The following is a 71,921-nucleotide window of genomic DNA, read 5'->3' as shown; positions in this document are numbered from 1 at the left end:
TAATTTGTCGTATTAATATTGCTAAAAAAAAAAGGGTGTGAGGGACTCCTTGTGCAAGCCATATCTGTGGACCTGTCAGTTGATTAGTCCTCTTGATTACCATTTATAAGAGGCCCCTGCGCTCTATTATTTGCATTCCTATTTAGCCATGATTTTGCAGAGGGCACACAGTGATTAAACTTGTCAAGAGGTCTGATTGACAAGGTCAAATCTTCACATTCCAGTCTGCTGAAATGAGAAAAAAAGGAAAATAAAATAGACACTGGATGTGTCAGCTTCCCTTCCCTTTCCTTTTTCCTCTCCCACCAAGCTCAACAAACTCCCCCCCCCCCACCCCCCTCCCTCTCCCTCTCTCTCTCCCCCTCCCTCTCTTTACCCCTTACAATCTCAGTCAGGAATGTTTTAATTTTAGGGATATATTCTGCCTGTCAAGTGAGGCTGGATGGCCTGTAGTTCAGACGATGAGATGTGATGGGTGTAAAACAATAAAAAAAAAAGAGTAGGAGATGGGAGAGAACAAAGAGGAAAAGAGCTCACTTTATTGGACAGATTTAATTACACTGAATAGAGATTAAGGCAGGCAATCCACTGAGGTGTGAAATTAACCCTTGATTACTGATGAAGCTCTGAACGGAGGCTGAAAACAACTGTTAAAAAAAGATTGACCACTTGGAAGTGGTAATTATTTCAGATATCACCTCTTTTTTTCCCCGAATCTGGATAGGTAATGTTAGCATGCAGGAATGAACGAGGATAGGTAACTACATTATTAAGCAGGCTGAAAACGTTAGCAGAGAAAGACTTGACATGATCTGAAATCGAGCAGCTTGCTTCCATCAGAGATTGCTAACCTTTCTGTTACTGGGCTCTTCCCCTGGAGGGGAATGGGGCCAGGGAAGGAAAGAAAACTACAATTAAAAATGGAAAATTAGTTGATGCAATCTGCTCTCTCTAAATGATGCTGAGGATTTACTCTCATGAAATCTCACTGTATGAACTGTATTCAGGAAATGGACAGTTGTGGAATTGCAGAGAGAGTATTTTACATTTTTTTTTTAAATGATGGTTAGTTTGAAATCAACGGATCAATTCCTCACAACAAAGATCTTTACAAAAACAAGAAAAAACAGGCATGTAAAATACCAACTACTTTTATTAAAAAATAAAAGTATACACAAATAACAGCTGTGTTTCTAGCACAGTGATCACCCATTCAGTCATCTTTCCATCGCCATACATTACCATCCAGGAGGGAAATGGAACATCCTCACGTTCAGACCATGATGTTCACAACTCAGAGAAAACCAAATGCACTGCTCCGACAAGGCTAGCTGTTCGTATAATTAGCAGTAATTAATGAACAGAAAGCCAAGACTCGTTTGTATTTTAAATGGTCTTAAATGAACCCATTAGCACTTGTCATAGTCCTGTACACTAAACAGCGTGAGTTCAATTAGATTTTTGTCATATTAAAGTGGTTTCCCGATGCCACATTTGAAGTCTTCCAGTTGTACCTCTTTTCCTGTTTCCACTCTCATCGCAGTCTTATAAAGAAATTGTTCAGTGAAGAGTGTTATATTGGGAAGCTAGGCTAAAACACCACTGCCTTCCTCTTTTCCCGAACTGAGCGTGCATGACAGCATGCATACAATAAAATATGTACCCTGTCTTGTACATTTCACTCCCGGTGCTGAACGGACAAGGGAGGAGGACAGAGAGGAGAAATAAAGTGCCATAATGAATCTAAGGGGTATAATTCATTCTGATCAAACGCACTCAGGAATGAGTCATGCTCCGGTGAACCTTCTGACCACTGATGGGTCTACAGCAGAGAAGGGGATGAGGCGGGATTGACGAGCACACATAAATTCTAATTATTCCCAATGCATGCGATCTTGCAAATGGCCGTCCTCGCAGTGGTGGCCAACAACGGTTTTCTCTAACAAAAACCCCCTCCCTTCTCAAAATGTCCCCTCTGAGTTTTTATGAAGAGCTTTGGCTGTAAACCTGGGACAGGAGCTACAGAGCAGAAGGAATGAAAGCAGCGGGTTGTGTAGTTGGTACAGAAGGGAGAAAAATACACCAGCGTTGGTGCTGGGGAAAGAAAGGTACGATGATCAATTAATCCAGGCAGTAATTGGATGAGTGTGTATGTAAAGCGGTAATGCTGTAATGAAAGTCATCCATTGTGCACATTCTCTCCCTGGCCGGTGAACCATCCCCCTCATCATCCTCTGGATCTCAGGTGCTTAGCCATGCAAATCTGTCTGACAGCCCAGTACATCTCTGTCTGCCTAATTGGACAGTATAGAGTTGTTTATGGATATTGCAGACATTTAGGACTCAGTTGGGGGCTGCTCAAAAATCATTAGCAAACGGCCCCTGTTACTGGACTGTCAGCTTCACTTCAACGACGTCAAAGCACTGCCATAAAAAAAATGTTTATCTCTGTCAACAACATGGAAAGGCTCTTTTTAAATGGAACAGTATACTTGCTGAACATTCAAACATCTTATGAAATGAGAGTATCTGGATTCTAGCGGCTTGCACGCCGCTAGTTTTTGATGTGTAAGCGAGGTGTTTTTTTTTGTTAATTAGAAAATAACTCCATCTGTAGAATTTGCAGTGGTTGATATTTACAGATGAAAGGTATAAGAAGATACTGTTCTCTTCCAAATATTGAGTGTTAAGTCCCTCATACTCTCTTATGATTTATATTGGTAGACTGAAGAATTAAAGCTGCTATAACCAATATATGTATTTCACCAATGGATCAAATGGCCAAGTGTATGTGAAAGAAGGCACTCAGATTAAGAATACCTATATATTGGTTGTAGTGCCAAAACAGTTCATTTTCAAGGGCTAGTGTAGCAATTTGAGGGATCTATTAGCAGAAATTAAATATAATATTAAGAAGTAGTGTTCCACCAGAAACTAAGAATAATTGTGTTTTTGTTAGAAATAACCTGTCATGTCCACAGAGAAAGTGGTTTTTTTTCATTAGTAGATCTCTTTATTAGTCCACCATGATGCACCGCCATGTTTTCTAGACAGTGCAACCACACCGCTAGAAGCCACCAAATCCTACACTGTCCCTCTGAATCATAAATCAACCAACCAGAAACAGAAGAGGGCCGCTCCAGTAATGCAACGCAACTGCTTATTTCATGATAATGTCTGCCCGTTCAATACTCTCCATTTACTGACTTTTCTGTCAAATATTTGAGGTCTCAAACCCAATCCGAAATAATCTCTATAACGTGTAAACTAATCCTTTTAATAGTAATTTTCATAATTACTAAGCAGATTGAGTCATTTATCAAGCAAACATTGTTGCTGCTTTTTTATGACTGTAAAGGAAATCTATTTGAATTTTGGGCTGGTTGTCCAACAAAATACGTCAGGTTAATATATCACCCGGGGCTCTTGCGGGTTGTGATGGGTATTGTTACTATTTAGTGGCATTTTATAGGTTAAATCAATTCATCGTAAAAAGAGCCGACAGATAAACACAATACTCATTTATTCCAGGCCTAATTGGTTCTATTTAATGTCCCACTTTATCAAAGAACAAAAGAAAACAAATCCCCAATGTGGCTCTAAAATAACGAGGTACAAACACGAGTAAACATGAAACGTGTAACCACAATTGGTTTACCATCAGTACACCCCTTTCCCCACCTATGCCTCACTTTTCACCAAAATATGAAAGTCACCAATTCCACATCAGGATGTACTCGGAGCTCCCACTGGCTCCAAACACAAGCTGCAGGTTCGGCTTATGAATGTTCAAATTGAAGGCACTCTGATTTGCATGGCTGAACAAGGTGAGGCGGGGGAACAGGTCAGAGGGACTCCAGACACAAGCTTTTAGAGGGGTGAGGCTGTGCCAGGCTGCAAGGAGGTGATGTGCTCATTGCACTGATGTGACCTCACACACAGCTTGAACAAAAGAGGAGCCAGAGGGCTCCGCTGAGATCACACGCCGAACAGATAGCTGGATGTACAGTACTGTAAACATTACAGAACATGCAGCGATGACTAGGATTAATCATCAAAGTTATTTATTAACGTTCATTAACACAAAGCCATTTCAAAGACAAACCTTCAGCCGGCGGTAATGGCCGTGTCGTCAAGCGGTCTTCCATTTTTGCAGAGGGACTGTTTTATCATTGCACTTATCTGTCAGGATGCAAATGTACCGGACGATTGATCACAGTGACCACAGAATAAGACTTTACGCAATGGACACAAACTGGTGACAAGACAAGGGTAAATTCAGAAGGTGGTGCTCACTCTAACTCTTTTTTTCCCCCTTTCTCTCGTTCTGTCTCTCTCTGGCTCTTTAAACCATTCCATCTTTATAGCTGAGCCAATCAATGGCAAACCAGTGTCTATTGTCTGTTCTGTGCTCAGGCCACTGCCCTTCTCCAGCACCCCCCATTACAGAAATGTTTCTTCCCATCAGTGCCTTTACTTATCACTTCCCGGGTGACATTGAACTTCCTATGCCCCGGCCGCCGAGACACATCTCTGAACTCACACAATTACTCTTCATTCCCACTAACAATTTAGTAATGAAGTATTGATTTCCAGATTCCTCTCTTATGGATGATATTAGATTTTGTTTGATAAACTGTGCCTGGGCCTCTAATCTGCACGGTCCCTTTTCCCACTGTCTGTAAAACAAAGTGCCACTGGAGAGATAATGACCGGGGAACATCGATGAACTCATTTCATCAATTTGTAACACTTGACAATGAAAAAGGGCAGGCATTTTTCAAGCAGCAATGTCAAAGTTTATTGCTCTGGGTACGGTCTTATTGGAAGCCAGACATCTTGAGCAGCGTTCAGCTCTAATTTATGGGACCCAGTGTGCCAGTTACTTTTAAAGGAAATGTTTGGATACTGGGAGGATATTAGTGTTGCACCTGGATTGTCTGATTTTCAAGGCCACCAGGGATTCATGTGTCATGTTAGACAATACAAAAACAGGAGAGGTGGAGTTGAGGCTCTGGCTGTTTGCATTTCAAGAAAATAACGTTTAGGGCATGAATCATGCCGAGTTGTTACATGCAAGTCATAGCCACATTAATGTTGGAATTCCCATGTTTTTTGGATAAACGGTATTCGCAGAACATCAAATGCAACATTTCTGACAAGAAAACAAATAGATAAAGGTTCAAATCTCAATTCATTTGAGCGATGCAAGTTATGCTGCCTATTCCCTCAAAAAATACAGTTCTAATTTGGAAATTAATATGATCATCGTAAAGAAAGATTACCTGTTCATTCAGGGTTACTTCAATAATTCAGGTTTACTGTGAAGTAGATTACATAAGTCTGACTTCAGTTACTATGGATACTTATTGCTCCAGACTAGCCTGGTTACCTTTGTTTTCAGGCTTGACTTCACCAGTCTCAACTATACATGTTATGTTGCAGCCTTCTGCTAAATAAAATCAACCTACACTCAACACCCAATAATCACAAAAAGAAAACAGGATTTTGTATTTTATTTTTGCAAACTCACTAAAATGAAAAAAACTGAAATATCACATTGACATAAATATTGAGAACCTTTGCTTTGCCACTTGACATTTAACTCAGGTGGCTCCAATTTCTCTTGATCATCTTTAATGTGTTTCTACACCTTGATTGGAGTCCACCTGTGCTACATTCAAGTGATTGGACGTGTTTGGAAAGGCTCACACCTGTCTGGATGAGGTCTGAGCTGACAATGCACATCAGAGCAAAACCCAAAGAAGTGCCTGCAGAGAGACAGGAATGTGTTGGGGAAGGCTACACAAACATGTATGCTGCATTGAAGGTTCCCATGAGCACAGTGGTTTCCCTAATTCTTAAACAGAAGAAGTTTAGAACAACCAGGGCTCTTCCTTGAGCTGAGTCTAGCAACATGGGAACAAAGTAAGAAGAAAGTTAGAATAATGGTAATAAAGAACTCATAGATGTATCTTCATGAAGCATTTGTTACACTTAGTCTTTAAATGTCAGAAATTAAAGCGACAAACGGGAGGATACACCTATTAAACAGTAGTTTTGCCTTATGGATGCTGTTATGTTACTTGTAGAAAACCAAGAAGCAAACTCCAACTGAGAACTTTATTTTATAGAAAAAATAAACCCTGCAACAAATCAAATTTTCTGGCTGGGCTGCACACTGAAATATCATCATCTTTTGAGTTGATATGGCTGGAGGTGTGTTTCTTGCACGGCTTTATTGGACGGTTTGCCATGGAATTTGGTGCAGGCCTTCAAGCCCTCCGCTAGCGCCATCATCAGGTCGAGGTTTAGGCCGACCTGCAAAACTGATGACATTCAGCGCTAACTAGCAAATATTATAATGCTAACAAACTAAACTAAGACTGTGAACATTGTAAAGCATGAGACCTGCTAAACATCAGCATGTTAGCATTGTCATTGTGAGCGTGAGGAGTGCCAGGCTTTGAAGCACATTTTAAATAGTGGCCAAGCGGTGGAATTACAACATCCTGGTCGGTCGCATGATGTCATGGGGCCCAAAAATACCTTTTCCCATTGACTTAAATTAAGAAAGAGACATCTGTAACTCAGTGTCGAATTTTGTTGAAGTGAATCAACTTCCCAGAACAAACAAATGCATAGTCCTTCTTTAAATCATTAGATCCAAGGAACCGAATATTTTTAGGCAGCGCTTAAACTTTCTTTTCTTTCTGCACCACTGAGCAACTTTCATAGGACACTCATTCCTATGAAAGCGTAGTTATATAGTGTCCATGTGAAATGCGCCGCCTCCAACGCTGTATTCTCTTCACATCCACTGTTGCAATGTTTGCATTTAGCTGAAAGCCAAACCGTGCCTAAGTACAGCCTCTCGGAGGCACTAGTATGACTGCTGACTTTACACCGTCATAAACCACATTATTATTAGCCTGATCTCATCAGCTCTGGTTCCCGGGTGGGGTTCATGAAACAGATGAATCCTGGCTCAGTTTTGTTTGTTTATTTAAGACAGGCTTTTCACCATAAAGGTTGATCACATTGTCTCCAGTTGATGCTCTGCTGCTTTCCCTTTGCGAAACCAAACAGTTACAAGTTGAGAGGTCTCACCAATGTTTGCATGATGAGTGAAGATACTTTGCACAATTAGTTTATCTCCCTTAATATCACAAAGACAACTTTGAATCATCCAACCAATGTGTAGATTTTGAAAGTTGTATTTTAGCATTACATGTGGTGCATCGCCATATGCTCAATTACACTAGCAGTGTTTTCTTTATGTGTGCTCCTGCGCAGACAATTTATCTGGTGCAAAGTCAAATCATTTATTTCCCCTCATTCATCCTGATAGAATGAGAGACCCGAGGAACAACAGCCAATTTAGACAGAAAATCCCAGTTCAACTCGGTAATCTGATTTCTCTGCTCCACAGAAATCTACATGTATAGTGCTTATCAACTGGATTACTGGCAGGTAGGAAGAATAACTCAATTTGAGGATACTTGTTTCTCTGTGTGTAGTATTCAGTGTCACAATGCATTAGAAGAGGAGGGCTATTGCTTTGTGGAATGGATGTGTAACTTCCTCGCTCCTCCTTTCCAAAAGCTAGCTTCTCATTCATTCTTATGCTTTTTTTGCATTGCACCAGCACATAGAAAACGAAAGAGACAAAATGTAAATGTACTCCAATCAGATAATGGCTTTAAGGGGTGCATTTAAAATGAGACTGGGCCTGAGCACCTTTGTGTCTTTTTTTTCTTCATTATTCTGTTTTTTTAAAGGGACACCAGGCATGTGGTGGAAGGAGTGGGGACACCTAATGTATGTTGTCCCACTCTGATCCCAGCATGGATGATAAGAAGGTTCCTCTATATGCGGATATAATACAGGGTCAAGTATGGGCTGTGGTAACGGATGACCACCGTCCACATACCCTCATCACCACAGAGGTCAATCTCCCTGGAACAAGAGCAGCACTCCCTCCAAGGTGATTATTGATAAAGGATGACACGCCAATGTAGACACGGCAGAAATTATACTCTGGGGCCAATCACTGCTCTTCTCTTGTTTCTGGAGACGAGACCTTGCTTAATGTATAAATACTGTGCTGGGACACTATTCCCATACCGATTGAGTGACTATAAAAGAAACGGAGTGGAAACCATCAGGGATGCAGGGAGCCATGTCAGTTTCCTTTAGACCCAGTCCTCTTAATATCTTTAAAGGAAACAATCATCTTTCCTGATGAACCAAAATGTCCTGTAGCGGCCAAGGTCAAGTACACCGAGCCCACATAGACACACACAGAAACACAACTACAGTAAATGCATCATGTGTTCAACTGTGCATTATGTTTTCTCATTTCCCCCTTCGTCCACTGTAGGGTACAGGTTTCGATCTCAAGGTGCTGAAAGGCTGATGCTCCGAATCCGTTTCATATAAAAGTGGTGGCTAGATATATCACATTAACATCTTAATATAACCCACAGGCAGCTCTGTTTGAATCTGGAGATATACTGTTTGTATTTGTAATCACATCTGTACACTGGAGAGTAAATTAACTCCCCCTATCTAGAATTTATTGGCAGCATTTACACAATGAATAAATGGTTTCTAACATACAGTAATGTTGTTGGAGACCAATATAAGAACATTTTTAAGTGTTTAATGATGTGTTTGTTCTTTGCTACAAGGCATTCTTAACGTGCTAATAAAGAGTTAATGAATGTTTGATTAAAAACACACTGTAACTTTTAATCACATCTAAAAACAGTTTTAAACTTGCCTTCGAGAGATTGTGCACATGTAACAACTAATAAACCTGTTACAGGTGTATTTTATAGAAATACACCTGTAACATAAATAAATGGGTCAAATAAAATATAGATATTATTACAATTCATGAATTTATTTAAAAAATATGGTATATTTTAGGCTCCCTTTTCATGACAATAAATACTCAATATGTTTATCAAACATTGCTTAGTATTAACTGCCTGAATGTTCTCAAATTAATAACCATCATAAAATGTATGTGAATAAGATGTACATTCATGCTCAGAACATAAAAATTAACATTTTACTTAGGGAATCGATAATTGACAACTTAAGATAAAATTATCCTTTATTAGTCCCACAGCAGGGAAATTAACTTTGTTAATACAGCATTACCATGTATTTATTACTTTTAACACAAATCCATGTTTCAGTTTAGCAAAGGTTCCCAGTTTCTTCTTCGCAACATTATCCAGAAAAGTCAGTCAACCTGCTGCATGTAACATATTCTAATTATAATCAGTAGAAATTACAGACTGATTGTGTTGCATAGATATTTAATGTCCAACAACATAGTACTTTTTTTAAATAAGGAAGGGTGTGTGGGTGGATGCACCTGATCAGATTTAGGAGTTAATTGTTCATACATATGAATATTTAAATAAAAGATAACTACAATTTACAACCATTTAATAGTGTTTTTTTTAAGTGCTTATGGAGGTTTTTTTTAATACAATTGTATCAATAGCAATTACTAACTGAAATATTAGCTCATAAGCTATATATTAGCTCATAAGCTAACATTGTGTCATATAGCATTTATTAACTGTTTGTAAACATGTAAAGCAGGTTTAAAACAGTTTACAATTGTATTTAAAATAGAACATATATTATTGTATGCTTACAACTGCTGCATTATCAAACATTCATTAACTGATAATACACCAGTTATGGATGCTTTATATTAGGGAGTTTAATAGTGACAAATACATTCATAAACTTAAAATGTCTTCCTTTGTTTACAAATACACCATGCGGTGTTATAAGCTATTTATCACTTGTTTATATACTGCTTATAAATGCTAAATAGATTAATTAAAATAGAGCAATGCTAAACCATGGTGTGAGTGCAGCACATACCATAATAATAAATTAATATAGACAATCTAATCGATAATGAACATGACTTGAAAGCATCTTAACATTGGTAATAGATCTGTTCTCCATATTGCTGCAAAAAAATCAAATAGATTATCTATTTGCTTTTTTTGTCTTAGGTGGCATTGCATGTATACGCGTTGCACTGTATAGCTTGTTGATTAGACTGTAAGTCGAGGAAACTCAGGAAACAGTTGCTTAGGAGGTGCCATGTCCTACCAATCACTCTCCCCTTCTAAAGGGGCTCCAATGGCACCTGAGGGGGAATCTCATGGCTGTCATCCCAGAAAGCCTGCCGCACTGATGCCTGCTTACCATCTGCTCCCCATATGAGCAAAAACAGGCAATTGTCTCAGAGAAGGCACCTCAATAACACTGTCATTGAACTAATATACTTAAACATGTTTTTCAGGTAGGTTTTGACAACATCTTGGTAAAATCTGCAATGCTGGGAGTCCCCATTTGGCTTGTGGAGATAGTCGTAAATGATTGTGTGTGCATGCGGTGTAGGTTGAGTGTGTTTGAAATGTATATCATAGCCCTGCCCTGTCTCAGCATGGACTTGGCATCTGACAGTGAAAAAAACAAAACAGTGGGACCTTGTCAGTGTTACACATCCTGTAAATAACCCCTCCATGCCTTTGGTTTTATCATTCCCTGCAAATGATTCCAGGCCCCTCCACAGTCGACAAGAAATAGCATTATTTTATGGCACGGAAAAAAGAGGAGATAAAAAGAGGAGCCGGGGAGAGAAAAAGGGAGATGGGGCTAAAAAAGGTCCTTCAGGGAACATGGTGTAAATGAAGTTCCAGGAATGACACAGGCAAGCAATGAGGCGTGGATGGAAAATATACGCTGCACATCATCGGATAGAGATGCCAGTGGAAATGGCTTCATTGAAGTGTCAGCCCTCATCCATCAATCAATCATCCGCAAGAAACAATAACGCTGCGGCGATGGGGCAGCTTTTATGGGGCTTACTCATGGGTATCGGAAACAGCACTTAAGTATAGTTCTGACACTGGGAGAAAAACAGAGGTGAGGTGCTTGGCTTATTCCACATGCAGGTAGAGCAGATGGGGGGAGCTAAGTATACAGTGCCACCCTCACCCTCACCCTGGCAGAGGTGCTCTGGACAGAGGACTCTTTATCTCCACAAAAGCAGAGGATTCTACCTTTTGTAACATATTTGTTGTTAAAGCCTAATATTGACAATGAAGTTCCTTAGTAGGCTATGTTAGCATGCTAACATACTATGGTAGTGATAAATACTTCTGTGCATGTGCACTAATATGCACAGAAATGTGTATCACTACCGTAGTATGTTAGCATGCTAACATGCACATACATATATATCACTACCTTAGTATGTTAGCATGCTAACATGCACAGACATGTGTGTCACTACCGTAGTATGTTAGCATGCTAACATGCACAGAAATATGTATCACTACCTTAGTATGTTAGCATGCTAACATGCACAGACATGTGTGTCCCTACCTTAGTATGTTAGCATGCTAACATGCACAGAAATGTGTATCACAACCTTAGTATGTTAGCATGCTAATATGCACAGAAATGTGTATCACTACCGTAGTATGTTAGCATGCTAACATACAAGTGTATCACTACCTTAGTATGTTAGCATGCTAACATACATGTGTATCACTACCTTAGTATGTTAGCATGCTAACATACTAAGGTCTAACACAAAGTAAAGTTGAGAATGACTTATTCTTTTGGGGACCATGCACGTCTGTACAAAGTTTCATGGCAATCCATCCAACAGTTATTGAGATATTTATGTCTGGACCAAAGTGGTGCAGCCGTGCTGCAAGTGTGGCTGAAGAAGATGTGTACAATAAGACAGTCGTCTGTGTCTTGAACTAAAAATGTTATCTTTGCATCTTTTTACAAATCGTCTTCAGGTGCTTTTTTCCTTTCTTCCTAAAAATTCTTAATTTCCAAAACAGGTTAAGTTGCGTGCTAGGACATCACGTTACAAGACGATATCAATAACAGACAACCAGAATCATTATTGAAATTACTTACAAATAACCTCAACAGACTAAATGCACCAGAAGTAGAGGAACACATTCTTAAAGGTTTCAATATGTTCATCATTCTCCCAACATAAAAATAAACAAAAAATGCTAAATGGTCCAACAGTCGCTTTTGCTGTATGTAAGCCTTTTGATTTCCCCAAACCAAGTCTCTTGATGGCTTCTCTGCAACATGAAACATGACACATCATCCATTATTCTGTACATGTGCCTTGCTATCTCAGCCCGCTCCATATGGCCCCTGTTGTCTCCAGACACCCAAATCCCTTTACTTGGGCCAGGGGCTGTTTTTGTGGGAACCATTACATTGCTCCTCTTCCTCAGAGGAATGGGGTGACGATGATGAGCAATCACAGCTAGAGCAGACTTTCTGCCTCCAATTCTGACAGGATATTCAACAATTGACCGTATCCGCTTTGCTGGCCCAATTGCTAATTCATGCAAGTTGACAATCTGGAGGCAACAATTATGAGTGATGAAAGGACTGAAAATAAGAGGAGAGAGCACTTAAGGGGAAGGAGAAAAACATGAAGTTTACTTTACAGGGAGAGGGGGAGGTAGGATACTTGATAGTCATACTACTGAAGAGAAAGAGGGTGGAATTGCTAAACACAGTCACAGATGTATCAACAACCTCCTCTAAAACCAAACACACTGAACAGATGAATGGATGTCAATGCAAGCATAAAATGCCATTTGTGTATTGAGTTGTGCACTAAAATGGCTGCTGTCTGAATCACACAAAATCTAATGTGATGAAATAAACTTGATAAGGAGCTGTGAGGACCTCATGTGTTTTATGCCAAAGCATTTTAAGAAAAAAATATTCCCAAGTGAATGAGGATGAAATTTCTGGTTGATCTCTGTGCATAATTGTCAATGAGGCATGGTATTGGGGAGTAAAAATGTAAGACGTAGGAAAATAAATACAGTTCTAATTTGATCGATAAAATCTGTTTTCTGGAACTTGTAGAGAAAGAAATTGCTCGAGAGATGCACAGTGTTGATAATCTATTTTTTACATTACTGTATCAAATCAATAATGATTTTAGGTCTCTTTAAGCCCAGTAATGATGCACTTTAATGGAAGGAAGGCCTGCAGTGCCATTTATCTGCAAGGAGCAAAAACAGGTAAAGGTCAGGCCACACTTCTAGCCGAAATGCACACATTTTAATGTTTCTTGAGCTCCCCAAATTACAGATGAAAACACAGAGAACAAGAAGTAAACAGAGTGAAAAGTGCAGTCTATTATAGGGACTTTTGACATGAGAGCCCTTGCAGCATTTTGGACACAGGGGTCGAGAGTAGCGGGATGCATGTCATAAGCTGTTGTCGACTTGCGTTCTCTGCCATGCCTTTGCACTAAGTTTGCCATAGTGTGGGAGAACATGAGGGTGATGCTAAGTGAAATGCTCATTTTGCGTTTGTGATTACCAAGGCCCATGGGCGATATGCACTAATGTGAGCTAATGCAATAGATTACACAGTGCTGGCCCAGGGGAACAGACAGCAAACAGATGTGGTCTACTCAAAAGGGGAGGATGGGGGGGGGAATCAAAGTTTAAAGTGTTCAATGTGCTGAAGATTGTCCCTTGCAATTTGTTGTTTACAGAATGCACCACCATGATAGGTTCTGTCAGTCTTCTGTTTATAGATGTGAGGAAATTCAACAACAGTGTGCTCATGTCTTGACCAAACTTCTCTCAGAAAGCATTCTTTTTTTAAGGAGTAAATGCCCACTGAATCACAAAGCAGGTGTGTTGCCTTTGACTGTTTACACGCTAAACCTGTGTGGCATCAGCAATTAGGCTGTGGCCACAGGCAAAGCTTTAAGCATGTAACTTTTAAAAAAGAGCAGTACAAACCAGTTTATTTTTCCTGTATGGAGAAGTGTACTTTTTCCTAATCAAGACTGATGTGTAATTTACTCTGCTCAGTATCAAGGCTAATAAATACTCCTGTATTTTGAATTATAGCTTTTGTAATTGTATTTCCAACCTGGCCAGTGATCTGATTTCTAACTGTGCTACATACTGGATGTAGGTCTGCTATTCAGACTGAACATACAAGGATCTGAAACCAGAATCTGACAGAGCTCTAATCTAGACTTTGTAAATACTGCCCTCTATTGGTCAATATGGGTCATTGATTATACATTTTCAATTTCTTTGTGCAAAGGATTTGTGTTGGGACTGAAGATAACCAGAGTATTACTCTTTAAAAAAAGCATGTAATAGCAACAATAGCATCCATAATATGGATAATATATTATCGTCCGTTGACTGAAATCTTAAATCCACAGCTAGAAAATGCGGATGAGTGGCTGTGTAAAAACAACCTAATTCTGAATTATAAATCAGATCCAGACCATGTAAAGTTGCAAACATATACACAGTATAGATGCATATTAGGAGGTACAATACAACCATAAAATGACTTGATAATTCAATAAGTATTTCAGCTAGAGGTATGTGACCTCTATATCTTTGTCCAAAATAAAGACAGGTTTGTCCAATCTAACAGTAACAATTAGTTTCATTGAATTTACACAAGCCCCTCAAACATCTGTGTTCTGTACCGAGCACACTGTGGGTGGCCAGAGCCGACAGCGAGGTAACACAACACGCAGCTTTTCTTCTCACTTTATTATTGAAACGTGTCATACAAATCTCAAACAATATTTTCTTCTTTTTTTTTTTTACATAAAGTACAGAAGTAATGTGAATAACAAAAACCTCCCTCCCCCCCAAAAAAGAAATAACTTAACCCAAGCCTTTCAAGTGGCAAAAATACTAAATTACACAATAGACTAAATGGCTCATAAATGAGTTAACCTGAGACTTTGTTCAGTGTGTAATTAATCAAGCCATTAATCAACATAGCTGCGTCTGTATTTTTTCTCTCCAAATTACAGTGTTGCAACATCTAAAAAGACCACTTGATGACCAGCTGGGACTGACTGCTGCCACTTGAAACTAAATAACACTTTCAAGACTCTGCATCGTAAAGCAAACCTCCTGAAAAGTGACTAAATGTGCAGTCTAAATAATACAGCAGGACCATTTAAGACAAACAGAACTTGTGAAATCTGTTACACGTTACAGCCTATGGATTTAAGGCACCACTAACGCAGACGATAGCCATTTGCCATTTCAAAAAGGACAAATAACAACCAGGAAAGCTGTTGCGTTTAAAACTGGGCTTGTCAAAACCATGTCAAAAGAACTCCTCAACCCACACGGCGTGACAGTTAATCATGCGCCGTCGGTCGATATGGCCCCAGCAGTAGTTCTTCTGTACCTCACGAGTCGGTTTCATGTGGTGCCTGAGAAAAACCCCGACACCCGAAAAACACATGTCCATCTAGTTATACTACAAAACATCTGTCTCTAGTCGATAGACAGCTGGGTGCGGAGGCTCAGCTGACATGAGGGATACAGCAGCTTTACAATATTAACAGCATGTGGAGCACAACATGAGGTAGACCACTTCAACATACACAGGACGTGTTACTGTTGCCCGTTTGTAAACCACTGGGCCCGAAGCCTTTAAGTTATTTAACAAACAAAAAAAAAAAATCCCCAACTTTCAGTGCCTTGGAAAAGGGAGGGAAAAAAACCATTTAGAATAGTGCTTAATTACTGCCTGGACATAAACAGTAAGTGAACAAAGCAGCAATTTCTCAGACACATTACATTTCTTAAGTTTTTACTTTATATCATTTCTATGTACTGAAAGCTTACAGATATATTTAAGTTATCCCACATACAAAGTTTACCGTTATGTCACAGACACTTACAGATATCTGAGCATTGGTGTGGGTCAAATCTGGAGCAAGCAACAGTTCTGAACGGAAACAAATATCACAGTGCACACCAGTGGAATAACATTTCCAAAAGAGAGCCGATGCACTTTTTCATTCAAAAAAGAAAAATAGTTCATTAAAGGCCTCAGCCATGAAATGTTTATGAAACACACTTTCCCTACTATTGAAAAAATATGAAATTAGGGGAATCTTGACATTTTGAGCATGAAACGTCTCTCTTTAATCTGAATATTGAACAAATTCTTCAAGAAGTTCTCCAAAATAAGGGAGCAGTAAAATAGAAGAAAAATATACTTTACGTTTTCAAATATGACTCGATTCATTTTTTTATCAAGTACCAGGTAAAATATTCTGGTCAGGGTTTGAAAATCAGGAAAAAAAAAGCTCTAATTGTATGTACTTCACAAAATATGTTTCAACCTTTTACCTCGGTGCCACTTTAGATACTTTTGTCAGTGGTGCCATAGCGTTGATTAGGGAAAGGGCCCGACGGGTCTCTCCTCTGAAGGTTGGACAGGGTGGGTAAGTGTTGGTACAGCACAGTTCGGCTCCCTGAGAAAACAGATTTAATGTTAACTCTACAAACTGCCAGGATATGTAGATATAACGTAGCCTAGGTAGAATCAGGAGAAAAAAAACCTGAACCAGGTATCCTAATACATACCTGCTCTTGGGTTGACCAGTCCTCCGTGACTGGGGTTGACTGGTGAGCCATGATAGAGAGATGCCAGGTCACTGGGTGTGTAGGAGCGCAGAAGGTTCATCATGCTCCACTCGGAGTCCAAGCCTCCCCCAATAGCCGCTGAAGACGTCAAAGAACCTAAGGCGTCAGAAACTGTGGACGGACACGACATTTGTGAGGCGGTTTTCACACTTCTCCCTGAGAGGAGCAGCCTGTTGGACGCATTCCCTGCTGGTCCTCTGAAGCCAGGCTTCTCACCGGTGTCAGCTTCCCTGCCTTTAGGTACCGCGTACTTCAGTCTCTTGCTGGAAGGCTCACCAAAATCCATCTGGGGGAGGCTCCCAAATCGGCTCGACAGGCACAGCCTGGCAGCATCCGCGTGCCAAATGACGCCGCTCCTCGCTGGGTAACTCCTCTCACCAATTCCCACTCTGTCTGGGGGGCCTGGTCGGTCCATGGCATACTTGCTCCCCGTGTTGGACTTCCTCATGAGCTCCGTATACCTGGAGGATTCCTGACTGGGACGCGTGTCGGCGGTTTGTGCGCAGCGCTGGGTCTCTTCGACAACCTCGTGTACGGGTGTGTGGATAGGGGACCGCTTCGGGGCCTGCGGTGGTTTAATAGGCGTCTTTTCTTCTGGTTTTGCAGGCTGGGGGGGTGGGGACTTGGTTCGACGAGGGTGGCGCCGGTCAATCATCGGAAGCGGGCTGACGTCTTTCCCTTCGAGCGCAGGGGGGCAACCTGTGAAACGTTTTTCTTTCAAACTGCCAAATCCATTCTTTTTTGGACTGTCTGACTGGTCTTTATGAGTGAGCTTTTTGTGCATTATCAGAACCTCTGGGTACATGGTTTTATATGAACAAAACGAACAACCGATTGGAATTAATGTATTTCTGGGTTCTCTACTAGCAGGGATGGACAGGGACACTTTTAAGGACAGATTTAATGGGGCCTCAGAGTTCTCGTCTTTTATCTCCTCCCTTTCCATCTTCAGGTTAACAGGTTTGGGGCACTTTATGACTCCATCATCAGTCGGGGAGTGAGCAGACTTGGCAATTAATTTCTCATACTCAGCATTGATCTGTACGAGTGGTTGGCCAAGCTTGCTACTACCTATGCTATCAAATCTGTCCGCTGGTGTTCCATTGGTACACGATCTGGTTCCAGGGACCCAAAGTTTGGATCTATTTGGAGCAGGGTTTTCATTGTCATTTGCATGTTTTCGAGGGGAGAGCACTGAAGGCACAGGTTTGCTGGGAATATCAACGAAAGGTTTGTCCTTGTGACGGCGATCCAGGTGATATTTCAGTGAAGTCTTCTGGGCTGCAGCGTAGTCGCAGTAAGCACACTTGAACGGTTTTTCACCTGAAACCAGCAAGCAGTACAGTTAAGTATATGCATAGTTTAAAATATAAGCCACAGAATGTGTATACAGTAGAGTTAATGTAGGCAGCAGTCTCATATTCATAAATAATTCATTCATTCAAGCCAAATGTGTTGGAAATACCTGTGTGAGTCCTCAGATGAACTGTGAGGTAATAGCTTGATCGGAATGATTTGGCACAGTAACTGCATGCTTTTGATCTGACCTTTGAACGGTCAAAACCATCTTCACCTTTTGAAATACACAAAATAATTAATTAATACATAGAAAGGAAAAAGACAATTAAAAAAAAACACAGAAAGGCACATGTAATCATCTCTCCCATCAGCAGAGGGAGCACTTGGTAACAGAGTTTTTTTCTTTGCATGAAAAACACATCTTTCAACTTCTACATCACAAGTAAGACAGTGAGTGAAGCATGGGAGTGTACTGAGCACTACATTTACCTGGACCCAGGTTTTCCGTCAATGCTGCCTCCTCGAAGCCCTCCTCACAGCCTTCCTCTGCATGCTCAATGGAGCCTGCTCTTGACAACTTCCCATCAACAGAGGAAGTTGGACTCTCTTCGCCGCCTCTCTCACGCTTGTGGACCCTGGAGTGGAGAACTAACTGGTGGTAGGTCCTGAAGGTTCTCTGACATTCATGACAAGTGGTTGGCCTTTCTTTGACCTTACTTTTTTGCATTAGAGACCGCCGTTGCGGGGCTGCGTGGTCCACTACCGTCGGCTGCTGAGACTTGAGCTCTCTCCCAAGGATCCCTTTTGTAGCCTTGTCTCCTTGTCCCTCAGACCAAATGTGACTCAACTCCTCCTTATCAGAGCTGCATTCTTCATTGTCTGTGCTGGCTTCCTGGCCAATGTCTTTAATATTATTAGGACCAACTGCTATCTTGCCCTTTGTAGCAAGTTGCCAGGCTTGGTATGTGTTGAAGGGATCCAGCTGAGGAATCCATTTTGATGATCTTGCATGTTGTAAACTATTTCCTGTAGATCGAGGCATAAGGTTTAGACCGTGAAGAAATGATTCCTGCTTGGCAGAGGATTCAGTAGTGACATCCATTTTCTCCTCATCTTTATCTTTGCCTGGCTCCACCTCTCGATTATGAACTTTACTGTGTTCCGCCAAACTGTCGTGGTCAGGGAAGAAAAACCCACACACCATGCACATCTTGTAAACAGTGACTACTGGTTCTGGAGCAAGGTCTTGGACGATGTCATTGACTGTGACCGGTATCTCCAGATCTTGCTGGGCTTTGCTCTTTGCGCCCGATTTAACATGCATTTTCATGTGATTCTTGAGGAACCACGGCTCTCTAAACCGACGTCCACAGACACTGCAGCAGTAAGTGAAGTAGTCCTTGTGCTTCCTCATGTGGGTCTCCAGCTCAGTGGCATCATGTGACACCTGATCACACACGATACAGCTGTGAACCTCTTCTTTATCAACGGGGAAGTTGCTCGGTTTGGGCCAGGGTCGCTCTCCTGGGATCCTGAACTCTGCTTCAACTCTAAGCACGGCTGGTTCAAAGAAAGTAGTGGGGTGCTGCGTCAATACGTGGGGTCCCAGCTCATCCTGATGGGTAAAAGTCTGATCACAGAACATACACGATAGTGGTATGCTTCCTCCGGATTGCAACACAGCCTTTTCTGAGTAAATGGTGTGCGGTGTCATGCTACAGCCGGGTCCTGGTACACTTGCATTGTTACTAATAAGAATATCTTGGGCAAGTCCATCTGGGCTCTCCACAAACTGAGGCAGCGAGTGAGTCGGCATTGTCCTCTGAAGGTGGAACAACAACGCTGTAGACTCTGTCCAGATTAGGAACCTGAAAACAGTTGAGAAAGTGGCATTAGGTTTTGCTGAATGTCAGAACAGAAATCAGTTAGCTGCTACCCAACGGGAGATAAAAATCGGTTCAAAAATACACCACAGGAAATGTATATTTTTTAGCAATCAGCTGCATAGACAACTAATTTCCTCTCTACAGGCTATTAATAAAACAAGACACCAAACAATGTTTTCCTCAAGGTTTCTTAATATGTATATTAAACCTTAGTTTGTGAGCAACCGACCACAGAATTTGGCATACTTGATATCATACTAACTTAATAGGGTGAATCTGAATGGTTCATGCTGTCATTCCAGCTCACATTGAAATAGTTTTTTGGTTCAAAACAAAGATTAATTTGGATGCTACATTGGTTTAGAGTAAACAATAATAAAATGTTAAACAATTCACAGCAGTTGAATGACATTTTTTTCTTTCAAATGCCACAACATTAAACAATTACTGTAATATTCAGCAGTCTTCTGGACACAACGTTTGACTTCACCACCATTTTGTTTCAAAGATCACACCATATATTGAGTCTCAAGACAGTTACAAAACGGGTTTATATATATATATATTTTAAAAAACGTTTTGATGTTATACCAGACTACAATCCTTGTCTGCCTTGCCGACTCACATTTATAGGGTGTGCTCCAGCCATATAACTTCTTGTTTTACTTTTGTTTCCTGACCACTAGGACTACCTCCCCGTGGTCACAGGAGCTCTCTGTGTGTACAATAAACCAGCACACTCCTGGTTTGACTGGCACAAGGGTGGAGTGACTGGACCAGCAAGTTCAAAGGCTCGAGGCTTATACAAGTTAAAGAGCAGACTGTGACAACAGCAAAGCAACACTGTGCAGTCACAATGCCTATGGACTCTTTTTCTTTGTTTCCATTTGCCCAAATACATGAATCGGGTTACTGCTGGGCGAGATAGTCGATAATAAAGTTGCTCTTCATTCCCCCTCAATAATATAACCTCGACGAAAATGCCTAATTGTACTACTTATTGCTTAACTTTGCATTAATTAGTTCGTCTTGATGACATTTTGATTTAATCCAGGTGAGCACATGCAACCGCCGATAATGACCCAGTGGGATTGTTTTTCCTGAAGCACGCGCACGCTTTGTTGAGGCAGCGTGCACGTTAGCCACTTTGTTATTCAAGAGAGTGCAGCTCTCGTTACAATTAACGTTAGTTTGCTCGCGAGGAGGAGGGGGGAGGGGTGCTCAAAGTTATAGTTAGTTCAGTTGACTTTACTAAAGTTAATACGGCTGCTAAACGGAGTTGTTATTACGCGTCTATGTGCGTATAATAAAGCACAACACGAGGACTCGGTTGTTCTTGAACATCAATCATGTTGCTGGCGTTGAAGCGATGGCTTCGACTCATCAGAAGATTCATGAAGCTAACGTTGACCACATTAACTCCACCACACGATAACGTCCCCTTCGTGACAACAGATGAGCTCAAAATCAACAACAACAACCGCGAGCTCGTGTACTTACGTCGCTGCTTATTGCTTTTTGTTTTGTTTAACGCCCGTTAACGTAAGTTAACAATACGTTAACGTCACGGCTTGACGTTCCAACGACACTAACGTCGGAAAACTAAAACACTTTCTGTCTCCTCGACTTCAACCAAACTGTAGAAACTCACCAAACAAATACCTACCAAAAGGGAGAATTTCCGGATTAATAATGACACTGATACTACGAGCGACTGAGTTCGGGAGCGAGCGAAGCAGTTTGTGTGAGTTGCTTCTTCATTTCGCTCACGAAGCGCGTTCACTGCCGCTGGTGCACGGCTCACCTATTCAATTGTTTGAATGTGAATCATATTTGTTCTACTTGGCGAGTCCTCACTGTGCAGCTGTTGAATTCTCTCTCTCTCGCTCTCTCTCTCTCTCCTCAAGGGGGAAGATGGAGCGCGTGCACGGCAACCCCCAAAAACCAATAGGGCAGTCACGTGGTCGCGAATAAGAGATACAAGGATTTACACGACAATTAAAAAAAAAACAGCCCTTAAATGTATATGGACATATATATATAACCATGTTTGTATGACATATTTCCAAGAGCCATTTACTTACCGGTCACGTGGACAGGGTTGACAATCTTTGGCATTTAATCACTGTCGTGTTTTTGTTTTTTTTAAACACAGGTTACAATTCTATGACACCACACAACCTAATATTGTGTTTTTCTTCCCGTGTTTACGTCGCTAACTTTGGGCTCGCCTGTATAATAATAATAATAGCGTATAAATGCTACTCTAGTCGATGTAAAGTGTCACAGAGTGCGTCCCTTGTGCTGATTAGAGCCAGAGACACAACAACAACTGTTTCATATGTCCTAATGCTGCACTGAACCTACCTAAAGAAGCAGCCCTTCTTCCACCCTCTCGCGTCATGCATCAGCCACCATGTGGAGATGGGGGAGGGGTGCCTCAAACTTTTTCACAGTTACATGAGTTTTTTTTTGTGTTGGTTTTTTGTGTTGTTGTTGCAGAAGCAGGTTGGTTGACTCATGACACAATTCAGCTTCTTCCCATTTATCAAACATGCAAAAATAACTCAAAGCATTTTGCTGTCACCTAAACATACATACGATAAAGCCATACACTTAATACAAATGTATGATGTTTGAATCTTAAAAAAAAAAAAGGGGATGCTTTCTCCTATTAAGATAGGACATATCAAAATGTATGATGCTATGTTATATTAATCCTAATGCTAATACTCAATATAACAGGGATTATGGAGAGTCACTATTTGGTTCTTTAAGAACAACACACTGATTTCTATGAGATAAAGACCATCACCTACAGTAGCACCCACTGGCTAATGTGAAGTTGACTAACAGCCCCTCCTCCACCCTGAAACCCTTCCAAAGAGACACCAGGCATTGATGGTATCTTACATCCATACCTTTTACAATCAATGAGCATATTCAGTAGACTTCAGTGTGCACTCATTATTGAGACACACATACACCCTGACCCTCCCATCTGCGACGATGCAATGTCTGAAAGAAAAAAAACATTATTAGTAACCACTTTCAGCTGGGGAACAGTGAACAAAGGCCATCTCTCAGATTAGGCTGGGTGGTTGCCTTATAGACCAGTATAGTGTTTTGCCTATTAAAAATTCCTTTGAAATCCTCGTTACCAAACAGGTCAGACCAATCCCGTGTTCTCTATCTAAGGACATCACAAGTAGATCTGCAGGTTTGGCAAGCAGACTTCACTAAATGCAATAATGAATGTGGTTATTGTGTACATGCCAGATGCCAATAAAGAGACGTTATGCCTTATCACATGTTAGCTTGTGTTGTACATATAGTGAAAACAATTCCAATGTTTATATTATCTCGGCTTCAATAAGCCATGTGTTCTCTGAGTACCTGGCAGTACAAACTAAAACATCCTGTATGTGTTTAAGACTCAATAGCCTCGATGTGCTGCCCTAAATTAAAACATTTTTGTACCCTCTGCAATACCCTGATTCGTGTTTTGGTATCCTTGCCTCACCCTAAGATCCTGTTACACAAACAAGTCTAGTATGTTAATCAAAGGCACCACATGTGACACATAGAGGCCTCCCGCTCATTTCCTATTGTTCTCTGGCCACAAAGGCTCTGTGAAAGGCGATCAATCTGGAGAAGCAGTCTGATGCCTCCGGATGATGAAATTGCCAGGAGATGTTATAGCCTATCATAAAAACACAACCTGTGAGGTGGTGGAAGTTTGTGCTTAACCAGACAGATATCCTTTAATTGGATGGCAATTTGATCATAAATGATATATTCCAATTTATTAATTAGCCCCCCCCGAGCAGTAATGACCGCAACAAGTACGCAAACATTGTTTACTTTTGACTGATTTAATTAAGTTTGTCATATTGTTTGACTTTATGCTAATGTAATTTCTCTTCCACAATTTTCCTCAAACTCTTTGTTACATATTGTATCTTTCAACAACAACAACAACAAAAACGTACATGTATGCATTGGAACCGAAAGCAGTGCATTTTAATTGAAGATTAAGAGTTGAAAAAAGCCAAATGCTAAAATAGAATGAATAATGATGTGTTCAGAAGACAGCCTGATAGGAACTGGATCGGCGAATGGGGAAAGGCTGCGGTGGCTTCTTTTTGTCTTGGTGTGTCAGGAGCAGCTGACGACATTGTTCTCTTCCAGATTCACAGCCTGCCTTCTTGCATAATCCTGGTGTCGCTCCTGAGAGACACTGATAATATATAATCTCCTTCCTCACCCCTATGTTTATTCAGTGCAACCAGCTGTTGGGTTTTTGATCATCGGGGAAATTTCATCAGTCACCAAAAGCATTCCTTTTCTGAGCTCGGCACATGTTTGAAATATTTGTGCATCGTTCCTGAGGATACATTGAAAAGAGGTTAAGAGTTCACTTTTTGACTTTGTTTGACTGAAAGACATTTCTTTATTCTATGGTGACCCATATGGACATAGTGAATCATATAAAACTAAACAAAATAAAAGAATATATTGTAAGTGGATAGCCACACATGTTGTCCAGTAATGGGAAAATACAATACAATAAATAATAAACTGTTACATTGATGAACACATGAGCAAGTGAAGTTTATTCTGGTCAATATTCAATAGTTACTTGACCATTATCTTTTTAATAAACATGGCTAGAACTCTTTGATTTTCTCTCTCTGTTGCTGCTTGAATTAATCCTATTGATCTAAAAAAACAAAAAAAAAACATACATAGGTATAATGATTCTTCTGAACTTTATCTCCTCTCAAATAATAACTACAAAGACTTGGAACAGTCCCTTAAATATCTCCTGTTTGAAATTGACAGTTTAGACATATTTTCTCTGTAAATAGGGTTAAAATAGGATTATTAATTTTTTTAAACAAGGTCATACCAAACTGTCTGTAGCTACAATACTTCATCATGCCAATCACATATCAATAAGTCTAAGACCTAAAATATGTTGGGTTATCTCCACATTCATGATACAAAATCTTCCATCAGAATTCCATTTTGACCGATCTACTATCATGTTACTGTTTCTGTAGCAGCACAGTAGATGATGTTCTGGGCAACAGTCCTCTTACAATTCGATGTAGTTTTTTTATCTTCACAGGGCAACTGGCTGTTTTTCTATTTACCTGCCAAATCATTTTCATGGACCATACCAAGTAAAAAAAAGGAAATGGAAGCTTTTAATCTCAACATTTGATATTACATTTTTTTTTTTTTACGGGGACAGTGCACATTAATACAAACATTTCTGTAAATGTGCCAGAGTTAGCCAAGAAGCTATTTTTCATCTGTAGTCCCGAGAGGCAGATGTCACAAAACAAACCGAAAAACACAAGATTACATTTACAAGGTTTATACAATATTTACTTAAAAATATATCTGTTTTTAGTTCATCATCCCATCACTGATTGGAATATTAAGCAAATGTTCCAACAAAACAACATCGAATAATAGTGACATTACAGCCATTTATAGCATTTGTGGTATCATACAGACACCTTTTGTCTCTCCAGCAGGATGTAACATTCTCCTGAAAAGAACCCTCAAAAACCAACCCTAAAAGTCCCTTTGAGAGCATCTGCATTAGAATGCCTCCCCAGCACACAAACACACACACACCGTGCCTCCAGGACTTGTTGATTCCCCCCGGGTTAAAGTGACTGACACTGTCCTGTAGAAGATCGCTGCCATTCATTTTTTCCAGAATCTGCAATTACTGTCTTTCCCACTGGTCCCTGGAATTGTGTCACCCTAATGTTTCCTCACAGAACCGACCTGTTACTAGCGCGCCGGGCTGCGCCGCACATTATGCTGACAGCAGGCCTCCTGTCAGGCCTCCCTGCCCACTGTTCCCTTGTCCCCCGACCACCCCCCCCCCCACCCCCCCCCCCACCCCCCCACCCCCCACCCCCCCCCCCCACCCCCTCCCTCCGAGTTTGGTGCATTCACACAGTTACCTCCATTGTCCCGGGATGAACTGCAGCAACATGGTGGTCAAACAGATCTTGTGCGGTGTGTACAATCTTTATGCCCTGTTAAATCCATATCTGTACATATTCCCATTCCAATAAGACATCCAGCTCATCTCTTGTCTGTGATTGTACACAGAAGGGATTGACCAGACTGTACAGAAAAGCCTTCCCTTTAAACACTACACTGCATGGAGGGACATGTAGCTGTTACCTTCATCTGAACTGCGTTGCGTTTTTTTTGTGGAAAAAGGCTGAGTGAATTTCATAATAACCATAATGCAGAGAGCAGGAAGTGGTGGTGAGATGCAGTGTGGGTACTGTGATGTTTTTCATTTTAATAGAATGTTAATAAGTGGTGATTTTATGTATAGTGATGAGCTATTTGCACATACCAGCAATACTGTTGGTAAAAAGTCACACATTCATCTTAGTTTGAAACAATCCCCGGGGGAGAAGACTGACAATGTACCACATGTCTTGCACTACCTCACTTTTTTTCCTTAAGTGCCATGGCAATTACTTTGATGCACAATTTAAAATGATCACAACGATTATGAGGGTAATGCAAGAAGAGTAGGTCTCATTGATAATAAAGGAGCAGCATGAGTTATGCCTTCAGGGGCCACGACTCATCACTTAATGGCGGGTGAATGGTGGGTCTCAGACATTACTATCTAAAACACATCCTTCCAAAGACTGCACACTGTGTTATCCATCATAGGAATTGCATCATAAATGGTAATAGAATATTTGAGGGCTTCCTTTACCTGAAACATACAATTCCTTAGATCTTGTTTTACATCTTTTATCTCAAAGGTGTCTCATGGACTCTAAATGTAAATTAGTATTCAATAGTGACGGTCGGCAGCCATCTCTCTGTCCGTCAAAGTTACAAATGACGTCCTGCTCTGCGGTCAGTTTTCTTTTTTGCGCCCCTGTCTGTCGGATACCTGTCACTCGATTGTCAGCCAACTAAATAAACACATAGGTAAGGCTTCGAGTATTTCCCTCTACACCCAACAGAGTGAGGTGGCTCATGTGCCACGCCTTATTAGCTCACACTTTTGGTGTTTTCAGTGAGTGTGAATTAAAATAATTTGGACAGATGTCTTATATGATTTCTTTCCAACTTGCTGAGACACATATCTTTGCAGATGTTGCAACACCCAGTTATTATTGAATATGTTTCTCTATTGCAGTTTACACGGACGAATGGTGAACATATTTATTGTCTTCAAGATAGCTGAAGTTATACATACATGCATACATACAAATAGGGAAATAAAAGCATGATATTAATTTTACATGATGCAAACACATGTGACTTGCGCAAAAAGACTTTCATTAAATTACATGACAGATAGAGCTGCAATCAAATGAAAAGCTTGAATCAACTATGATTCATGATTACTGCCAAGCATACCACAAGGACATATTTGCACAATGACAACTGTTTTCCCACCTCACATGCATGTTTTAGACTTACAGTCAGTTCCCCTCACAACAATAAAGATACTGTTAGGATATATATACGCATGTGCTTTAGTCTACATAGCAAAGTTAAGTGCAGTTTGTTATACTAATATGCTCCTCTTATTAGCTCTTTTCAAAGCTGTTAATGTCATATAGATTTAAGTGCAATGTAATTTCCTATGAACCTCTGCACTGCCACAGCTGTGTGAACTGTAAAAATAGAACCTTTTTTTAAATGTTTTTGACAAACAAATTGCTAAAAGAAATGCATTTTAACGTATATTGCATGTGTGTGTTAAGTTGCAAGAAAAGCGAGAAGTCACGTTAAATGTCTGTAGAAAAGGATTCACACTCCTATTGCCATACTTGTCAATGCATTTACATGACAACAAATACTTATATATTTATATATACGTATATCTCAATGACCTAACCGTTGAGCATTCCAAATCACCACTTGTATAACTACCTATTGTGCGTCTTCCTCACAACTTGCTTTTGTCTTTCCAGTCACTTTTCTTTGCATATTGTAACTTCTAAACAGCAGCAAAAAACAAACATAGTTAAAGCAATTCAAAAAGAGTTGAAAGGAAATTGAAACAGAGAGACATAAAGATTGAGTGAGAACAAGAAAGAGAGAGGGAGTCTGTACAGGGAAACTTCACTGTTGGTTTTGGTTTCATTTGGCCTTCTCAGCTGCTGGAGCAACAGTGACTGGCTCTGTCTGGATCCCGGCATCTGTCGAGTTACGTTTCTGACCCTGGAATTTGAATGGGAAAAGATGTATCATTAAAATATCTACATTAATAACCCATTATTATGTATCTGCATTTGATGTAAGTCTCCTGTAGACACATTGTTCTTGATGCTAGTTGTGGGGAACATTATTAACGTGAGGCCTTTGTTTTTGTTTTGCTTCTTTTTTTTTTGTACCTCCTCATTTTCTCACTTGTTCATGAAGCTAAAGCGCTTGCAACACTTGCAGTGCTTGCAACACTGCATGACATATGAGTCCGCTGATTCAAGTCAAATTTATTAGCTGGAAGTTATTCAAACTAAACGTTACAAAATAAAAGTAGGGCCAACACCTTCAGTTACTTAATGAGTTGCTGCTGCCATCTAGTGGAGATACAGCTACAACATATTGCAATATGCAGGGTCATTTGAGTTAAATCAGAATTAACAATCAGCAACGTCTCTGGGGGAAAGTGATGCTTTCTTTACCAGAATTTTAAAGAAGCTCCTCTTCTCCTGTTTTTTGGGCGCATTGGTTGCATCTCCTCCAGTTTTGGAGGCCACTGAAGCCGGTTTGTTATCTACAACTGCCTCTGATGACTTGGCTGCTGCTTTGGGTTCCTCCTTGGCTTTGACTGTGTCGACGGCTGCAGCTGGGGCAGGGGTCGCCTTCTTGGGATCAGCAGCCTGAAAGTGTTATGGTGCATCATGAAGAACTGAATTATTCCTGTCCACTCATTAAGATCAAATGCACCATTGGAAGTGACATTAAGATGTACCAGCTGTTAGGATCCAGCGTGTCTTAGTGACCTCAGCACGATGAGCGATGTTTATGGAAGCACAGTTATGATTTTTAAATCTAATAACAAATGGAGGAAAATGCCTCTGCGAATACAGTTCTTTTAGAGCACTTTTAATACCAGATGTACTTGATGAAATTACTATGCATAATGTATTTATTCTCCAGAGGTAATTTTACTGTCTTTACCACTCCAGTTGATCAGAGGAGCCAAACTCCACTCGTGGAGGCTGCCTGGACCTTTGTGGTCATGTGGTCTAACAGTAGCTCACATTCACATGAATCTGTTACTTTATATTTAATAATTCTACAACGTATACTCAGACATTTTCAGACATTTAAAAAACCCATGAAGACTTATGTGAATAGGTCCTTACTTTAGACTTGAAGAGAGAAAAGAAGGGTGATTTTGGGGCTGTTTTCTTTGCTTCCTGGACAGGCGGTGGCGGTTCTGGCTTCGCAGCAGCCTCCAAAGTGCCAGCTTTTGAAGAGTCCACCTTCTTTTATCAAAACGGCAGAGAAGAAAACACATATGAGGTGTTTACGAATAAAAGGTAGGACCAGGATTGAAGCTGACAGAATAAAGGCAGCAGCTGCCACCTGTGAAGTGAAAGAAGAGGTAAAAGGGGGGAGGAGGGTGTCCAGGCAGGATCAGAGCAGAAAAGAATCTGATACAAACCAGTCCCTGTAAGCAAAGAAGCCCACCACATCATGCACAAAAGTAAATAATGTCTGTGAGAGAAAATAGGAAAGGGAACGTCCCCACTGAAGATTCCTCCTTTTAATGAATAGTTCAACACATTGGGAAATAAGGTAATTTGCTTTCTTGCCAAGTGATGAGACGATTGATACCATTTTTAATACTTTTTATATACTGTACGATTGAGGAGACGGTTAGCTTAGCTCTACATAAAGAATGGAAACAGCTGGAAACAACTTGCCTGTCTCCGTCCAAAAGTTAGGAAATCCAACAAAATGAAAGTGGAAAGTAAAAAGAACACAGAACGTTAGTGAGCTTTAAAGCTGCCCAGTGCTAGAGCCAGGCTGTTAGCCAGATAAGCTGTTTTAGCCTTTATGCTAAGCTAAGCTAACCGGCTGCTAGCTGTTGCCTCATACTTAACCAACACAGTTGAGAGTGTTCGACTCATCTAACAAGAAAGCATATAAGCGTACTTCCCAAAATGTTGAACTTTTTTAATTTACCTCAGCTTCTACCACCAGCTGTGGTATCTCTTCCACCATCTGCTGGAAAGGAACATTATTTGTCTTAACATCGATGTAAATGCTGTATGAAATGCAATGAACCATGGGCTGACTCATCTGTTGTCAGGGAAATGTACCAGGTACAAAGATTGATGATATAAATGGATGAAATCCTTTTTAAAATGAATGAATCAATCCATGAAATCATAATGACTGCAAATGCCAAATTGCATGTGTGTTAACCTAAAATAAATAAAAGCTTTTTTTGGTTCAACATAATATGTCGTAGAACAGAGTTGGCAGCAGAGCGAAGAAAAGTAAGTCTTTCTGCTACAACTGGCTGTGCCACCTGTTCTGCTGTGTCATGGGGTTCAACATTATTTTCATTCTGAGCAGATGCAAATGAATAAGAACATATCAATTTTATTTGTTTTGCAATTTAGAACATGGTGATGTTATATAATCAGAGGCTTATTCTACTCCCTAGAAAAGACCAAACCCCACAATTAAAAACTCTCCTTTGATTTACCTTGACTTCTACAACAACTGGCTCTGGCACTTCCACTGGTGTCTCCTGCAGAGCAAAGCTACTTTTTTTATTCTGAAGAGATGCAAATTAAGATGGAAATGTGAACATTATGTAATTTACTGTATCTGGTCTGTGTGTTGTGACCACAGCTGTAACCAATTATAAGATGATTCAAAACAGGACCCACTGTACTCAGTGGGAGGTTTGCTAAAAGAGCATTGAGATTAAAACTCACAATAGAATACATTAACAATGCCTAAATACATACATCTGAGAAGATTGAGCATGCTCTCTAATTTACCTGCACTTCTACAACTGGCTGTACCTCTACTTCTACTGCTGGCTGTGGTAGTGCAACCTTGTTTGTCTGCAGGACAGTGAGGGAATTGTTATTGTTAGTAGAAGCAAACAAAACAGAAAGGAAATGTCCTAATTATGAAAAGCTTCATATGTTAGCATGACAATGAATACGGACTGATGAACTGGTTAAAGGAATAATTTGACATTTGGGGAAATGTTTGTATTTTGTCGAAAGTTGGTTGAGAAAGTAAATACCACTCTCATGACTGTGAGCTAAGTATAAAGCTAAAGCCAGATTATCTTAGTTTAGCATAAAGACTGGAAGCAAAGGGACACAGCTAGCCTGGCTCCATCCAAAGTACACAAATAGCCTACACCTACCAGCGCCTGTGAATTTCCCAAATTAGGGAGTATCTTGTTTGTTTGATTTGTTAAAAATGTAAGTGTAAAAATGACAAGTGGTCTTTCCTGGCTCAGACCAAACGGACTATTCAACATGTTTATAAGTGAGCTTTAGAAGTGCTTGTACTGGTTTCACCCTGTTTCCAGTTTGTGTGCTAAGCTAAGCTAAGCTAATTGTTGGATTCTAGCTTCATACTTAGCTTACAGAAATGAGAATGGTATTGGCAAGTGAGCAAGATAAGTGTATTTCCCCAAATGGCAAACCTTTTTTTAACGGAATGAATCACTAATGCAATTTAAATGTTGTGAATGTGATGTATCATGAAAATATGGACATGAGGCTTTTTTTACAGCGAAACTCTTTGACCGAAGTCACGCTATTACTATTATTACATGTCTAGCTGCAGAGTCACATTTTTGAAAGAGTCCAACATAACCTGATTCGTCTGGATAAGATTCAAAGGAGTTTACAAATGAGCTTAGACAATTGCGTCAGGGTCCAATTTGAAAACAGCTAATTGTTCAGTTTCTGCCACCTCCAGACAAACCAGCTCTTGTTCAGTTAGTAACAGGATGAGCCATGGTCAGTTTGAGACCATAATAATGTGCTACTGTACCACTGCTGCAGACTTGGCCGGGGCATCGGCTCCACTTGCCAAAGCACCCTTGACTTTGGATGCCTTGACACCCAGCAGTACCTCAAATTCACATACAGTATGTTCCACACTAAATTATAATCTGACTTCACTCTGGACCATGCACTCAAGTATACATGAATGACCACAACGATTTTGTCTTGCGATCTCCGGTGTGCTCTTCATTTACCTTTGAACGGAAGAAGTTGCTTAGTGCTAATTTTCCTTTTGAGGACTCGGGTTCCTTCGCAGCAGCTTTTGGTTCTTCTTTTGGTGTGGGTTTGACAGGTTTGGCAGCTGGTTCGGCCTTGATTTCCATTTTTGGTGGCTCTGGAGGAGGTGGCGGTGGGATAGACATTCCTTTGGATGCTGCAGGCGGCTCAGATACTTGTGCAACCTATTCAAGAGAGCGGGTGTTAGAGTAATGCTTTGGAAAGTAAACCGTTCACATAGTCCCCTTCAACAGAAAATGCATTTTACACAATGACAATTTTAGGTGAGGTATGATAAGATAAATGCAGAGCAGTGAACAAGTCAGTTTAGCAACTCAGTATTCATCCAACATAAACTGTAAAATGAATAAATGAGTATGTACAATGCAACATTAGAAAATAAAGTAGAATTCCTGGAAGTAAACTAAATCCAACTATGTCCGGTAAACATGTGCTTTCTTGGGAAATAAGAAACAAATTATAACACTTTATGGGCATTGTGCTCACAGTAGTAGTTGTCGCTGGTTGGTTCTCCTTCTGGGACTATTTGGCAACAAAAAAAAGGAAGCAGTTAGAGAAATGATGTTAAAGTGAAGCAAAAAGAAGATCTGCAAAAAAGCTTTTCTGCATGTTCTATAAATAAATTGGAGAACCTATTGGTAATAACGTGTTTTTTGGAATCAGAGATATGTATAAAGTATGCCAGCTATGTAGCAAAAACAGCGTTAAGCACATAATCAATATACTGTATAACAAACTCGTCAAATGTTAAACCCCTAACATTACTGAGTTTACTGATTCGGCTTTGTTTACCAAAATTATAACGATACAAAACTGGATAATGGAAATCAAAGAAAACGTTAACTATTCTGAATAATCCCTCGGTGGTACACTCATGATAAACTAATATGGTTTATATGAGATATCATGCTTCATAAACATCTGGTCACCTGGTCTTTTGTGGCAACAGGAGTAGCTGTTTCCTTTTTGGTTATTTTGGAAGTCACCTATGGAACAAGGAAATAACGATTGACGGTCTTCAATCCCTTTTATTCATGCCAGACATAAAAATAAGACGACAGTGCCCGCCTTCAAATGTTAAATCTTAATTTCATAGAGCTGAAAAGCTCAGTACTGAGTGTGACTATTGTAGTTAAAACAGAAAAATAATTATTTAGATAAAACAGAAGTCTTTCATGAATGCAGACGTAGGCCTTTATGGTAAGCTAACTGAGGCACACTGAGGTCCCTGACAGAGCACATACAGTACATGCGCTGTCATTGTGACAGCCATTGTGCTCCGGAGATGGCGTAGGCCTGCCCTCGCTCTATCTTCACAAATCTCAACTTCCAACTGCACAGGGCTCCCTTGTGAGCTCACGCTATGGGTTGAACAATAGGCCACCACATTCCCGCATGTTCAGAGACTTGATTAGCATGGGGCTAGTGCAATGGCAACTCTTTAAAACGGCATGAATCCAAAAGACAGCACTATGAAGAGGAAATACAATAGCTGCTTGTTGTAGGCTTTTCCATCGGGCACTGCAATAATGGCAAATTTAGTTATGGATACCTTTGCTGCCAAAAAAGTTGCTTTTTCATATACTTCAACAATATGAGGACTCACCGTCCAAATTCAAACACAACATCTGTTGTATTTGTTATCACCGCTTTACCAGGCAAATTTACTCAATTTCTGGACTGAGGCCATAAGTAAAAATTAAAACACTTTTTGTTGCCTTCAGTAATATTTAGCGATAACAAGGGCGGAATGTTTTTTTCCCTTTTGATTAAAGCAATTCTTCAATACATTTTTTGCCAAGCAGTCTAATTTTACAAGCAATTAGAAGTGCATGTAAACCACACTTAATTTCTCAAATCGTGTCACTTACTATTGTTTTGAAGAAGTTCATAACTGTATTCTCTTCTTCTCGGTTTTCCTCAGGTTGACTGTTTCCGTTGTCCGCTTTCTCTCCCTCTGGACCCGAGTCTAGAGTCACAATCTCTGGCTCCGTCAATGACTCTGGCTTTAGGTCAGCTGTCTCCTATACACCATCACAAAGAATTAGCCTTTGAGAATCACGTTAGAGCAGCGTCGCTGATAATGCAAGCAGTGAGTGTCTTAATCGCAGCATTGAGATGGGAGTGCGCAATTCCAACCATGCCTCTGCCTACTCGGGGCATTGTCAACAATCAGCCTTTTATTAATGTGTGTGTCCCACCCCTCACTCATTGATATTCAACAATGTGTGAGAGTTTTGCCCTGAAAAATGTCAGGAAACTCAAATACCTTGCTATGTTTTGATGGTGGGTTATACAGCACCAACTAACTCTGATTTTACGATCGTTAGTAAATCTGTTCGCTTTCATGTTCTTTCAGCGTCGACTGATTCAAATTTTATATTCCTTTTTTAGACAAAGTCATGCTTACCCTTCCTTTTTTGAAAGCAGGCAAATAGATAATGAACAAACTCATGAATGATGAAGACGTTTTCATTTTTAATTTTATTGGAAAAGGCTTTTGCACATGTGTTGATGATATATATAAAACAGAGACCCTTTGCATTTTTTTTATAAAACACAACACATCATTTTACAATTGAGTTACAATTACTACCACATATCATTCAACACATGCTATCCTGGAGGCAGACCAATCATTTTCAAAACAAAAATTCAGCCAAATCTTTCAACATTTTACTGGTGTTCTTGCTTTGGGGCTACATGAATAGTAATATTAATACTGTACTGTGTAGGTAGAGTTCCACCAAGCCTGGATGCTGATTCATCAACAACTGATATACAAGCCGACTGCAACCTAACAGCTAAAGCTTCCGTGTCTGTTCTTGTGACACTTTGTGAGTCCGGTGTTGAATCTGTTGAGTTCTCACTTGATTCATTCTCTGCCTTCTCGTCAGTCTCTCCCTCTACGACGACCTCTGGTGCTTCCTCCTCTGAAGTCCCAAGGTTACATTCAGCTGTAACACCATCTTCTCTAATGATTTCTTCCACGATGGCCTCAAGAACAGCATCAACCCTCTCAGACACAGGCTCATCTGAAGTGGCAATCTGAGAGTCTTCAGAGTTCTCCTCGATGGCAGAATGATCTGTTTCGTGCATCTCTTTCATAACTTTGTCTTCAATTGTCTGGAGAATGACCATCGGCATGTTGGATTCAGGTTGACACTCAAGAAGGCTCAAACTCTCCTGCACCGGCTCCTCAGAAACGACATGATCGGAATCAGTCGGCACGTCGGACGGGGCAACGTTCTCGTCGTTGGGTTCCTCTTGGATCAAAACGCAGGGCTCGGGCTCTTTGGTGGCGTCCATCAGTGGCACCTGTGCAGGTTCCTCAACTACGTGTGTGGTATCTACCTCAACTCTTTCTGGCACTGCTTCACATTCATTGGATGAAGCCTCTATAGCGTCTTCATTCGTCTCGTCAGCGACCGTCTCTACTAGCTCCTCTGGAATAGCAGCGCTTGCTTCTTGTTCTCCGGAAAGGGCCACATAAGTTGTTGCAGTGATCACCTCTTCACCCAGGGGGAAGCCATTATCCACTGTAGCCTCCTGATGAGTGAGGTCACTAGGTTCTAATTCTCGAGAGAGAACATCGATTGCTGCCTCCAGCATCAACTCAGCATTGTTTTTGACAAATACAGGACTTGGTTCTGTTTCTTCATATCGTTCTGGTCCCACATCAGCTTTCACATCTTCATCAACCTCAGCCTTCTCAACTGAAGTACAATCTTCAGGAATAGATTCAGGCTTGATTGCATCATCAGGAGAGCTTAAAGTATCTTCAGGAAGCTCCTCAATGATGACAAGCTTATTCGACTGAGGTTCAGCTGTTTCAGTCAGCACTACATCGACTGACGCTCCTTCACCATAGTCTTCAGCAGTTACTTCTTCTGCGATTGGCACTCCCATGTTTACAGAAGCAAAGCCAGTGGATTGAGGTACAGCTGCGAAAACCAGTTTCACACAATCTGCCACCACTTTAGGAAGGCTGTAAAAGATCTCCAACGGCAACGCTTCTTCAATATCATTTTCCTCTTCTATAATGGATTCTTCTGGCTCTGCAGTAATGCCTGGCTCAGTTTCTTCACACCCAATCACGCTCTCTTCTTCAGGATCATAGTTTTTGATGTCAGTAACTTTCACCCGTTCCGTTCTGAACACTATATTCCTATACACAATGCTTTCCATGACCACTTCTCCATTGATGATTCCAGCCGTGTGGTTGTCTCCGGGCTCCTCGTTGGCAGCTTCCTCAACAAACTCCTCAATAATGACACAGGCCGACTCGTTCAGAGGATCTTCTTCAGTTGCTGTGGCCTCCATGGCGACTACTTCTTCAACCGGGCCCTCGATATCCGTGGTGGTGTCATCATCGTCATCATCCTGACCAGTTTGGGTTGAAATATCTGCTGCAAATGTTCTGTTTGTTTGTGTTGATATTTCAGCTTTTCGACGTGGACATTTAAAGTTCTCTCGGTGCACAGCGATGATCACGGTGGCAGCTTCCTCTCCACTTGAGGTTGACTCCTTCATCATGAAAATCAACATTTGTGTTTAGATAAAATACAGTTCTTTGTTTTATTCCGGGACACATATGACAACCATGTGCTTGATCACATTTTGACTGAGACAGACGAACAATTATCGAAGTTGAGGAATTTTTTTGTGATTGCAGAAATTATTTATTTATCTTTTTTTCTATTTGTTTTTAGTATGGTTTATGTACGGCAGAAACTGGCTTACTTGACTGAGGGGCAATTTGGCATGCAGATGGTTCTATAGATTAAACAACTTTAAAATATATGCATTATTCTATGAACAAATCCAATGAAAAGACCAAAACTAACTATATAGTCCCGTTAATCAATACGGGCTGCTTTTCTTAGCCAACTATCTATAACATGAAAACTTCAGATTTGGCTAAAAAACATAGTTTTAATATTTAGAGAAGGGCTAAATAATAAAAATAAAAAAGAAGAAGGAAATGCGACTCAATCAGGAATATATACTAGATTTGTTGAGGACTTTTTTTCAGTCGTGGATAAACACACATTTGTCTCTCTGAGTATTTCCAGTGTCTTTGTCTTTTTATGGGATTTGTTGACAATGACAAGAATTACCTTGAAAACAAAGATGAAAAGTATACTCACTGTCTGTGGATCGGCGGCAGGAAGACCAACATCCGTTTGATCTTCATTACTTTCCTTGCGCTCTTCCTTCTGGATGATGGTTTCAACGATTTCAGAAATAACTGGAGCGTCAGCAGGTTCACAGCCTGATTCAACAATCACAAAATCATTTGATTGAGTGGCACAGTTTAACGAGAGGGCCTTGCTATTGTGCTGCACTGTGGTATCACAGTTAACTGCAAAAAAAAAAAGAAGAAAGAAAAATGTGAATAAAATGTAAGATTGGATTCCACATTTTGGAACATGGAATTACCAAACTAATTGCTCGTTAATCTTCTTTTTTTTCCATTTATAGATCAATATATGTACCAGTTGTCAAAATGTTACTAACTGGGACTAAGTTTGGATTTATGTCATGTGAAGTCCATGTTGCAATAATTTGCCCCACCTAATATTTACTTATGTGTGTACATCTGCTTCACCAAAGAAAGTCACAGCTGTCCCCACTAGTACATATCAATGTTGATTTCAATATTAAGCTCTATGCATGCAACATTAAACTCATGCATGAGATCTACTTGTGCAGTGCTCTGGGAGGTAAACATGGGCTAAGTGACATTATCATTATCTCCAGCGTCAACATTAGCTTTCGGACAAAGTCAAGTCCCAGTAGGAATCCTTGTCCCAAAGACTCAAACCACACCATGACAGGACAAATAGCGGCTCCTTGTCAATGTCTGAGACTACGCCTATAGTTTACATTGGAAGTCACAACACTGAGTCTAGCAGTGAGTCACTGTATTGACGGAGCTTTATAAAAGTCCAAAGGACTAATCCTGCACACACATGCAAAGATCTGCCGATGTCCAGTATTTTCCCACAGAGCAAGATACAATGATACAATTAAACAGAATAAAAGATTTGCAGAAAAATAACAAAATCTTTTCACCATTTAACAGTTAAATCATTAAAATGTTTTTACTTTTCAATTCGTTATCTTGACGAGAAAAGATCATCTCACACACTCACCAGCAATCTCCATACCATTGGGTGAGACGTTTGCAGAGACGCCGTTCGCTGATCCATTTTTACACTTCTCAGGAATCACCCCATTCTATGAAACATAATAAAGAATTATGGGTCTGTGTTAGCCCCACAGCTTGTAAGACATTATCTACAGTGGGTTACATTTCAACAGAAATAGGGGTTTTGACTTTAAATGAACGCCTGAAAAACCATGTGAATCTTACCACTGATTTAAAGGCAGCAACGTTATTTATACTACAGGTACAACATAACATAACTTTTAATCGAACGTTACCTTGTTCAGCTGCTCTTTGCTCTTGGAGTGCTCGTTTCCCATGTTTCTGCCAGTGGAGACCTACAGACACAGTCTTTTTAACACAGACTCAACTGAAACAAAAAGGGAAATAAACAGAAATGTAGTTTTCTTATGTTGCATAAACGAGCAAAAATACACGGGAAGTAATGAAAAATGTCTTTCAAGTGGTTAAAGAATGTGTACATCCATTCACACTGTAGTTTGGTATCTTAACATCAGTGTCATTGAAATATCCTACCTGGTTACACCTCTGGAAGTCAAGCAAGTGAAATCCTCCCTTAGAAAAAAATGATATGGAAAGAGTCGGTCACTGTGTCAGTAAGATGTACTTGCTCTTCCTATTCAGCTGTCTATATAAGCTGTTACCAACAGCTTATATAGACAGCTGGTGTGCTTTAAAAATGGGTGGGACTGTTTTTAAGTAATCAATTGCCTTCCTTTAGTAAAATGCCAAACAGAGTGTCGGTGCTCTCGAATACTAGCTTATGGTAATCGCACTGTGAATTCTCTGATGAAACCCCGACATGATGTAGTTACACTGTAAACAATCACACTATGGTAACACGGCACATTTCTGTTGACAAATGAGAAGTAACAGGATGTGTCTTAAGGATATTGGCCTGGCACACTTCCACCCTGCCAAAACAAAAATACATATGTTTGCACTTTAGCCTGGATATTTATATTTTTTAAGTGGAAAACTTTAAGCATGTTGTCATTACGAGCAGTATTTATTTATTTATGTATAAAGTATTTCTTTGATATTATTTGAGAAAGAGCTTTTTGATTAGCAAAGAACAGCTATCTGCTTGATTATCAGAGTTAATCAAGAAGCACAATGAGCTCTGTAATGAAATCACCCGTCTTTAAAGCCTTTCACATAGTCATGTTTAAATGTCTTTGAGGGCCTCCCAATACATCGATACAGACCTGTCAGCGAGGAGTTCAGGGATCAAAGACAAACTGACTTTAGTCCATCAACTGATTTCTTCCTTCTTTTATTATTCTCATCATTTGCTTTGTTTGCTACTTTTGAGAATAAATGTGCTTTGATCATGTTGACAAAAGCCTCTTTATGCAAATCAACCAAAGGTTGTTTTACCACAAACAACAGCAAAATAAAGTTCTTAAAAAGAACTTCAAAGCACATTTATTGAATTTATGACAAGGCCTGGAATCCATGAGCACAATGTCTCAATTGTAGCCTATGGCCTGCACATTGAAGTGGGAGTTGGATTCCCCTGTTCGGATTGTGCACTTTTGACTTCCTTCAAGGCCGCAGCTGAGAGACCTCAAGCAAACTCCTCATGATGTACCAACGCATGTCAGCCTACTAGTTTCAGTAGTCATGCCTCAGTGGCACGACAAGACAAAAAGCCGCCTTATTGTTAGAACTAGAAAGATTTAGTCAAGACAATAGATTGTTCATGATAATGTCCAGTTGCAACAACATTTAATAAACGTTGATATGGTACACTTCACTCATCCTCTGCAGCTAGTTGAAATTGGATTACATGTAGCCTCACAGTGCTCCAGCATCGCAGGTCTATTCAGTAAATATTTGAGCTTGGGTGCAGTACTGTTTGCTGTAGACATATTACAATGCAGCAGTTCCGGTTTATACAATAACTTGTTTGACATATTGTAAGCACATTTCTTGAGGGTTGATTAATGACCATTAGACACCAAACAGGCTGAATTATGCCCTTATGCATTGGTGAAATTGATCAAGTGCCTTGTGTTATTAGGATGGATGTAAATGAAGGACCATATTTGATACCACATTATACTGGCCTAATTGGTTATGTTTTATTTTAAAAGCACATGTGCGATTGAGGGGAAACCAACACATGATGATAAATGGTAAATAAAAACAAGTAGAAACTGACCAAATCAAGCACTTTACTGCCATCGTCACCGTCGTGCTCTTTGGTTGCCGCGCCACTAGGTGGCGGTGTAGCCATATTGCTCGGTTTAGAAACACTGTCTTTGTGCACTCGAGGAAGCCATGATGGCAGCCACCATGAAGGGACCTGTAGTAAGTATTAAATAAAGATAAATTGGATTGATTCTCAGAGACAGTCTGTTGCGGTCTCCTTTGACGGTTCATATAGGAGAGTAGAGGTGTTTGCGGGGAGGAAAGCCTTAACGGCTGGTGCTCGTGGTCTCTGAACCACGGCCACACCCTCGTGCAGCTCATGTCAACGATTGTCGTGAGCCGCCGTTAAGTGTTAGCTTGATAGCTAGCGCACGAGTTAGAGGTGTCATGTGTTTATGCAACCGAGAGCCCAGCGAGACAAGTTACCAGCACACAGATAATGGCGATGAGTAGCTAACCGCCGGCTGTGATATTTGGGGACAGTGACTGGCCACCGATCAAGCTGTCGTCTATAGCTAGCTAGCAAGCTAACCAATACGTTCATATGAATGCTAGCGAAGCTAGCATTTGGTTTGGCTGGTGTTCGTTAGCAGTGGCAGAAGTACTTTCAAATACCGTTAAAAGTACCAATACCACAGTGTTGATACAAGGTATCCGTTCACAAGTAAAAGTATTGCATTAAAAGTGTTCTACTTATAAATATAAAACGGTTAGTATTATGATTAAAATATACTCTAGTCTCAAAAGTAAAGGTACTCATTATGCAGAGAGGCCCACTTGAGAATAATGCAACATTTTATTATAGACTTTAAATTATTAATGCGGTAGGTGTCACCTACATGTTGCCGCTGTTCACGCTCAGCCTCATTTTAACTACTTTATACACTGTTGGTATACTTTATTTAGTGTTCCCATATACATCATGTAGGTTAGTGGATTAAGAGAAATACAGTATTTTCCTCTGAATTGTAGTGACATAGAAGTATCAAGTAGCAGAAAAGGCTAATACTTAGTAACTTTCGTTCACTGACTTTTGCCACAGCTTTAACTTCTATCCTCATGTTTGCAGGCCATTGAAGAAGTGAACGTCACATTCGCAGATCAGCAGAAGATCAATAAATTTGCCAGGAACACAAGTCGGATGACGGAGCTGAAAAATGAAATCGAAGCAAAGAAGGTAAGCACAGAGTGTTGTGACCACCACACACACCATGTGGTCATATATGTTTACAAAAATCATATTTAGAAATGAGTTGGACTATCCTGTGGTTTGGGAATACTAGAGTTGTGTTCAGACCTGATGTCTCTAAACTGACTGACATAAGATATTAACTACACTGAGTTGAAAATGTATCAAACAAAGGCAGTTGATTGGAATGTTTTAGATCTATTTTAAAGGCATACTATGCACTAATTGCCGCTAACTGTAAACGCAACATTAGAATTTTTTTTCCCATGCTTTGTTGTAATTGATCTTGGATGCTTGCGCTTAAATGGGGACTACACCCCCAGTGCCCAAGGCTTACACCCAAACAGAACAAAATAAAGTACGGGCAGATAGAGCAGGGTTCTGCAGATACACACACTGATGATTGAGAGGGATTCTTTTTGTGCGGGTCTAAACATTGTTTTTAAGGAAAATGCTGCATAATCTCTCTTTTTAAGGAGCTGTTTAATATACTCAATGGCCACTTTGGTTTCCGTTCCTAATTTGAATGTGGTTCAGTGAGAAGTGTTTCTAATAACGAGGCTACACCCCCTAAGTTTAACATGGCTTCATGCTCATTGAAGCCATAAAGTACAGTCTTTAAAAACAGCCGTGAAGTTGAATCGACTCTAATTCCACTGAAACCTAATTTGTTTGGATAAGTTAGTTAAGTGTGTAATAAAGTGCAGCTGCTAAATCACTCATACTAATTTGTTAACAGCCCTAATTGAGACTAACGATCTGCTGATGTCTCCCTTCAGAAATCGCTTCAGAACCTGCAGGACGCCAGCGATGACCTTATGATGTTAGACGACGACGCTCTATTGATCCCATATCAAATTGGCGATGTCTTCGTCAGTCACACCCAGGAAGAAACACAAGAGTTGCTGGAGGCTGCAAAGGTAAGTGCGTCAGACTTGTAATCATCAGTAAAAGAGCCTCAACAAGTTTAAGGCCTGTGAAGTTTTACACTGATGAATGATATAAAAAGTAATTTGATGAGCAATTGGACTTTTGACCGTAAATACATCAGCTCTAAGATTAGTTCACTCATTTATTTTATATTTCGCATTAAAACAACTTTCACCTTACTTGGCTCTTTTCATAATAGTTTATTTGAATATAGAGCCAAACTACATGCTTTATATTAAGTTACAATTTGTTTATTTGGCACAAAATAAAAAAAGCATCTATGATTTCCATGTTAGACAATTTTTGATCAGTTAGTAGCTGTTAATTAAAAACAACCAAAAAAATCATGTCACGTCTCAAGGTGAGTGAACATAACTCACCAGGTGTTATTTATATGTATTTATGTTTTCGCATACTTCATGCACACGTTCACGCCCCATAATATTCTATTCTTTGCTGTGCTTTCCTACCTGGTGGCCCAAAATGAAATAATTAAAGTGCACACAAAACTTACTAACACTGCATATGGTTTGACAAATGTGGTGAAAGCGTTATTGATGATTAGTTTTAGTGCCTTGTCAGATACAACTCAATGCCTATTCATTTATGCATCCTGCTGAGCTGCTGTAAATCGCAAATACATTTAATTTTATTTAATTTAGCTGACGCTTTTATCCAAAGCAACTTACAATCATACACCGTAGACACAGCTACGGGGAGCAATTTAGGGTTAGCAGAGCTGGGGATTGAACCGGCGATCCTCTGATTGCTAACCACTGACCCACAGTTGTCCCATACACAAAAATTACTCAATAAATCTGTCAGAATACTTTGTTAAATCTGACAGTGTGTTATTTGTGATGCAGTTTGAAAACAGGTATTTGGCACATATGCCACAATGTTGAATGTAAACCTTTGACACAATCTCCAAACATGTAATATATATATATATATTTTAGTTTTGAACAACTTGTATCCAATACGAATATATAGTTCAATACTTGTGCTTGTCCTAGATTACAAATGCAGCCTATTTTAACCATTTTTAGTTCACTTTGATGACAAGCAAATTATGGCATTCACAATGTAGAACTATTTATTTTTGTAGATACAAGCACAGACGAGTGGTCCAGTGCATTAAATCAGTGATAAACCATTCAAAGCAGTTTGGGGGCACTTGATTGTCCTTGGGAGCGGAGCGTGGCTGTATCAGTGCTTCATAACTGCCAGCTGTAGAAAGGGAAGGCATTGACCTTCAAATTCGACCTTGTCCATCCCTCAGGACTTCCCTGTCCTGTCCTTGTGTCTGCTGCTGCTTTGTCCCATTCATTGAGTTATACTGCCTCTGAGCTGTCTTAACAGTTAACAGCACGTTACGTCACATTTTCTTCTGTCTTCAGAATGTGTTTTAATAAGTCATCTAATCATTTATTTAAACCAATTTGTGGAAATGTCCATTGTTGCTCGCCTCGTGTGGGGAAATTGTGGCGGTTGTCTTGTAATTGGAGTTTATGTACTTTAATCAGGAAACACTGGAGCAGGAGGTCAAAGGCCTTGAGGATCGCGTGTCAGCGATACAGCAAGTACTGGGTGATCTGAAGGTCCAGCTCTATGCCAAGTTTGGTAACAACATTAACCTGGAGGCCGATGAAAGCTGAGCTGTGAAATGGACTTTGACAGCTGCCCCAACACAGACTTTTTCATGCAGCTCTCGTATCCGTTCCACGAAGCGTTTGCCAAACGAAACATCCAGTAGGACTCGGCATGAACGGCTTAGATTTGTAGCTCCTGGCTTTTGTTTGCACCAACTTATGATTCTTCATTTTAGCTCTGGCAAACTAATTCACAAGGACGACAAAAGAAAATATTTGGAGATAAAAAATAAATGCACATAATTTCTAACGTATTGTATTTCGGCCCTTAATTAACGCTCATGTTTTCTTTTTCTCTGTGGATCAAAACTAAAGTAAAAAAAAGAAGAGAAACAAAACAGTTGTGTAGTGTTTTAACATGTGACACATTTAACATTCTTGGCTTGTTTCATTTGTGAACTCACTTTGTGTTTGACTACCCTAAAGGAAGAAACTGCACTGAAGGCTGAAATCCTTAAAGAAATAACATCCCCTTGAAAGTCAGAATGTTGTGGTGTTTCCACATCAAGTCAATTGGATTAAATAAGTACCTGCTGTTACTGGTCTACATGGTTGTCTTTTACAAACTAGTTTAGAAATATGAAAACTAGATTCCCCCCCACTAGATTGAGGCTGGTCCATCAAAGTCAAGTGGTTCTTGTGTTTACTGCTTTACACACCGTCGGGTAGTTTAGTTCGGTTAACTGGCCCCTCAGCAGTCATAAGTAAATCTGAGGGGTCAGGTATGATTAATGGGGTAGGAAATAAAAACAAAAGCGGTCTGCCACACAAATCTATAGAGATTTTATTTTGCTAATCTTTGCTTTTTGTGAAATACTGAATAAGTTGACACCTAAGGGCTTCTGTGATTTAATTTAAATAATCTAAAACTTCTCTTTGCTGGAGCTGCTAACTCCTCACAGGCCAAAACAAACATGACAACGGGCCCAAAATACACGCTGTGTTTTTGGTAAAGGGGTCACAAGCCAAAATAATTGCCGTCACCTTTTTAATGATGAAATGTCATTTATAATCTCATTTTGTGGGTTTTTACATACATTATGAAACTGAAAAGTAGCAAACTTTAGCCGTCGATGTAAAAAGCACAATATTTCCCTCCCAAATATAGTGGAGTTGAAGTAAAAGTATCAAAAATGGAAATGAGTACAAATGCCTCCAAATTGTCCTGAAGTACAGTACTTGAGTCAATTTGGGTCATCCGTTACTCTCCCTTAATGTATTTAATTTAACTGGCGATAACAAATGCAAAGATAACTAAAGAAAGTATTTGTTAAACTAAAACAAATCATCAGCGCTCTTCCTGAGGATTTCCTCACTCAATTCTTATTGTGACTGATTGTTCACAAGTTACATCTTCACACATCCTCCCGTGGCTCAGGTCCACTGATGAGTGGGAGATCTAATGCATCTTTTAATGGTGACAAAGGGGAGGAAACCATTTCCTGTGCACACATTGGATCGGAAATGATTAGGGCGTGTGATTCTTGACAATGTGTGGGTTAAGCAATAACACATAAATCAACATAGTGTTGGTTAAAATGGATGTTGCTGGTGAGATTAATAAACAAATGGGTTCACTGTATAGCCATATTACAAACAATTTATATAATGGCAATTCAACTTGGATTCAAAGAACAAACACAAAGCTAGCATATCACTTGGAAATAGAAAATAAATCTATATTTATAAGTACTCAGTAAAACAAATCTGTTATGAATTTATTTCATAGGTTTATTTAGACATGTATGTGTGTATTGCAGCGAACAGGTATGCAACACAAATGCTGGAGAAGAAATGAGGTGAGAGAAAGTAACAATATACATAATCATAATAATCCAAGTAGTCATTAATTAAGCTTTAGGCCTGAATTTGAAGTGATTTTCAATGTGATGGCACTTATTTCCTAAACAAGATCTAATACAGAAATGAGTCAACATTTTGGAAGATTCAAATAATGTTCACATCAAAATTGTATTTTGTTAGTGTAGTTACTGTTGCAGCAAATCCAAAACATGAATCATAAGGCATAACTACCCTTTTCTTTCTCATCTGAATATATTTGCCTCATTTCTTCCAAACATTCTCTGTATATGCAGGATTGTTGGTGTCTCCCACAAATAACAACAATGAATGCACAGACCTCATTAAAGTGTGCCCCCAAGTGTGGCCTGCATGTGCTAATAAAATATCTGGGGGAAAAATGGGTAGCTTAAAGTTATAGCAGACACCGCTGGAGGATCAAGATCTCAATTAACAAGTTTCTCCTCCCGGTTTCCTGTTGAACATTCACAGCTATGATTAAGAAGAGCTCCGCCCACAACGACTTGTCTTTATGCACAGCTTGTTAAACCCCCGTCTCAGAGGATCACACATGGAAATGACTGCACTTATTTCCCCGTTGGCCTTGTTTGCTCTCTCTCTCTCTCTCTTTCTTTCTGGTTCTCTTTATCTGTTCGTTTCTATCTGTCCTCTCACTCCCCTGCTTCCTCTCTAATGACACAGCTGTTGATATTTATCAATTGTGCAGTTTGGGGTGAACTTTCAGTACATGTTGACCACTTTTAAATTGGTATGCTGTTCCACTGTAGCTGTCAGTATCGCTCATTTGTCAGAGAAGGTGGGATGCAGTTTGCAGCGTTCATTTAAGTTAAGTGTTTTTCAGCAAATACAGCTTTTAAGTCCTAAAATATGATTCTTCTATATGTTAAGTTCAGCCACGAAGACATTCACTGACCTCATTGGGATATAAAATATGTTTATATGTATACATATTTATATATATATGTGTGTATATATTTTTATGTATGTATGTATATATATGTATATATACTGTATATGTATGTATATACATGCATGCATATACGTATATATATTTATGTATATATGTATGTATAATTGCATATACGTTTATATATATATTTATGCATGTTTATATATATATATATATATATATATATATATATACACTATGCCAGGGTATATGCATGTATTATGCATGTTTATATATATATGTATGTGTATATATGTGTGTGTATATATATGTATGTATGTATATATATGTATATATATATGTATATATATGTGTATATATATATGTGTGTGTATATGCATATATATATATGTATGTATATGTATATATGTGTATGTATATATATATGTATATATGTATATGTGTGTGTATGTGTATATATATTGTATTCACTGCCTCTTTTCAGACTGCAGTAATGGCAGAAACAGACCAGAGGGTGTCTCTGTCTCCCCAGTTATGTCACGGTTAAATCAAATAGCTTCATCCAGTGTCAAGATGAGCTCTTTGAGTTTATTGGATATGGCTGCACATTGTAAATATTGGAGAAATACATCAAACGTGTTGGTTTTGAAAGAAGAATTCTGAATGAGACGTAGAGAAAAAAAATACAGAAATATCAATAATTAGTGGATGCTTTGTAAATATGAGTCATTCAGCTCCTGAGATGAGGTTCAAAGTGTGATAATCCCCTCTACTTTCTCAATTAAGTACAATCCAGTTGTCATTGTCTGCTTTCCTGGTAGCTATTGTCTTCCACTCAAGGAGTTTGTACACACTTCATCATTTTCAGCACTGATGCTCAACTGAAAAATTGTGTTTGCTCCCTGTCTCTTAATGTTAGCCTGAATGTCAGCAGAGTCAACCCAGACGGTTTGAAGAATCCATCGCAGCTCCATCCATTCTTCATCACTTTCAGATGTTCTGTCTCAGCTTTTGCTCATTACAAGTGAGGAGCAATCACAGAAGCATAATGCAACATGCTTTCTGTAATAGGCCATGCAATTGATATTGTGGCCATTAATACGAGTATTCACAAAATAGAAAACCTCGCGGACAGCATACCGGTATTTTCCACACTTTGGCCTTTTATGAAACTAGAATTCTTCTTCTTATTTCTGTCTTTATTGACTGCTTGTTATAAAGACTGACAGGAATCACAAGGAAAGAGAGGAAGATGACTAGCCTGGTCAGAATTTAATTATACGATACACAACTTAAATGGAGCTGGAACGATTTATTGATCAGCTGAGAAGGTATCAGCAACTACTCTGATAATCGGTTGCAGCTTCTACAGTCCCCTCTCTGTTTTGTATCAATGTATATTTAATATTTGGGGATGTTGTACTGTTTGGTGGGACAAAATACGGTATTATCATGGTCATTTGTTCAGTATTTTATGAAATGTTTATCGACGAAACAAATGGCTTCATATACAAATATATCTACAGATGAAGTGATAATAATAATTATTGTGCCCTGGAGATCCCTGTAGTGGTGCAACTCATTATGAGGGAATGCCATCCAAGCTACATCATGGGCGTCAGGAAGAGAAGCACACAGTGAGATCGAGTGTGCGAACAAATGACGTGGATCATTTAGGAAGCAGCACATGGGGGCACACGCTCTGCGGATGGACCAAAAGCCTTAAGAGAGACGTTCAAGACTTATTATTTTTTGATAATGAATTCCATTGCTGCTCTTCCTGTGGACGGGAAGTCTGGATTTATCTGTGGAGGCTGAGCACTATGTCGGGATATCTAATGTCATTCATTTCATTACTGTCTGTCAAGTTGATCAGCCAAGACAATAAAGGCACAATTCCACTGCGGAAGCGAATTAATCGTGTGTGTGTGTGTGTGTGTGTGTGTGTGTGTGTGTGTGTGTGTGTGTGTGTGTGTGTGTGTGTGTGTGTGTGTGTGTGTGTGTGTGTGTGTGTGTGTGTGTGTGTGTGTGTGTGTGTGTGTGTGTGTGTGTGTGTGTGTGTGTGTGTGTGTGTGTGTGTGTGTGTGTGTGTGTGTGTGTGTGTGTGTGTGTGTGTGTGTGTGTGTGTGTGTGTCATCAGTGCAGCAATCAGGACTTATAAGTGCTTTGAAAACAAATTGGTGTCCCAGGGCTAACATCTAGTGGTTTATTTAAAGATGTGTTTATCTTTCATTTATGAATTGGAAATTAAAACTTTCACTCATGATGATGCATGAGTGAAAGTTCCGTCTAGAATGCCTAAAATGTGTTGGAGTCTTAGGTAGTAAGTTTCCATCAGTTATCTACTTTAACCAGTGGCTGCTAATATGCAAAGAATATTACTTTGGAGAAGCATTTCCATATCCACTATGGAACAATAGACCACATAACTTACCATATAGAAGACAGTAGAATGCCTCCAAATGTTTCAATGAATATCATTACCAAAACCTGAATTTATGTCAGTTATGGTGCAAAGACCTTGAAGAAACTGACGCATTCGAGCTGTTGGGTGACAATTTGAATTGCACAAAAATATATTTCTTAATAAGGGATGGACAATTGTGTCGGGATGTTCGGCTTCCCCAGAGGATTGAGCCCAATGTTGTTCGTGGTCCCTTGGGTTTTCAACCAACGCTACTAGGACGGACATTTTTAGGTTTTACTGAAATGTTTCAATAACTATTGGATGGATTACCAATTTAATGCAGACATTCATAGTCCCCAGATGATTAATTCCAGTAACTTTGGTGATTATTTATAGATATAGACTTTTCCTATATAGCTCCACCATGAGATGGATGTCTTGTTCTTGAGTGAAATGTCTCTACTACTGTTTGGTACAGCCGTTCATGTTTCCCAGAGAATTAAGCCCAATGTTGTTCCCCTGACTTTTCACGAGGTTGACATTCTTATTATTTTCTGAAATGTCTCGGTAACTTCCAAATGAATTGCCATCACATCTGATACAGACATTCGTGTCCCCCACTTCATAACAGTTGTTACATTGGTAATCCTCTGAGCTTTTATCTGCTATCATCTGGTCAACATTTTTATTTGTCAAATACTTTGATTTATGACTAGATACCTGCAAGTTCTAACAACTATTAGCATGTAAACATGCCAAGCTAAGGTGTGGACAATGGCACACTTTATATGTGCTAAAAATTTGCATTTTTACGTGATCATATTACAGAGTGCTGACGTTAGCATATAGCTCAAACCACCTTGGTCTCTGAGCACAGCCTCGTAGGCTCTTAGTCTTGTTGCTAACAAGGTGTTAGAGTCATATCACCACTACAAGGGGGGGGTTATTTTTTACTACACAGACCACAGGGCAGGCACAGCCTTGGTGGTCAAGTCCCACTTGATACTCTGAGCTGATGACCACTGGGCAGCTGCAGCAGACCAATCCAATGTTCTGTGTATTGCACAACGTTACTCTAATGGCATTTACTGAAGAAGGATGAATGCTTCACATTCATTCCGGCAGGATTTTCCCCAAATAGAGATTTAAACCAATGATCCTTCAGTCGTGTTGCTCCAACTCAGCTCCACGGCCGTCCAATTAGCTTCAATTTATGGTTCAACAACAGCAAATAAAAGCACAAAAGATGATTTCATGTCGTCATCCTTTAGGGTGATATTTTTCTGTCATATTGTGATTTCTCTAATTGCTCTAGTATTTATATATTATTATCTTTTATTTTGATCTGCCTGCTCTTTCTTTTCTATTTACACACCAGTAGGTGTTGTGCTGTGTTTTCACTTTGGCTCCAACTGGCAAATGTAACTTTGTAACGCTAATATCATCCTGCCAATCAATTATCAATTGATTACTCGTCCAGCTCAGAGGAGAATACTTTCAAAGAGAGATGCAGAAGAATACATAATATTGCAGCACAAACAACTGCCAATCAACTTGCCTGATTGCAAGTGGTTTCATTGGAGAGAGCTGACGGCTGAAAACAAACACAATCCAGATTGTGGTACCTCTGTCTAAAAGTATTTTCCTCAAGTTTTATTTATTAACAATTATTCATGAAAAAAGATGTAATGTTATTCCAAGCAATTTAACAGGTTATGAAACAATCTCAATGTAATACTGATACCTCTGTATGACTTGCATAAGTAAAAACAAACCATCAGTGACAAAACTGGCTATTTTTATGTTGTGATCCTCAAAGCCTGTCATTGAATCTGATATCAGAGATGTGTTGGGAGGTGGAGAGCTCTGTATTACTGGGCCTGCTGGAGGGAAGGGGGGCATGAGATCTTTACAACATGAGCATGTGGCGCCCATGGAAACCCAACCACGTTTGTCCATAGGGGCTGCCAAAATCATCACAAAATGAAAGTTCCTTGGAGTAGGTTTAATTATTGATTTCATACTGATCAATGCATGGAGGTACATGACATCACCTTTTTATCATTTGAACCTCTCCCTCTTGAAACCAGTGGGAGGAGCACACCCCAAAGACTATAACTCATCATAATGAATAATGAATGACCCAAACCACAAACCTCGGGGGGAAATCATGTGTTCATGGCGGATCCCTTTGTCCATATTAAAGTTTTTTTTTTTAGGGATTATAGATTACGCTATTTGGCAGGCTTTCATGCAACACTTAGAACAAAAATACAATATTAGAGTTGGAAATAACATCACTACAGTGGATAATTGTGACTGTGATATACCACCCACTACTTATTCTGAGATATAATGTTTTACATAGTGTTTTAATTTACAATGTATATATACATTTACGCATAGCTTCAAGATTGACATAAAAACAGGCAAAACGGCCAGCAAGCAGGAACACAGCTGTTGTTGTTTTTCTCGGATGGCCCTGGTAGTATGGATTAAATGTTAATTGGGACTCTTTTAACAAAGTGTTAAAGATGTGGATATCTCTGCTCTGTCACACTAACTCTATCAATGTAACATGCTGTGAATCTCCGGCAGGATGTGAGGAGAATTTGTTGAGTTACTCGGGTTGCTTCTTTCTTTTCTGCCCACTTTTTGTCTAGAATATAGATTAAAGTCTCATTCGTTGTGTATAATCATTCAACCTGTGTTTATGACATGGGGACATCTCACACAGTAGTTCAGACCGACAATGGATGAAATTAGATCAAATGTACTTGCTTCTATGGTTGGAGACCTATGAGAGGATAAGAATTAAACCACCTGCTATGATTGGGAATGTCGTGACCTTTCTGGCATTGAGCACTATATTATTGGTTCCTAGAGATGCCACCCTCTGTAGAGATGTTAAAACACCAAACATTGGCAACAAGGGCTGTGTCTGTGACAATACAGTTCACAATCTGGCAGTTAAACCTATTTCTAAATGTAAAAACAAAGTATTTAGTATTAATCCTGTCTGGAATGAACACAATGAGGGGCCCATTATGCCATTGGGTTGAGGCTGGAAACGTTAAGCATCAGCTCTTTTGTGGGCTTAAAAATGAGCAAGTGCAAGATTTAAATCTGATCTTGACTAAAATGAAATAAGAGGACTGTGAGGGCTGACTTGCATGCCAAAAATAAGCACTGCAAAGTAAAAGGCCTTTAGAATTTTTGGAAAGAAGTCAAAATTAAGAATAACAGTGCTGATGGTGTGGGCGAGGTTCATGAGATATTCAAAGCTGTGTAGCTTCATGACAATTATAGTTTTAATGTGGAACTTTATTATTATTATTATTATTATTTGTTTAAATGTCCACTTGTTTTACTGTATTTCAAGTTCATGCTATATACCTAACAATGTTGCTGTATCCATTTGTCAGTAATGGGATGAGGCACATCCCTTCTAATTTAATCTAATTGTAGATAACATGTCCAGGTACGACAGGTTGTGTTTTTGGTTCTGGAAATGAATGATATGATGTATGCAGATTTGTTTAAATGTTCCCTCCTCTTTAACAGCCCCAAATATATATATATATATATATACACTTTTCATATACATGTCCGGGTACAAAGTCAGCATCCTCATCAGCTGATGATCCATGTAGATTAATAAGCATGGAGCACATGGGCTCAGCCCCCTTTTAAAGCTCGCTCAGACGTTACTGTGGCCCCATACTGCTCATCTTTGGAATAAAAAGTAGCCATATTCAAAGACATGCAGTCGGTTTGTTATTGTGTTCGACAAGATTCATAACGAAAGCCATTCATCAACATAAACACAGGTAAGACAGTGATAAGAAACAGTATAAATGTATGTATAGATTGGATAAGGTAGAGAACACCATAAGTGATGCTCTGTTTAATCCTACCGAAAGTTACAAATGTTGCAGTAAACTTCTAAGATAATACAACTCCGATTTTAATATATGTGATAATGTTTAAAGGTGTACCCTTAAGCTTAAATGAATTGAGTTAAATTAGATTCGGTAAAACCTAAGTAAACATTTCAGAAACAGCATTTCATGACAGTACAGTATGAAATAAGATATGCAACAATGAGATAATATGATTTCAAATGATCAGGAAGTCTGCAATTAGTTGACTTTGTCTGACATTTTTAGCTTTGCTTTTGTTAGAGCTCAGCCCTCGTGATGAATCTACGGATTTAAAGATATTTCTGGAGCTTCGCCACATTCGCACAATATTAACCAGAACAATCTCATTTGAGGATATGGGTTAGAGGGGTTTCTGCCAACAGAGGCTCTACAAAAGTATCAGAAATAATCACATTCTCGCAAAAATATATTCCTTTAATTTTAATGGAGAATCAGGGTTTGGAGGAAAAATACTTTAATTTCCTCCGTGATCCACCACTGAGCTGTGGTGTGTAAATCAAGTGTTCATGACACTGCACAAGGGGGTCCAAACCAGTTTAAGCTGCCTTGTCATGTTCTATTACAGGACGGGTGTGACACCATAAACGACACATAAACTTGTATGTGATACTGTAATTAATAATTATGTTTTTCTAAATAGTTCTCACTGCTGAAGTGAGCGGCCGTTAACCTCATTTGCTTTCACTGAGCCTGTCTGTCTGGATATGTTGACGTGCTATGGTTTCAAAGTATTTGAATAAACAACCCCTTCTTCTGCAATCTCTGGCTGCTGTAAGAAAAAAATATGTTATTTACTTTTGGTAATTTAATTAGAGGTTTGGAGCTTTGCTGTTTGAGGGATTCAACAGGGATTCCAATCTGTATGCTAAGCTAAGCTAATCAAGTCCTGGCTGTTGCTTCACACTAAATGAACAGACCCGTTTCACAGAGAGGCCCGTGTCAAAATCCAATTATTACGTCTATTATTTTTGTTTTGTTCTCACGTCCATATACAACAGGGAGTCATATATTGATTGTTTGTGTCGATGAGAGGTTAAGTATGACTTTACTTTTGCAGTAGCCTACTGGGTCACTTGACAAATCATTGCTTGTAGTGATGTATTCCAAATAAAACCTATGAGGACACTGTTTGATAATCACAAGTAACAGTGAACAAGCATGTCTCCACTTAGAGTCTCGGTTGTTGCAGCGCTTTGATTATGTTGAGCGTGTGAGAGGAATATATTCAAAGTCCCCGTCTTAGACCAGTCTGGTGCCACCAAATGTGAATGACGAGGCAATTTCATAGGTCATTTTGCGTGCTATTATTGGGTTTTCATTTTAGCCTATACTGATTGCAGAAGACCATTATCCATGTCCCGTATGAAACCATATCCTTGTTGACTTGTTTGAAGTAATCGATGGATGGATGGACCCGCACTTGTAGGGCGCTTTTCTAGTCTTCCGACGACCCAAAGCACTTTACCAGTACATGTCATCATTCACCCATTCATGCACTTATGGGAGGGGCTAAGGTGCCACCTGCAGATCAGGAGTAACTAACATTCATACACACAATCACATACCGTAGGCACAGCTACGAGAGACATTTGTGGTCAAGTGTCTTGCCCAAAGACACATCGACATGGGCTAGCGGAGCCGGGGAATCGAACCGCCGATCCTCTGATTGAAGGACAACCCTGCACACCACTGAGCCACAGTTATGTTAGTGAAGATTGTTTTCCTTTCTTATGTTGCGTGGTTTACTTACGTATTTAACTTACTGACTTATCTTAAGCCCATGCATAATGTTTTTTTTCTAAACCCAACTGAGTACGGTTGTTGTTGTTGTTTTGTTCTCTAAAACTAACAGTGAACGTTTGACATTAACAACCTGGGGTTGAATGTTGGAAAAGACAGGATTTTTTTTTAACGTTAGCCCCATGTTTTGAATTGACACGCTAAAAGTTTCAAATGCGTATCATGACATACGGAATGTGGCATTCGCGCCATGAAATCACGTTGCTGGGACCCAAAATGTAGTTGTGGAAAATAAATTAAACAAGACCATTCTGCATGGAGAGTACTTTCACTTTTCATATTTTATTACGTTACCGAGTATACTTGGAGGACTAACTGAATAATCTTTTTCCACCAATGGCCAAATGTAGCCAGTGACATTGTAAATCTGGGGATAGAAATGTAGATATTTCATCTTAATTGAATTTCTCACAACAAAACCCCAATGATTCAAACCATCTGACAACATGATGCAGCAGTTGTTGTTGCATCCGTCTCCCTAATTGTAATTCCACTCGGAGGTGCAGGAAGAGTGTTTTATATTGGCTGGAGCAGAGGTCACTTTACTGTACATCTGTAATGAGAAGCAGGACGCCAGGGTGACGATGCCTTATTTGGTTATGTTTACTTTTTAGAAGACCACAATGTTACTGGAGCCTCTCCCAAACAGCGATGGTTAATATTCTCCAAAATACAGTTCATTGATAGAGTAAATTGCGTCTGCTGTTTTTATTCATCCTTTCAATCTTAGAGTTTAATTTGCGTTTTCAAATAGTGCTTTCACCTTACAAAAGAGTGTGTGTGCTTTTATGCATAGTGCATTATGGGATCTGCATTTGTAATTTGTTACATCAGAGAAAAATGATTTGATGTAAAGAAACATTTTACACTTCAATCCTTTCTCCATTGAATCCAATTTTGGAAAAGAGTTTGACAGAGTCCATTAAAAAATCCTCTCAGTCACACAGGATGCTGTTTACTTTTAAATGAGCGCTGGGCACGATACCAGGTCACGGAAAAATAAATATCCCAAAGTGCCAATAACAGACTCCACTTCTCCGTCGGCAGATGTGTAAAATTAGGGCCTACGTTAAATAAGGCATTCCATCACATTGCCCTGCATTAACCACAGATATGGAGGAGTAATGAAAATGACAATATTTAACTTTATGGGTAGAAAATACACATGAATAGTAATGACTTTAAAATTAATAGAATTTCTGTGGAGAATTTCCCGATCAATCAGCAACTGAAGTCAGCGAGGTTCACCTGCTGCCTTTAGATGGAGGTTAAATAAAGCTAGGATGCACTCAGCGTACTGCAGTCGGAAATAGCTGAAACACCTAGTTTCTTAAAATTCAAACTGTGTGACGATCACAGCCGTCTGGTTTCTAATTATTGTGAGAAACTTGCTGTGACTCATCTATAAATGTACTGTTCATCATTGTTTCCTCAGAAACTTTAACTGAGAAACAAAGTCTGTCTGTTTCTGTCTTCATTATGCCACATCACAGAGACTGTGATTGAGTGAATCAAACGTAATGTTTCTCTAGTTACCTTCTTATTGCCATTTCTGTTCACCCTCAGATCTCAATTTCTTTGTTACTACTTATCTTTAAGGTGCTTCTCTTCAAAACGTGCCTTGTCTGAGACAAATCAGTTGTTTAATATAGCCTGCAGCCATGCAGGGATTTGTGTTCTTTTGAGCCATGTACCCAAGTCAGTAATTAACCTTAAACAATACCAGCGTCTCCTAATGAAAAACAAGCAAATGGTGATCCACAGCTTTATCTTGCTGCAAAATCCCTATATAAGCTCACACAATTCCTGGCATATTGGTGGCTAGGTGGAGGTGGGCAGCTTTTTAAGTGTGATAGATGGAGTTTAGTTTCAGGCTGCTGCTGCTGCTGCTGCTGCTTCTGCTGCTTCTTCTCTGACCCAGCCGTCCCCAGAGAGCCTGGGATGAGCCTGAGCCACAATATAGTTCTGCTGAAAAGACTTTTGTTGTGGTTTAATCTGTATTCAGGAGGAGAGCAAACAGACCGCCTTTACTGAATGATTTTTTTATTTTTTTGTTGCATTATTTGTGGGCTTTGTAAAGTGTATTTAGATTCAATACTTTTACAAAGATGGAGCGTAAATGCAATATAATGCATCTCATGTAGGTGCCTTGAATATATATGCCTCTTCTGTGTTGCTCTTGCACTGTACAATTATACAAATACACTTCAGTAAAAATCATTTTAATGATCAGGTCATTTTGCTGCACTCTCATATCAGAGCAATAAACCATCAGTTGGCTTTTGTTGTAAATCTTCCCTCCGAAAAAGTGGAACATAACAATTTGAAAAATGTTAATGATGATTTAACGAATAGAAAGTGGTGTGTATCAAATATCCATCCTGACATTGAGCTCGAACTGGAACCTCACTGCACCTCAGGAAATGTCGTGTAAAATGCAACACAAATCAGATGTGTCACATACCTTCCTTTCAATCAATAGCTGGACTGTACCAGTTTGTATGTATTTAAAAGTGCAGCACAGTGTTGATGATTGTCCAAGAAGTACACATAAAGCAGCCGTTCTTTTTCGATCTAAATGCAAACTGCTCTTGAGTTTCTTGATTCTATAAACAGTCTCATACAACTGTTGCCTTTCTGGAGGATTTACAAACGTCAAGAAGTTTTTCGTGTGCGGGTTTACATACAAACAGTCTGTCTGTTTGACGGCACAAATTGTTTCAATTAATCTCCAACTATTGACGGACAATATCACCCTGTCAATAGTGGCATTAGATCAGAAAACACTGTGTTGATTTTGTAGAGGACATGGACCAACTCTGTATTTTGTGGGGACCTTTTGGATTTAGACTCAACACGGAGCCTTAAAGCAGCCTTTGGTAGACGATTCATGTAGAAACACTTAGATCCCTTCGGGTTGCGAGCATGGCTTTAGGGATGCTTATGATGCTGTCTGTTGGTCCAACACCTTTGTTCAGTCTGAAATATTTGCATTTACATGGTGCTTTTGTTAAAATAAATGTACATTTACCAACACATGTCCACAATGTTGCCAAAACATCTATGACAGCCGAGTGGGATTTAAGGAGCTGGGAATCAAACTGCCAACCCGGTTAATAATGGACAACATGCTTTACCAACATGGGTCACACCCACCACAAATGCTTGATGAATTACTATGATATTTGGTAGACATGCATGCTCCCCAGAGGATGAATCCAAATGGCAGTAGCGATGCCTTCGTGCCACCAAGGTCGGAATTGGTTACTTATCTTGTTAAATAAGATATCTCTAAAACTAATGATTCAACATTTGCTGAGGGGATGCATCCATTTTAATTTGGACAACCCAGTGACCTCCTCAAAGTTAGTGCAGACTGTTTAACACTTAATCTTTTAGATATCTAAAGGCTGATAGCAATGGCAAAATCATGCACCCTGATGTTACAAACTGGAATAGTGATATAAAAGCTAAAACACACAGTGGGACCATCACTATTGCAAGGCAATCAGTGGCATTTATCTGTCACTTATAATCATCTTTATTCTGATACTATTGTCATTCTTGACACCTATACCTACGATACCCCAACATATATATTTTTTAAGTACTTAATTTAGGTAACGCGGTGGCCTTTTGTCGGGCACCTCTCTCGGGCCACACTTTACATTTGTTGCTTCAATGGAAAGAATAACGAAGACTTACATCTTGTTTATCTATCCAGCCATGAAAAGTCTGTGAGCATTTAAAGCGCAGCTTGGTAATAACAAGCACTGATCATCCACCATTCGTCCATTCTCTGCAATTTACCTCATCACCATTCTCCCAGACAATATGTGTCTCGACAGCTTTCTGTTATTATTCAGTAGGATTTAAAATTATTTTCATAGTATGAGAATAACCTGAGATTTTCACTTTGAGGTGAGACAATCAAGTGTGTCTGTTTGCAGTGAGCTATGTGTCTTAGCGGTTACAAAGATAGAGCATGTCTATCATTGTGACAAGCTAGGATTATCATAAAACCAGATATGAAAGAAGACGACCCTCCGCTGCTCTTTGGTCTGTTGTGATTTCAGACTTTAGTCATACTTTCTTATCTCCCATAATCTAAAACAGTGTTACAAGATAACCAAAGCATAATGTCCTCCCTGGGTTCTCAATACAAACACATTGCACCCTATCGTTAAAAAACTAATTATAATTCAGGCAACATAAAACTGAGATGTAAACCTCCCAGTTATTTTATACAGAAACTCAAGGTTGCTGTCCATCTTATACAGATAAAGCAACCCTGTCTCCTAGAAATAATATTGGTTTGTGAATACTAATTTGTACTGACAAATTTCTAAGAAATCATATTTGTTTCTGCATTATGTTCTATGGCGTTCTTTCGAGTAGTGAAAGTACTCTGCAAGGAATTGTGAGGTAGGATAGTTAGAATAGTGGGTACACAAAGGGCAGCACTTTGACACCAGAGACTGATGTAGTGCTTCAAGTCACTGTTGACTTGGTTGATTAAACAAATCAATCTTTACAAAACCTTCAAGGTGAATGGTTTGATATAGCTAGGAAATACGCTTATTTACTTATTAACTAGTTTAACACTCTAGTGTCTGTACGGTAAATATGATTTAGCACATGGACTGGAAACAGCCAAGGGAAAGGGCCTCAACATAGTCATGAAAAAGGTGAACCATATTTTAGTTGCAATTAGCTAGAGAAATAAAATATGTTGTCAGTGATAATTTGTCTGATTCATTCAGTATCAAAGTTGTTATACTTACTAGATAATGTTTACAAATCATATCCCCAGTTACGGGCAGAATTAACGACCATATATTATTCTTACTCTATTATTTTTACCTCAATTCGAGATAGTTTTGTAGTTTGACTGCGGATGCATTCATCCGGACAAAAGAATGAATCTAATCCTATGTAAAAGTAGAAGTCGTGTGTCCTCCCATTGACTCCAACTGCATCAAGAGCCTTTACGCCCGCACCTGTTGACCTCATCCGAGTTGTGTAGCAGAATGTATCTCTCCAGTTGGTCCTGCACTGGCAGAAGGAGCCATTGCTGTCGCACAAGCCTGAGTAAGCTTCTGCTCTCATGTACCACACAGGTCCAAGTCAGTATCCATGTTTTACTTTGACAGGGGAACTTTCAGGCATAATACATATCGAACATATATTCTATACAAGAGCAAATGCAATACTAAAAGATTGAAAGATGTCTGAAACTAAATGGAAGTCACCAGGGAGTGTTTTAGCTCTGTGTATGCACTTTGGAGGAAGCCACCAGGAAATTCAGATTCAACTGGGAGCTTCTGAAGAGGCAGTGGGTTGGAAATAAAGTTGTCTGAGGTGCGTTCTAATGCTGGCTAGTCACTGGATATGTGGAGAAAAAGTCAATATTGTAATGGTTTAATCCCTTAATATTGTAGCTCTATGACAAGCATCCCCACACAGGCTCTTTCACTTGCAATCCTTGTGCAAGTTCATGAATAAAAATGCAATTCATTGGGCATTAGAAGTGGAGCATGCAGTTCGCCTTCAGTGGTTTGTTTCCAGGGCAACTTTAACCTTTTTCTTTTTTTTTTCTTGTGACTTTTTGTTTCAAGGCATCGAGCAATCAACTCTTAAGCACTCTTTGCTACTTTTAACAAGTGAAATCAATATTGCCTGTGATTAAGTATTAATCATATTTGAACATATTCTTGATGCTCAAGTAGGATGTGATTAACAGCTTGTACTTTTTTTTTTATTTTTACAAATTTACAAATAATGGTCCTAACTTTTCTTTGTCCAACTGTTTTGTAAGAATATTTCAAAGTGATTGTGATGTGACAAAATGCCTTGGACATGATTGTAGTGATGATTGCAGTAGTTCCACAAATGTATCACCTATTGTTTGCTCTACCGATTCATAGTTTTAGTGTTAAAAGCCAAACAACTTTCAATAATGTTATAGATATATTCATTGTATTGACACATTGTGCTCCCAGCTTGAAAAGTGCTATACATTTTTGTAATAATTTCCTGCCATTAGGAAAGAGTTTGTCTATTTAAAGTCAGGGTAAAGTACAATTAGATGTAATACGACTGAACTACATGGTACTGAAGTGTTGATTTTGACAGGTTTTTTTGTGTTCAGGATTACTGAGGGACGCCTCATAAGACCAGCTAACATTAACGGTTCATGGTCAGCAACAACGGCTGATATAGATGACACATTTTGTGAAACTGTTGTTAATTTATGACAGCAGACATTGCCACATAAGATTCCAAGAACGCCAATCTTAATATCCAGCATGTTAGTGAATTCGGGGTAAATTATTTGAACCTTAAATAAAGGGACCTGCATGCTGCAGCACACAGAGCTTCAGAGAGATGAGGTCCGGAGTCCCATCTGTGCAAAGCACTGGAACATGACTTCCTGTCAGCCTCTCAATAACTGACGTTTAGTCGCGTTGAACCAGCCCACCTTTAATTGCACCCTCAAACTTCAGTCCGTAACATCAGCTAACAACATGCTCGCTAACGACAGTGCGCTAATTTAACATACAGTAAATGTTCCTAATCACTGTGTTCATAAAAAGAGTTAATGCATATGTAGGAGTACAAGTGCTTTCTGTTTTCTCACAGGCTGCATTACTGATGGATAAAAAAAAAAAAAGTTCCTTTGTTGTTCGTTTCTTACATAATTCTTTATGAAGTCTGACAAGCATAAAATGACAAGCCTTTAAAGTTGTTTTTTTAAAAAGTTAAATTCTTTATTGCCTAGATGCTGTATATTTATTTTTGCTGTATATTCTTTTAGGCTACTCTGAAAATATAAGGAGGGAGACAGCTGGTCTGATTAATATTGAGGTTGTGCAAGTTTCTTTTAAAAAAAAAAAAAAAAAAAGAAAAGATTTTATAGACTGATTTAATTTAAGAAGAATCTCCAACGTATTTCTGTTTTGTGCCTCTTTCAGGCTAACAGGATGTGCATTTTAAATGTAACTGGCTTCTCCGCACATCTTCCAGCCGCATGCAGCTGAATCAGATGTCTCTTGGCTCAAGGACAGCGATCTTCCAATTCAATTTAAGGGGCATTCTGACCCTGACAAGCACACAGTGTTGAAACCTTAGTCCGTTTGCACAATTTCATTCTGCAAATCAATCAGTGTGCTCCAGTCCCTTTGTGTATTTTGAAATATCTCTCTATATTTAATCTGACGATGTTCGATTTAGACGTGTTATAGGTGTGTTACTTTGTCCGATTTCGTAATATTGCTAATTAACTGTAAAAGTGACTCATTCAGAAACAAGACACACATTTATTTAAATAGATTTGTGTCCGAAAAAGGGGCTCACAATGTTTTATCATACAGTCCTCTATGTGTAAACAGAAGAAGTAATATATACCTTCAAAATGTAATAACAGTGGTGTTCGAACGTGGGGGTTTCACTTGCGGGCTGCACAATTCAGAATTATGTCCGTAAAAATGGTTTGAGAAACTTCCCGAGTTGCTTGACCTTCTGTCGCTCACAGATTCATGAGGCAGCGCTTTTGATTTAAACAGGTGGAAAGGCCCTTCTCCTGCCAAGGAAATGTAATCATGTCAGAGGGCCACCGGGTTATTGCACAAGACACTGTCACTGACGCCATAGGACGCTTTTATGTCAGGGGGCTTGACAATATTCATTTCACTTTCACCTTATGTTCCGGAGAAAAGGCCGTGTGGAGAACCACAGCAATTTCCTGAGAGATCGACACCAAAACTGAAGCATCCAAAAAGTGGTTAATAAGACAATTTTAGCCTTGGAAATATCTCTGAAGTGCTCGAAAGAGTGCCACATTTTCATTCTGCTCAGTCTTCTGACTTATATTATATATTCAGGATCTGTGCTCATCCTGCTTGAGAAATCTGTGATAGAGTTCTTTACTCTGTTGACTAAGCTAATTATCTTTTTTATTTTTTTCGTAATCTAAGTAACACTGATTAATTTCAATTAAACTGAACACATGCTCCCTTCAAATCACCGTTATTTCAATCTAACTGTTGCATTTCTTATATAATCAATATTTTAAACAATCAGAAACAGTTGTATTTCAAAGTCATTTGTGTGTGTGTGTGTGTGTGTGTGTGTGTGTGTGTGTGTGTGTGTGTGTGTGTGCGCGCGCTCATGCTCAGACTAATTTCAACCCCTTTTGTGGATGGCTGATTATCACAATCTGTAGCTTAAGTTCAGGGGGAGCAGCAGCGTTAAGTCCTTCAGAGTGAGCGAAAGACGAGGAGGAAAGAGTCGGCATGGCCCAGAAAAATAACTGTAAGTTGATGTTCTGATTATGTTAATATTTTTAAAAAAATGTTAGTAGTCGAGTTGATTACGAACAAGAGCTCTAATGAGCTACTAGCATGCCTTGTTGACACATAACATATTTTTCACTGAAAACCTGTTATTTGTTGCCTCAGTTTTTGATTTTCATTCTTTTGAGACTTAATTATTGCTTCTCTCACTTAAGAGAAACAATGCTCCAATCATTTCATAATGATTTTCATCTCGGGTCGTCATGTGCAAGTCCCAGGTTTTATGCTCATGCATAAAATAGAACTACATTAGAAAGAAAAAGGTGTACATCCTGTATAGAGGTGTAATGATTATTTGTTGTTTCCTTCCTGCAAGTTACGTGAGTGTTTTGAGCGCATTGTGAAATCCAGCAGGAATTTGTTATTGCAACAAGAGACAGATTAGTTTCACTGAGCTCTCATTCTCTCTCTTTCCTTATGTCCCTCTTAAACATCCAGTTCAATTCTCCATCAGGGAATATAGACCCTCGGATCAACATGTGGTCACGTCGCTCTTTTGCGACGGGATACGTGAACATGTATACCCAGCTTTCTTCAAGGCCATGAGCCACCCCGACCACATTGGCATTGCTCTGAGCATTTCCATGGCCGGTTATGTTCTTGGAGGCAGCTCCTACTTCCAAGCTCTACTCTTTGGCAGTGCGTGGGCCGGCCTCATCTATTACTGCTGCCACGAGATCTACGATGGCTACGTGGCGAGGAGGCTGAACACAGACATGGCTGACATCGGAGCCAACTACCTGGAAAACCCAGATAACGGTTTCTGGGTGTTGGAAGCGGACGTCAAAGGCCGGTCCAAGGTGGTGGGGATGGTGGCAGTGACGGGGAAAAGGGGAGAGGAGGAAGGTGAGCGGTTCGATGAGTGCAACGGAGGAGCCACGGGAGGAGGCTCAGAGTTCGCCCAAGAAGCTGGTGACGGGAGTTACGGCGAGATGTCCCACATCGTCGTGGTGTTTCCATGGCGGCGCAAAAACCTGGGTTCACAGCTGATGAGGAAGGCCCTTGATTTCTGCAAAGAGCGAGGATATGCTCGCCTTGTTCTGGACGTCAGCGTGCCACAGAAGGAAGCCATTTCCCTGTTCCACAAATGTGGTTTTGTTCAAACTGCATCCCACAGCAGCACACACGCTAATCGCTTGTTCTCCAAACTGGCCAGAATAAATGTGATGCGGATGGAGAAGTTCATTTGATGAACTTTAGACCGCGGCTCCTGGTTCAACCCTCCACTGTGCATCGAGAAAATATCAGTTCATTTATGCCTCTTGTCTCGTTTAATGCAAAACATATTTCTGTTCATATCTCCAGCTGGTTATCATGGTAGCTTGAAAAAGATACATTAAATGTAATGTTTTTTTAACAAAGCAGTATTAATCACCTTTTTCCTCGTGTTTCTTCTTGCCTTGATGTGTTATGCATCCACCTGCTCCCCTGATAGTCCGTTGCCCACAAGCATGGAAAACAATTAGCCAATCGGTTAGCTTCTGTGGTCAGATTCACTTATACATTGCACACCAAATAACAATACATTTCATTAATTATAAAATTAATTATCAGTAATTAAACATAACAGACTGTATTCACATTCAATTATTGTTCTCATGTCCAATAAGGAATACAAACATATGTGAGAAAGGGGAAATTAAGTCATTTAGAAGCAGGAAACTTTCTTTTTAAGCCTCTTTTCAGGGAGAAGCTGAATCCCTCTGCCTTGGAGGAATTAATGCCAGCTGACTTCTAAGACCTCACAACTCTATGCTTAAAATACCAATGAAAACTGCAATAGTACCAGGACACTGGGAGGTTTAACATTCTTTGGAGCTGAAAGAGCTGTGTGTGTGTGTGTGTGTGTGTGTGTGTGTGTGTGTGTGTGTGTGTGTGTGTGTGTATGTGGGGGGTGGGGGGGGGGGCATAAAAAGAGGATAAAGAGTTGAGTATATATGCTTTCAGGTCATCTTGCACAAGGCAAAGATTATCGACACCTAACAATAGAGAAAAAGCTTATGATGTGTGCGAGGAGGGACCGGACACTCGAGGTTAAAGGGGTCGTGGGAGTTATTCTTTTATGGTAAATTAAATGGATAGTTAGCTGCCAATTCTGAATGTGAACAAGGAGCTTCCTGCCAATTGTTCCGCCTCATGCCAGCAATAATAAACCTCTTGTCAGCCACATGCATTGTGCAGCTTCAGCTAGACAACGCAGATTATTACCTCAGAAATCCCCCAAAAGGTGATGAGAATTTCCAAAATATTATCAGAGCCACACAGTACCTGCTTATCTTGGAGGAGTGTGTGTCCACGGTAAGCCTGTAAGGGAAAACATCAAGCAGCAATCAAACCAGTGTGTGCAATGACAGGTGTGGTCTAAATGAGTTTCAAGAGGGAGTACTGTATGAACAGAGCAGTTTGGCACTGACACACACACACACACACACACACACACACACACACACACACACACACACACACACACACACACAGAGGCTTTGGGCATCAATCATTCCTGCTGAGGCCGTCAGGAAAAGAATTAGGCTGGTGGCCAGCAGGCAGGTGTTGAACTAGCCAGAGGGAAGATGAGCATTAATGCTGGCCAACCTGTTGTCATCCTCGCACAATTAGCCGTGCAACTGGCCTCAAGGTAATGGCAGCTTGATTGTAATTCCTCTCATACACACGCTTCACGGATGAGTCAGTTGCCTTTTTAGAGGTATGTAAGAGAAAAAAGCTTTGCAAACCCTAGGGAGAAAAGTCTGAATTTCTGCAGCTATAGTTCCTAGAATGTATTCATGTTATACTGCCTCACAACATTGAATCATAGTAGATTTGATGTGGCATTTTGGCACTGATGAAAAGAATACGACCCCTTTTGTCAAACAAAGCTCTCTCTGTGTGAAAGTATTCACCCTGTCCAAGTCAGTAATTAGCAGATGCTCTTTTGGCAGAGAACACAGCACATCTGAACACATCCTGTCAGGTTGCATGGGGAGCACGAGTGAACGGCCCTTTTCAAGTCAAGCCACACATTTTCAACTGTATTGAGATCTGGCTCCGATGTGATTCAGTCCCTCTGGGATAGTGACGTGTTTTAAACCATTCCGGTGTAGCTCCATCATTTAAAGGCGTGACAATCAATTGAAGCTCCTCGACTGCACATCACTGATTTGACTAATGAAGCGACTTCTAAGACCAAATAACTGCAGCATTGATGTTTCAGGTGTGCTTATTAAAGGGGGGTTAATACATTTAGATCATTATAGAGATGTATTTTCCCTTTGACACTAATGGGCGGTTTTCTGTTGATGAGTGGAAATAAAGTCATGTGAATTCGACATTCATTTAATGTTGTAAAAAAACAATAAGGCATGAACACTTTCAAGTTGGGTGAATAGCTGGGACATTTCATTTTTGTATGGATGCATGCATAGACCAGCAAAGCAATAATTGGATTTATTTGCATATTTAATTACTTAATTAGTGTTGTTTTAAAACATCGTTCTGTTTTATTTTTTTGCTTGTGACATTCTTACTTTCTTTTCATGCCTCCACGCTGGCGACAGCCTCGGCCGAAGACATTATGTGTTCGGGTTGTCAGTCCATCCATGTACGTACGTACCATTCTTCTGACAGCAATATCTCAGGAACGCCGGGAGGGAATTTCTTTAAACTTGGACTCATGGATGAACTGATTTTAATTGATTGGTCAAAGGTCAAGGTCACTGTGATATTGCAGACCAACATGGTCATATAACCGCGAGGCAGTGATTCTAGTTTTGGTATAAAAAGGTGTACATGGAAAAAAACTTATAGGGGCTTTATATCATTTTGTCATTATTGGACTGGAGGTCTTCCAAATTTAAGATAAGATGAGATCAATGAAATGGTCAGACTCTCATCAAAGGATGAGCTCAGGAAATTCAATAGGAAAACATCTCTTTGTCCACTATGTGTGTGTGTGTGTGTGTGTGTGTGTGTGTGTGTGTGTGTGTTTTTGTGTCTGTGCATGTGTGTGTGCGTGCAGGGATAATCTTGAGCATTACTGCCTTTATGCATTCTCACCATGAGGCAGGCTGTATTGTATTAATCTGACTCGGATCAAGATCGAGACCTTGTAGTTTATCACAGGAAAAAGATAATACATCTTACGGCAAACTTGGATGACACTTGCAAAGTAATAACAAAGCAAGTAATCAACTGAACAAACAACACCTGTATGTAAACAACCCTGCCTCTTTTTCTTTATTAACACTCTTATTAAATAAGCAAAGATTATGGAGATTAATTGCACCCGGATACCAGTCGCCTATGTGCTGTTGTCTCAAAGCCAGACGTAGATTTGTTTGGATCATACATCATCACATGCTCTTCACCTCCACCTTGCATAATCACTGTTCATCTTCTCTGTTGCACCACAGGAAGTTTATTTTTGGCCAATGCTGCTGAACCTCCCTGCAAAGACCTGGCCAGTTACTTTAGTATTAAAACACCAGGAACTTTGGCACACTACACAAACAGATTAAATCCGCTGCATTTTAGGAGCCTACCATTATGCAGAATGTGCACTTCCTTTTACTGAATAATGGGTCAATTATTTGCTGCATGGTTCAAGAATGATAAATATGTTTTTCTATAAGAGCAGAGCATTGGACCCCAGTGCACGCTCGGAGACACTAACAGGTAAAGTATGAACAACTGGATCCTTAAATTACAGCTTACAGTACAACAGTGGAACACGTATGAACCCACCATTAGTGTCTCATTATCATTCAAGGTTGGAGGTCAAATTATATGGATGAATGTGGGATTAGATAATGAGTCGGTATTAAATATGTTTACACCACCTCTGCATCGTGGATAAATGTTCCAGACAATATTAGGCAGCGGCTCTCGTTTGCTGGGCTGCAGCTCCACTGCAAGAGGACTGCTGGGATTTGGTCAAGGAAGTAATTGGACACAACAACATATGCAAAATTGATCACAGCTGTTGTAATTAGGAGAAATATGGGACAATTAATTTTGTCATGTTTCAGGCTCAGCGCTGAGTTACCCACAATGACTGCTCTCCAATATGCAAGACAGTGTAATCCTCTTATGGTGTGCTAACAATAAGTCTGCAATATAGGATAATGAAACAAGAGACTCTGCTCTCAATCACAGTAAGAATGTTGCATATTATAGAATAAAAATGACTAAACAAAATACATTTGGAGGACCAGTGTGTTGTAATTAGGGGGATTTATTGGCAGAAATTAAATATAATATTCATAATGATATTTTAATTAGTGTATAATCACCTGTAAGATACTTTACCGGCTTAAATATATATTTGCACAAGACAAAGACACCTTTTTCTTATGTTAACAACAATGTTTTGAGGTTTGTTTGTGAAACTTTGACTCATTTTGACTTTTTGTCAGTGTTTTTTTTTCTATTGTTGAGCTTTAAGAAAAGGTTTGCTCCAAGAGATGCTGAACTTGAAATGTATCAGTGGTTAACGTTACATGACACATTTCACTAAGCTGTACTGCAGCTGCCTTCATGATGCAGAAGAAAATGTATGTGGTTTGTGAAATATGATGCACTCTGTTGTTCAATATGGCTCTCAAAACCGACTTGTTGGTTCAATAGTTGATGGTGATGAGAAAATAAAGCTCGGATTTTTGTCCTCTGCATAAGACCAAGCACACTCAAAAGCCATTTTATAGTGAAATATATATAAATCCCCAGTCCTTAATAATGTACGTACATTCCCTAAATAAAAACATTTGACAAGCAAAAGCCATGATCCATTATATTTTGGAAATGTATTATTTCTAACAATTTACAGCATAATTCCGTCATATCTCTGAGCTTTTAGAGGTATTGAAGGAAGTAGAGAAAATAATCCCTGTTAAAAATGAGGAGCAGAAATCATTAAAAAACAGCTTTGATTGATCTCCATATTAACTAAAGACCTGCGGAAGTTATTTGACGGGGAAGTTGGAAGACTGTTCTTTATCACGCTCGTCCAATGAGTCATGGATTGAGTTGTGCTGCTGTGAGGGACATCTGGCACGTGCCGTTGTATTGAGGTGAGGAGAGGATAATGTCTCAGTCGGGGGGGGTGAGAGTTGTGCTCCGAGCCAGAGAAATAGACCAGTTATGGACTGTGATTTCACCTCGAGGGAATGACATCAAGGATACACGGCCATCTCCCAGTTATAGAGCCCTTGTTGCCAACTGTGACTGTATGTAACGCCATACAGGCCATCTGTTTTATCGTAATCTGACAGATTATGTATTTGTTAACAGTGGTGTTGTTTGCATTAGCCACGCTAGCATAAGTTGACTCTGTCCATGTTTCCAAGGTTGAAACTAAACCTCTTGTTCTTGCATTTACACGTATGAACAATTATTGCATATTTCAAAGAGACTATTTAAGTGTCAAATTAAAGCTATTATTTTCTGGGATGTTGACGTTTTATAAATTATGGGCTCGAAGAGAGAACGGCATGAATGTTTATAAATCATTTTCAAAAAGATGTCTGTCGGAAAGCTTTGTTTCCCTCAGCCGGTTGCAAAGACGACACAGCGCGAATGGAGGATGTGCAAAGCTGAGGTGTGAGCTTCAAAGTGAATCGAATGGTCCTGATGCTGGGCATTGACTGCTTTTGGAAGGAGATTTAATAGGCTCAGACAGAGAAACACCTTACATTTTTCATGAGGCTATTTCTCAGGTGTATTTGGGTTTGAACAAGCTGACAAACGTACGTGATATTTATAAACATGTGTTGTCGTCACTATATTTCATGTGTCTCCGAGGATCTGTTTGGGTAGAATTCGTACTTCTCAAGCAGAGGTCTCAAATGAAACACAGACATACCTGCTCGCAGAAAATTGTCTCTAAAGAACATTATTAGGTTATTGATAAATACCTCGTGAACACTTTGAGCCCACAAAGCCTGATGACAGGGTGAGTATAATTCAGACGAAATGCAGTCAATACACCATGCCATACTCTGTGGATAGATGGATTGATACATACATAGATAGATCGAGGGCTGCAGGATGTGAGGAAATATGTGACACGCGTTAACATTGTTGAATATAGCGATAACACTATTACTTGCGATAGATAAACAAATACGATAGTGTACTCAGTTTTGCCTTTTTCTGCATTTAGTACTTTGCTAAAATAGTTGTTAGTTTAATAAAAGTTGTTTGTTTAATAAAATAAATGAATGAACATTGTTTTATTGAACAAATGAAACATTTGACTGAATACAAAAGTTTATAGTTGACGTCGAGATGACGATATATATAAACAATATGAATAGATCATTTTTTCTGTTTCTTTTGTTGGCTGTGGGTTGATATCAAAGTGGTGTCAGGATCTGTAGTGTTGTGTCGTGTTTCCTGTTTTATTTTGAAGTCCTTGTCTCTCGTGTCCTCTGTTTCTCTGCACTTCCTGTCCCTGTCATTGTCTGCCCTGTCCCTGATTGTTTCCTCCTGTGTCCAATCACCTGCACCAGCCCTCTGTATTTAAGTCCTGTTCATGTCATTCCCCTTGGTCGGTTCGTCTTGTCTAGATCATTGAAGATCATGTGTGTGAGACCTGTTTTGTTTGTTTTGAATCCTGTTGAGCAATAAAGTTGCCTTTTCCAGTGTTGATGGCGTTTGGGTCCAGTGTCCTGCAGCTGCGCACATAACAGAACGAACCGACCACAGATGGACCCAGCCTACAACCCCTTTGAAGGCACCCGCTTGGCCTATGGGGGCTCTCGTAGCCTCCAGAAGGGGAACTACAACCCCCATAGGGTCTCGGCACCAGACCCCTTCAACGGGACCCGTTGGGCTTATGGGGGGCCTCGTAGCCACAGGGGCAGAGGTCACGCAGGCCCAGCCCCGGAGTGGGGGGGGCGCAAACCTCCGGACCGCGTTGGTGGAGGGTTCTGGCTGCCGCCTCCGTGCCGCAGACCACTCCGGTTCCCGCAGTCGCCTCCGTGCTGCAGCCCTCGCCTGTTCCTGTTGCCGCCTCCGTGTTCCGGCCAACCCCAACTTCCTGTGACCTGTCGGACTTCCGGCCGGCCCTTGCTTCCCTTGCCTTGTCCCAGGACGCTCTCCGGGACATGGAGTCCCTCCGAGCGGTGAGCATGGTCCTGCTTCGGCCGCAGTCCACGCTGGTTCCTGCCGACGCTGTGCCGCAGTCCACGCCGGTTCCTGCCGACGCTGCGCCGCAGTCTTTCTCAATCAGCCTCTTATGATGAGCGGTGTGGTGCAGGAACACACTTCTGTTAAAAGTGAAACAGTTTGGGTTGTTACATAGGAGCTATTTTTGGAGTTGTGTTTTTCTCTATACTCTTCTAGCTGGTTTGAAGTGGGCTCAGTTCACAAAGGCAATGTCACTCAGCACAGAACTAGATTTTCAACATTTTAATTTATGCACATCAATCAGGGGCGTGGACCAAAGTGCTGATTCCAACCACACAGTACCTATCCGCCCCAACCATCTCCACATGGCTCGCGTGCAGTAGGTACATTCATT

General features: G+C 39.8%; 4 protein-coding genes across 13 annotated transcripts; 2 read left to right on the top strand and 2 right to left on the bottom strand.

The window, feature by feature from the left end:
• Positions 1–15,688: 15,688 nt before the first annotated feature.
• znf217 (zinc finger protein 217) lies at positions 15,689–22,153 on the bottom strand. Of its 8 annotated transcripts, none has more exons than XM_034536475.1 (6): positions 22,100–22,153; positions 18,336–19,714; positions 18,013–18,120; positions 16,764–17,870; positions 16,488–16,658; positions 15,689–16,375 (listed from the first exon to the last, which is right to left on the bottom strand). In XM_034536475.1, the coding sequence occupies exons 1-6, from the start codon at positions 22,138–22,140 to the stop codon at positions 16,263–16,265; spliced, it is 2,919 nt and encodes a 972-aa protein (XP_034392366.1). In that variant the 5' UTR covers positions 22,141–22,153; the 3' UTR covers positions 15,689–16,262. The 8 variants fall into 8 exon arrangements, with proteins under 8 accessions (XP_034392366.1, XP_034392368.1, XP_034392360.1 ...); XM_034536477.1 differs by lacking the exon at positions 22,100–22,153 and adding an exon at positions 21,399–21,636; XM_034536469.1 differs by having other exon boundaries at positions 16,488–17,870.
• A 4,803-nt stretch (positions 22,154–26,956) lies between these two features.
• Positions 26,957–38,988, bottom strand: bcas1 (brain enriched myelin associated protein 1). Of its 3 annotated transcripts, none has more exons than XM_034536524.1 (14): positions 38,756–38,988; positions 38,497–38,588; positions 38,205–38,289; positions 37,197–37,321; positions 33,918–34,070; positions 32,976–33,032; positions 32,533–32,568; positions 32,004–32,210; positions 30,778–30,843; positions 30,477–30,521; positions 29,948–29,986; positions 29,122–29,244; positions 28,435–28,632; positions 26,957–27,970 (listed from the first exon to the last, which is right to left on the bottom strand). In XM_034536524.1, the coding sequence occupies exons 2-14, from the start codon at positions 38,536–38,538 to the stop codon at positions 27,890–27,892; spliced, it is 1,257 nt and encodes a 418-aa protein (XP_034392415.1). In that variant the 5' UTR covers positions 38,539–38,588; positions 38,756–38,988; the 3' UTR covers positions 26,957–27,889. The 3 variants fall into 3 exon arrangements, with proteins under 3 accessions (XP_034392415.1, XP_034392414.1, XP_034392413.1); XM_034536523.1 differs by having other exon boundaries at positions 29,948–29,989; positions 38,497–38,556; XM_034536522.1 differs by having other exon boundaries at positions 29,948–29,989; positions 38,756–38,987.
• A 1,478-nt stretch (positions 38,989–40,466) lies between these two features.
• Positions 40,467–44,706, top strand: pfdn4 (prefoldin subunit 4). Its single transcript, XM_034536561.1, has 4 exons — positions 40,467–40,555; positions 41,466–41,573; positions 42,365–42,505; positions 44,042–44,706. Exons 1-4 carry the CDS (start codon positions 40,526–40,528, stop codon positions 44,171–44,173), a joined length of 411 nt encoding a protein of 136 aa, XP_034392452.1. The 5' UTR covers positions 40,467–40,525; the 3' UTR covers positions 44,174–44,706.
• An 18,637-nt stretch (positions 44,707–63,343) lies between these two features.
• On the top strand, positions 63,344–64,593 carry LOC117733147 (N-acetyltransferase family 8 member 3). The gene is made up of 2 exons (XM_034536552.1): positions 63,344–63,362; positions 63,842–64,593. Exons 1-2 carry the CDS (start codon positions 63,344–63,346, stop codon positions 64,591–64,593), a joined length of 771 nt encoding a protein of 256 aa, XP_034392443.1.
• Positions 64,594–71,921: the final 7,328 nt, after the last annotated feature.

Source organism: Cyclopterus lumpus, chromosome 7 (assembly GCF_009769545.1).
Source record: "Cyclopterus lumpus isolate fCycLum1 chromosome 7, fCycLum1.pri, whole genome shotgun sequence".
In the NCBI taxonomy this organism is placed as follows: Eukaryota; Metazoa; Chordata; class Actinopteri; order Perciformes; family Cyclopteridae; genus Cyclopterus; species Cyclopterus lumpus.
The sequence above is the reverse complement of the archived record's forward strand: the minus strand, read 5'-3'. Positions and strand labels throughout refer to the sequence as shown.

What these genes read in the sequence shown, in the direction of transcription:
- znf217 (XM_034536469.1), bottom strand. Translation starts at nt 22,140, where the DNA reads ATGCATGACGCGAGAGGGTGGAAGAAGGGCTGCTTCTTTAG. An exon ending in AAGAAGGGCTGCTTCTTTAG is followed by an intron (nt 19,715 to 22,099) that starts GTAGGTTCAGTG and finishes AACTGTTTTCAG; the next exon opens with GTTCCTAATCTGGACAGAGT. An exon ending in TCATCTGAGGACTCACACAG is followed by an intron (nt 17,871 to 18,012) that starts GTATTTCCAACA and finishes TGCTGGTTTCAG; the next exon opens with GTGAAAAACCGTTCAAGTGT.
- bcas1 (XM_034536523.1), bottom strand. Translation starts at nt 38,538, where the DNA reads ATGGGAAACGAGCACTCCAAGAGCAAAGAGCAGCTGAACAAG. An exon ending in AGCCAGTTGTAGAAGTGCAG is followed by an intron (nt 30,522 to 30,777) that starts GTAAATTAGAGA and finishes TTTGCTCTGCAG; the next exon opens with GAGACACCAGTGGAAGTGCC. An exon ending in TTTCTCTCTTCAAGTCTAAA is followed by an intron (nt 28,633 to 29,121) that starts GTAAGGACCTAT and finishes TAACACTTTCAG; the next exon opens with GCTGCTGATCCCAAGAAGGC.
- pfdn4 (XM_034536561.1), top strand. Translation starts at nt 40,526, where the DNA reads ATGATGGCAGCCACCATGAAGGGACCTGTA. An exon ending in ATGAAATCGAAGCAAAGAAG is followed by an intron (nt 41,574 to 42,364) that starts GTAAGCACAGAG and finishes GTCTCCCTTCAG; the next exon opens with AAATCGCTTCAGAACCTGCA. An exon ending in AGTTGCTGGAGGCTGCAAAG is followed by an intron (nt 42,506 to 44,041) that starts GTAAGTGCGTCA and finishes TACTTTAATCAG; the next exon opens with GAAACACTGGAGCAGGAGGT.